Below are 72089 nucleotides of genomic sequence, written 5' to 3'. Positions count from 1 at the left end.
TTCTTTTTTTTTTTTTTTTTTTTTTTTTTTTTGTACTGGTTTAGGCCAAAGTATTTTTCTCCAACTTTTCAGGCAACTGATTATGCTTTGACTGGAGAATGATTTTGTTTTAGCGTCAGACAACATCTTAAGTAGACAGTAATGAAATCTCCAGAGCATGAAGGAAATCCAAGTTAAGGTACAGAATTCCCAGCATCACAGAGAATTAATGAACCGTAAGCAGTGATCTCCTTAAAGCAGGCAGAGGTTTACCAGACTTCACACCCGTGTATGTTACAGAGCCCACTGCTTGTTCCTCCTCCTCTGCACCTCTGAGCCCCAGCTCATAATTTAAAACATTTTTGTTTGTTTTCTAATGCTGATTAGTAGGACCAACAAGTTATTTAGATTACCTAAAGCTTTAGATAATTTTCTATTTAGAGAATTACATATGATTAACATTAAAAGACCCAATTTGCTCACTTTCTCTAATAACTGACAGCTAGTTGAATACACAGATGATATTTACTAGCTACACAGATTATTGCAGAGTTTTGTGCCAAAATAAGTATTTTCAATAACACTGCTAGTTAGTATTTGTCTTAAGAAGGGTATTAACTTGTAAAGAGCAATTATCTGTAAACATAATGTAGCATCTAAATAGATCTCAAAGGATACAAATTTGAGAAAACTGCAGGCATGCTTCACTGTTTAAAAGAAAAGATTCATTTAGGAGTAGCAATCATTTTGCAACAACTTCAGATTAAGTCTTTCATCATAAAAATAACTGTCCTACAAAACTATTTAAATACTTGAAAGAACACTAAAAGCAAATTTGCATTGCATCTTTATCATTAACATTCTGCAAAAGTGTTGACATGGTGACAATCCTTGGTTATCACAGTTGACTACATAGGAATTAGGAAAGCAGTGCTAAGAGGCAATTCAGGAAAAAGAAATCTAGTCTATTGAGCACAAATAATGTAGTAAATCTAATAAAATGTCTATAGAGAATTTCAGAATAATACCATTTGAGGAAATGTCAGTGCATTTTGTGCACATGGACTGGAACACAAACATAACAAAAATAGCTGAGTAATTTATCCAGGAACTTAAATGCTTCTCCATTCTATGTGTTACAATGGAGACAAACACATTTTCTCTGGGGCTTTACAGATTTTTATCTTTTTGAATTCATGAAAGGTTTTTAATTCATTATGTAACTTGGCAAACCAAGAACTGCCTCTAGCACTGCATTTTTATTCCAGCATTTTTAATAATATTTTTGTGTCTCTTCCAGTTGAGAAAGGGCAAACTTTCTTCAAGCATCCTATTACTTGTACTGGAATACAGTCTGAAATACACAATGAGTATGTGCAGGACACAACAGTAAATTTTGACATTTTTTCAGGCTCTAGGGACTTCAGGAGTACTGAATTCACTTCTTTGGAACCCTGTACTTATACCATCTCCTAACCAGGGCGAGGACTTCAAAAGCCTCTTACTTCTCAGCATCATCATCAATGAAAGACTGTATGAGAGACAGAATGAGAATAGGCTCAAACCTTTTGGTGTCAATTTTGATAGCAACAAAACCATCTGATGCAGCTTCAGTCACCTTCTCATCTTCCCACCTTGCAGCCATCTCAGTAGATTGTTCATCTTCACCTGCAAGACACAGCACATACATGAGTTAAGCCCACCACAAATTGCTGTTTCTCTCCTGATTTTAGCTTTGCTTCAATCCCTTGGAATCACCTTTGTAAAACACTCTGGGGATATTTGCAAATCAGTTTATAACTTTTTATTTTAATAATCTGGAGACAATTCACTCCAGCTGGTTCACTTTGATAACACATCAAAACTATGTTTCTGCTTGCCCCTCATTAGAAATTTAATTACATATTAGTACAGCAGCTAGTAGGTAAAAAACTATGTTCTCCACTCCCTGTAAATACATAATTCAGCAGGTGAGGTTTCACAGTTTGACAATGTTTAAAAAATCCCCAAACCAAGAAACATTTATTTGTAACTTAGTTTTAGATTATTTGTAATTTAGTTTTGTATTCCAGTTCCTGACATGAACAGTAACAGTAGGAGGGGAGGAAAAGGTGTGAGGAGCACAGAAGACCAAGAATAACAAACGCAGAGGAGCTACCTGAGTAAGAGAAACTGAAAAGGTGTTCAGAGGCCACAGATTCAGAGGTGTTATTTTAATCAGATGAAGCGTATCAATCATACTTTTATCTCCCAAAATACCAGTTTAGTGAGGGTGTGGGTTACTAAGTAGATTCTGATGAATATTAACCATGTCTCAACAAGTACACTGGCCTGCAACCATTCTTTATCTTCAATCTGTATTACTTTCTAGCAGTTTGGAAGGGCTGCAGTCTTGATGAAGAATCTGAGTCACAAGCACAGAAGTATAGTAGACCATTATTCAATGACAACAACAAACCACTTGTTTGTTTCATCCCAGTTGCCATTCCATGCAATATTTTTGACTTGTTAAAGATCAGGAGTTACATGTGGAATCTCCCAGTGAAGTGCTGCTGTCTGTCACAAGGCCTCTCACAGGGGCATGTACCAAATACACAATTTTGGAAAAGTGGTTTTCAACCACGTCTCAATTTTTCCCTGGAATTACTGGAGCGAGTAAGAAAGTATCTACCTCTATTATTATTCTTCTGCATAAGCAAGCAAACATTGAAGCTATTTTACATGAGAACCTCTCCTCTTGCTTCAAGTGCAATGCTTCCAAGTGTGGTCAATGCAGCTGTTGTGCCCAGAGTGGCTCTGCCTCCTCTCCTGTTTCCAAATGCTCACAGGCAGGCAGCTGCTTCACCACACACCGTTTCAAAAGGACACGTGCTCATCCGATTAGGCTACTAAAAATATCTAAATACTTGCCTAAATACAATAACTTTTCCACACAACCAACTGCTGGAGAAGAATGCTGAAAGACACAAACAGGGCAGAGGCTGCTTACAGTACAGCCTGAGAGATAACTGAATGAAAATGCTGATAGCTCATGTTTTATAAAGCTCTGTGCCATGATGCACTGATTAATATTGTGACTACCCACTGAACAGCTGCTTGTTCTCATACATCTTTTTGTTCTGATAACCCTTTCTCATTTAGGGGTTAGGGTTCATTTATTATAGTTTTGTAGTAGTAATTATATCCGGAAATCAAAACTGCCAGGTCACAGGAAAAACATCAGAAAAGTCAAGAGGTCAAGCACAACAGAACTTGACATAATTCATAATTCTGCTAAACACTAAGCAGGCACAACAGCCTCAAAATTCTATTCCCAAACTCTCAGATTTCTTCTTTCTCAAACAAAAGCACCACTTTATTTCACTTAGTAGAATGATCTGTAAACAATTCAAAGTCACACTTCCTCATCTCTTAAACCTGATCAGGTAAATCTGCATAGGGAAAACATCGATCATTTCTCAAGTGATTCACCTCCTGGACAAGACTCTTCCTGCAATAATTTACTTCCTGTATAAGAAACTTACTCAAAACCATCACAGGTTGTCAGAAGATGTCAATTCCCCTCAGCATGCAGTCATCAGGGAAGTCTTTTCCTTTCAGAAGGAGAGAGATAAGCCAAACTGGCTTTTCCATGTCCAACATTTCATAACTACTCAGTAAGAGAGGATTGCCATCCTGGAAATGCCAGGAAGCCAGGACATTAAAGCATTCACCTCCTCCTCCTCCTTTGTATCATTTCACTTATTTAACTTGAAAAGTGCCTTGATACATTTTGGCTACAAATGACTAACAAACAGCTTATGTGTGCAAATCGCCTTTTTGTAAAGAAATTATTAAAATAATAAAGTTATGAACAAAGGGAGGAGGGTTTCTACAAACATTATTAAAAAGAAACAAACATTTTAATTTAAAGCTTTTTATCGGCACATACCCCTTCATTTCACACACATAGCCCTTCATTCTTTCACTCTGAAATGCACTTTTTACGAGTGGCCTGGTATTTTCATAATCAGAACACGTCTCACCTTTGGAAATAATAATCTTAAACACCTCAGTCAGAACAGAGGATGTTTCATATCAAATGAACTATCAACTTTAGATGAGTGACTCCAAGAATCAGAGGCTCTTTTAACTCTGTAGGCTACAAAATCATCTGCAGAACAGTTACCAGCAAGATACCAGGGATGTTCACAGAATCGTAGCATATCCTCGGTTGCAAGGGACCCACAAGGATCCAAGGATCAACTCCAACTCCCAGCCCTGCATAGGACACCCCAAAAATCCTGCCATGTACCTGAGAGCGTTTTCCAAATTCTCCCTGAACTCTTTCCTGAGGAGCCTGCTCCATTGCCCAACACCCTCTGGGGACAGAAGCTTTTCCTGATATCCAGGCTAAACCTCCCAGCACAACCTCACACCATCCCCTGGGGCACCTGCATTGCCAAACCTGTTTCACTGTCAGAACAGTCCCCCTGTGCAGCAACACAGGGAAACTGCTGCTGGCAATTACTTGAAGCCACGAAGTAACTCATCTGTTTCCCAAACACAACCCCTTACCTGGGGCGTCCAGAGGCCTCCAACATCCATTCTTAGTATTTCAAACCAATTTCCTAAGGCAGACCTGTTTCACCTCATGCTCTACGGGGAGAAAGGAGCAATCCCTTTTACTGCAACTTCCCAGGAGTTCAATGGGATCTTTAATACCCTTACACCATCCTGTCACCAAAATGTGCCATGAAGGTTTTAAACACTGAGCTCAAGAATGCTGGGATTATGGCTGCAAGCAAAAACACTTTAGGAGAAACCTGCTCGAGCAATGTACACTTACAATCACAAATGTCACCTCATTTTTAAGATAAATAACCACATTAATATTAGCTTGACTAGAAAATATTCTGGAAGCAGAAAGAATAATCCACTTCCTTATTTTCTAGAGAAAATGTAAGTGAAGTGCAGAGGAGAGGGAGAGAGGGACAGGCAGATGGTGGCAGAAACCAAACACAGATGGACATATCAGAATTTCCTATTTTTTGTCAACTGTACCTAACAGCTATCCTCCACAATGGCTGGCCCAAAACAATAGTTAACTTACGTTTTCAATTTCTCTCATTTTTCCCCACAGATATCATTGGATGAAGTGTACAGAACCAAACACTGCAGAAAGCCTGTTCTCCAGGTGCTTTCCAGTGCCTGTCTCCAGTGGGAAGTGTGGCGTGTGTGTGGCTCAAAGTTCATCACTGTGCAGTTTTAAATGTGTTTCTACCCAAACAACAAATCTCTGCTAACACAAAACCAGCCTGTTCTTTCAGCACTCCACATCCTTCAAAGACAGCTGCTTCCACACACAGCAAGAAAGTTCATGGGCTTCCCAGCTGCCTTTCCCAGCACGTGTAACAGAACAGTTCCACGATCAGCTCTGCCACAGGTCAGCTGCCCTGATCCCACAGTGCCCAGGGTGGACCAGATGTTGGCAGAACTCGCCAACTCTTCCATTGCAGAGATGTGCCTGGCTGAAGTCATGCTCTGCCTTTTCCAGGGTTCATAAGAACAAACAAAACAAATCCCCACAGCACACACAATGACAAAACTAGGTTACATCTCTGCAACCATAGATTTATCTGCCCTGTGCATCTACATATTCCCACATCCACCTAGTCAACATCAGCATCTAATAGGCCCTATTTTGTGCACAATTTTTGTTTCATAAAAATATTGGATATAAGTTACAATAAACATTTCTCAGCCCCTGATATATATATCAGGTTGAAACTACTCAGAGGTCCACTAAACTCCCTCTGTCACTGCCCTCCTCAGCTGGGCTGGGAGAGAATGTAATGGAAGGCTCATGGGAAGAGATAAGGGCAGGGAGAGATCACTCACCTGTTATCTTCACAGGCAAAACAGATTTAACTTGGGGAACAATGTATTTAACTTATTACTAATCAAAAATCAGAGCAAGAACATGGGAAATGAAAACAAATCTCCCCACCCTTCTTGCAGTCAGTTCCTCAAACCTTGTCTCTGCTGCTCCTTCCTCCTCAGGGGTTGGACTCCTCATACTCTTCCAGCATGGGGTCCCTCCCAGATTCTGCAATGTGACTCTTTCCCAAGGGCTGTGGTTCTTCATGAACTGCTCCACCCCATCCCTTACTCCAACACCAACACAGCCCAGCCTGTGGTCTGACAATACCTTGATTTCTATCAGTATGTTTACTATCCAGCAGAAAATGCTGTTCTCCAAGTACACAGAGAGTTGTGTCAGCAAAGGAATTTAACTGCACTTTTCTGTTCACATCTCCTTTGGGACTGAACTTCTTGAAGCCACATGAGTCCCACAGTTCAATAGTTCTTAAGGGAACAACACTAACACATTTAACGTTGTTTCATGAGACACCTGAAAAACTTCCATGCCACCAGCACTTAGGGTAACCTTAAGAAACACCACAGAGAGATACGAAAAAGCTCAAAAATAAGTTAAAGAGCTTGTCTAATCACAGAATATCACAGTTTCATTCGCGTTGGAAAAGACCTCTGAGACCACCAAGTCCAACTTATGACCAAACACCACCCTGTCGACCAGACCATGGCATTGAGTGCCACGTCCAGGCTTTCCTTAAAGACTCCCAGGGACCTCACCACCTCCCTGGGCAGCCCGTTCCAATGTCTAATCACCCGTTCTGGGAAGAAACTCCTCCCAGTGTCCAACCTAAACCTCCCCTGGCGCACCTCAAGACTGTGTCCTCTTTCCCATCTTTTTTTTCATAGAGAAAGGCGGCGTACACAAGACGATGTGAACTCCTACGGGTTCCAATTACATTGTTATGAAACACACATAGTCGGTACGAGGAAAGGAAACGAAACACAGCAAACAACCCGGAGAGCTGAGAGCAGAGCGGAGGGAAGGCGACACGTCGGACGGGCGGGGGCCGGACACCGACACCGCGGGCTGGGGCTGACACAGCACAAATCCCGCTCGGCGGGCGGCACGCAGCTGGGAAGGCGCTGCTGGGCCCTGCCGGGGGTGCAGCGGGCGGCCCCGGGACGCACCGTACCTGCCACGAACACGACGAAGACGGAGCTGCGCTCCTTGGCGGCGGCGATGGCGGCGGGGACAGAACCGCCGAACCACATCGTGGGACCCGCCGGGACCCGCCGCCCTCAGCCACAGCGGCACCGGCACCGCGCCTGCGCCGCCGCCGCGCCAACGGCCCCCCGCGCGCCTGCGCGTGCGGCCCGCCGCCAGCGCCCCCTGATTGGCGGCCGCGCGCGGCACGCGCCCCGCCCTCCGCCCCGCCTCCCCGATCGCGCGCTGGGGGCGGGGCGGGTCCCGTCCCCCTCAGCCCGGCGCCATCTTGGGGCTTTAGCGAGGGGCTTGTGCTTTTCCGCAGTCGGGCGTCGGCCTCCGCGCTGTCCGCTGGGAAACGGGCCCGGGGCGTCAGGAGAGGCGTGGGAGCTTCCTAGGAAGAGAAGGCTGAGAGGGGGTCTTGTTTATACAAGTCCTGTGAGGAGCGGCTGAGGGGGGAGTCTCAGCCTGGCGGAAAGGAGGCTACGGGGGATCTTACTGCTCTCTACAGCTCCCTGACGGGAGGGTGGAGCCAGGTGTGAGTCGGGCTCTTCTCCCGCGGAACCAGCGAAAGAACGATGGGACGTAGTCTTAAGTTGCGCCAGGGCAGTTTTAGGTTGGACAACCAGGAAAAAAATCTCTTAACAAGGGATGGCTAGACATTGGTACAGGCTGCTCAGGGAGGTGGTGGAGTCACCATTCCTCTCGGTCTTTAAAGAAAAACTGTCTCTGGCACTCAGTGCCATGGTCTGGTTGATGTGGTGTTTCGTCAGTTTGAATTCAGTGATCTCAGAGGCCTTTTCTAAACCAGATGACTCTCTGATTCTGTAATGCAGAATAAATACCTCAAATACAATATAAGTACCTCAGAGGTACCAAGAGGGTGGTGCCAGACTCTTTTCAGTTGTGGCCTGTGACAAGATGAGGAGCAATGGGCCTAGACCAAAGTACAAGAAATTTCACCTCAGCATGAGGAAGAACTTCTTTACATTGAAGGTGGCAGAGCCCTGGAGCAGGGAGGGTGTGGAGTCTCCCTCTCTGGAGACCCTTTAGCACAGATGTGTCTGGAAACAACAGAGGTCTGTAGTTTTGTAGGCCTGGGAAAAGGAAAGGCAACTACCTATATGTAAATACAGTGTTTTATTGAGAAATGAGAAAAAACAGTTGGACATCTGGAGCATTATCTGGTATTCAGTTCTTTGAAGTGGGATGTCTTGTGTGTTTTCAGTTGTTGGCAAGGAAAGCAAAGTAATTTGCATTCTAAGAAAATAATTTTTCCTCCCCCAAAACCACGACACTTCCATCTGGATTAAAATGGAAAGTATCTTTATTAGGGAATTTCTATTTTAAATTGCACTGTAGCTTCACCCTAAATCAACAGTTAATTAACAAATCAAAGTTACCAGTTCAAGCCAAGTAAAAAGTCAACAAATTTGAGCAACTGTGGAGTCAAGCTCTGGTGTATTTCTCAGATTGTATAAATCAGTGCCAGATTATCAGAGCACCCTTAATAATGATGTTTCTTTGTAACTACATTGGAAAACCAAAGAAGGGCAAAGCTAATTAACCCTACGACTAGGGCAGAAGTTAGGATATTAGAAAAAAGCAGAATGCCAGCGTGTCCCTCTCAAGTTCAAACTGAGGCCGCTGTAATTCAAGTACGATGTGCAATATTACTTGTAAATATTCTCTTTAAACTGTCAAGTAATTTTGGGAGATGAGGTGTTACAGATCCCTTGGTGTTGAAGTCAGTGCATTCCCCAGCCAGTGTTGAGCATGCCTTCCACCTCTGCTCACCTGTGGCTGAAACATTCCACTGCTGCCAGCACTGTGGATCATCATCAATCCCCAGCTAATTCAGATTCCCACTTAACTGGGACACGGGAGCTGAATTAAGAATAAACCTCACTGTTAAGCATTATCCACAGCAACACAGTTTATTTTCATAACTTGTTCCAGTTTGAAAAGCATACAACTGCCAGCGACACGCAGGTTGTCCTCTACAGCTCTTTGGTTTACAGCACCAGGCTCATCTGACATTCTGGTTTCTCTTCCCAAGTGCAGGCACAGTCCATTACAGCTGCATGCATCCCATATAATGACTCAGTGCAAGATCTTTACCAGTGAGACTGAAAAATGAAAAAATAGCAGCAAACACTAAAGTATTTGTGTCCTGGACCAAATCTTAATGCTTAATCATGTCTTCAGCAAGATCCACTTTCAACCTGACAAATTTTCACAAATAAAGCAAAACATCAAGTAGGTGCAAGCAGGATAAAAAATAAACCTTGCAGTGAGGGCTGCTGAACTGAGTCGGGGCCAAACCCAGGCCCCATGAGTCTAAGGACACAAGGCAGACACTGAAGTAAGAGGAGGCTCATACACATCATGGTAAGAACATCATTGCACACATTTTCAAGTAATCCAAGAGGCAACTTAATTTACACTGAAGGTTTTGGATGTGAATGGTGACTTTGGTCTTAGGTTCCAGAATAAGATAACTTACAGGGACTTAATTTTCAGAATGTTCTGGAAATCAGGCCCTTTTAAGGGTTCTGGTCTGCGCCCAAGAAATGAATCTTCCAAAATTATGTCACATTAACATTGTGCACTTTAATTTTATACTTACTGACATCAATAGCCAAAATACCCAAAACATTTCAAATGCTAATAGGAATAGGAATTGAAAAGAGGCAGTGCATCAACCTTCATGAAAACCAAGTTGTAGAAACATTAAAGGGATTGAAATAAATCCTTTCATAGTTAGAAATATGTAAGAATTCCAGGTACAATAATTTTTCATGACCTGTAACTTAAAAGTGTTTTGGTCAGTTTTCTCCAAAGCTTCATCTAAACATTCTTTGCTTCAGGGCTAAATACAGGAACTTGAAGCCTGCACCAATTTTATGTGGAAAAAATATAACATGGAGCTAAATAGTATTTATAGAAAGGAAGTTGTAATTTTGACTCCTTTTCAGGCATCCAACCTAGTACAAGGTTAACTCAAAACAGCAAACAAGTCAAGTGTGAAGTTTTAAGGCACACATGAGTGTCATAGGATGAGAATGTAACTATTCATTCTACCTTGAGAGGGAGTTGGCTTGCAAAAAGATAGGAAATAGGTAAAAAGTTCTCCTTTCTCCCTGAAAGGCATATTGTGTACCCAAGTACCTCATTGGAGTCATTGAGCTACACAGTTCTGGTGCTTTGATAAAACTCCATCTGCAAACAGCTGGCCTGTACCAGCAGGATCATGAAACATCACAAGTCCTACAAAAGGGTTAGGGGTGGTTGCAGCTGGAGACTCCCAAGCACTACAGTCTGTACACCACAGCACAGGGTTTTCTTTCTTCACACTCTGCTCCTTTTCATGGGATTTTTCTAAGCGTGTGTGAGTGAAAACAAAATATTTCATCTTAGAACAGGTCACGTTTGTGCAGGGAGGAATGTCAGGGAAGATGCAGGATGCTTGTTCCCACCCAACCCTGCCTTACCAAAACACACCAGCCCCAGCCTGGCAGGCACATGCAGGCTGCAAGGATGTTGTAGGGTGTGCTACAATGATCCACCCAATTCCAGCATCAGGCCCATGTGGTTTGGTGAGTCCTCAAAGTACGGGCCTTAAGTTTATTTTCTTAAGTTTTAATTATCGTTCTGACTATAATATCAGAAATTTTATGAAGTGTTCACAGTTCAGGGAGGAATTTTACAATATGTTTTAATTAAAAATTAAAATCTAGAAATAGTAGCCTTTGGTAAAATAGGTAATGTCCACTTTTATTCAGCTTTTCTGCTCATTCTTTCAGTGCTTTTCCTTAGTTCTAGCCATTAAGACATGCTCTCATTAAAACAAAACCTTTTATATTGCTGCAGTGGAAGTCCCCACTTAATTCCTTTTGCCACTACTTGCTTTAAAAATAGCTTTAATGGTAAATGAGAGCTCAAATACACTGGAGTACTAAAAGATTTGTTGAGAACATAAGAATGCATTTTACATGCATCTGTTTCATGCATAAAGTGCTTTTATTGGCTTTCTAGACCATGATCCAAATCCATGGAACAAATGCAGTTCCAGGAGTTTTGCACAAAGTGCCTGGGCTTCTGTGGTTTAAGGAACCAAAAGGGGCAGAAGGGTATAAAGGCCAGGAAGGGATAAACTGTCTTGGTTAGATGAGTTTGCATCCTGCTTGCTTCCTAAAGTATGAAATAGCACAAACCCAGGAATAAACACACCTGTGAAGGTGGAAATATTTCAGTATTTTGCCCAGTGTAGACATGGTTAAGTCCTGTGAATTGTACCTGTGTGGTTCATCAGCACATCCAGATAAAACAATTAACCTGTCCCCGTTTAGCACAGAAGAAAACATACTCAGAAAGGATGGCAGAGCTGTAGTAACTGGAAAGCATCAGTTTCTGGATTAGAATACAACTGGCTTATTTTATGTTTTAATTTTTTCTTCTAGGGCAACTTGCCTACAAGTTCAAGTTTACAACTTCATGATAAAAATGAAATATTTTCTGTGCTTTGTTCCTAACCAGTGTATCCCTCCCTTCCTGTTGTTTGAGCTTATACCTCACATCACCTATTTCTTCTCTGTCTATTACGAGGACAGTTTATGAAATGCAGCAAGCCCTGCAACATCCTTTGGAAAGAGTTTGATTTGATACAATTAGTGATTTGATGGTGGTTTGATGAATTTAGTGCTGGGGTCATTCTGAATAGATGGAAGCTCTCAGCTACTGCCTGCCCTTCTACATCTTGGAAGAATCTTGTTGTGGAATGGGATAACTATGGGAGGCAGCTGCCTTGCTGGGCTGAGACACCTGTCCCCACAGCCCTTTAATCTCTTAGCTACTTGTACAGGATTAAACCATAATCCTCAACTAGCGTGGGAATCAGCAAGAGGCAGTGGCAGAATGCAGGCAGCAGTCATGTTGTCTGTGCTGTTCAGGGGAGGAGTAATTGATAAACTGGGGCTTCTACCAACTTTGGGCTTGGCTGCAGTAAAGTCCAGCCCAAGGAGCAGCAAGAAATACATCCTCAGTCAAGCACAACATGAATGGCAAGTACCATCCTTTTAGAAAAGCAGACTAGAATGAGTAGATTTGTCTTTTATCTGGGGACTTGAAGCTGGACACAGCCTCCTCTTTGTTTTAGGGGAGCATCTAAGTTTACCTTCAGTAAACACGTGTTGCTACAGCAGTCCACAGAGTCAAGTCGCGTGAAACTAATTTCTTGGGCCACATTTATTCGCAGACAGGTCAGATCTTTAAGTTTTCCTCCAAGTGCTTCATCACTGGGTGTTCAGGGATAGTATAAATTGCATAAACAATGAAAATTAATGCTGGTTTAAGCACCTTAATTCTTCACCTTTGCGCCCCCTTTAAAATGGTTTTAAACACAAAGTTTACCTTGAGTTTCCTCTTTCAGAAGTCACAGATGGACAAAATTATAACCTTATGAAGTCATCAATTTGTTGCTTGTCTACACAGCAAATCAGTTCCTGAGCTAAAAATAAAAAATCAGGAGCAGTCCCCCTTAGAGCATCTGGTTAATTTCTCTTTTTTACTTATACAGAGAAACATTGAAATATTATGAAGGGCTGGATAACAAATACCAGAGGAGGAACAGCAGGTCATTTTTTAAGAGGTTCTGATATTTGTGGCTTTAAGTTCTTTTCTCACATTTGAAAGGATCCCAGTCATTAACATGAGTTCATCCAGGTTTCAGAAGACTCCTAGAAGCTTAAACAAGTGCACTGAAAAAGTTTGTGTTTGTAAACATTTATTCTTTTGAACTGAAAAAGGCTTGCATCAGCACACATTGTACAGACTTGCAAATTACACAAGTTGAAAAAGTTTTGTTTCATTTATGTGCAATGAATCTTTAATGTCCAGTGAGCATCTGCAAATGATGAAAACTTAAACCATTAAAAAGGTTTCCAGCACTTATCAAACACAATTATCTTAGCGTGAAAAGGAAGAGAAAGAGACCCATACTGGTGGGAACACAATTAAAGTGCAAACATTTTGTCACTTGCATGAAGATACATAAAGTTTCTTCACACTTTTGTTAAAAAGAAATATTAAAATGTGATTCAGTGAACATTCTTTGTAACCTATTCATAGTCCCCTCCTAGTAATTATTAAACTTGCTGGATCAGAAGCAAATTCTTTAAGGGTACAAACTTGTAATTTCTTTTGACATTGTTTGAATGTATTGCAAAAAGAGAAGTACCACCTAAGGAGTTAGTTACTAGAATGATTTTTTTTTCCTTAAAAAAAACAACCAAATAAAAAGAAACAAAAAACAACCAGAAAAAGAAGAAAAAATGAAAAAAAGGAAAAAGGAAAAGAAAGGGAAAAAAACCACACAAGGGACAAAGAACAGGTTAATTTGAAGATCTTGGGTAGTTTGCTAGAAAATGAATATAATTCCTTGAGAATGGTTCTCTTTTCCTCTCCACCAATCCTCAGGTTCCTGCCTTGGAATGGACAGCTGTGTGCTGGCTGTGAAAAGGGATTATAAAATACAAATCTGCATATGGATTTTTATGAACATCTGCTGTACAATAGAACTTTGGATCTGATACAAGATTTCAAAAATATAAAACAAAACTACTATAAAAGTAGGGGCATTTCAGCAGCATTCCTTACGGAAAGCTGCCTGTCGCAAAGATCACTCCTTGCTATTGTCTGGGATTAACTCCGTAAATTTTTTTCTTCATCTTGCTGGATTCACTGGGTTACTTATTCTTCAATGGCAAATGTCATGTGACAAAACATCCCAGGAGTCTCTCTGAAGAGAACAGAAACCCCATGACATCAAACCAATCGAGGAGGGAGGACACGGAAGTAGTAAAGGCCGAGCGTGCAGCGGCGTAACTGCTACTGAGAGCTGGCCCTCTCCAGGACGTGCAGGTCGTAGTGCTTCCTGCTGGTTCTCAGGCGGAACTTGCTCACCGAGGTACTGCTCTGTCTCTTGAGCGCGCTCTGCGCGGCCGCCATGCTGGGGAAGGTGGCCAGGACCGTGTAGGTGGAGGCCAAGTCCCCGGCGCGGGAGGGCTCCGTGCCCCCGCTGCCGTCCCCGCAGAACCGCCGCTGCTGCTGCTGCGCCTGCAGGCGCTGGGAATCCCTCAGCCACCGGATCTTGGCACCCACTTTCAACAGTTCTCCAAAGAGTTTCTCTGCTTCCGTACGAGTTATGCCTTCTGGCAGCTCAGTAATTTCTAGAACTTTCCCCACGACTGAAAGAACACAAACAATGAATCTGAATTGGTTAATGCACCTAATGATAGAACACCCTAAATGAAAAATGACTTATTTCATACTCTATCTCCAGTTGGCTGATACCAGATCCACAGGCTTTGCTTTCCTGGTATTCTGGTCTCACATTTAGCACTGCTTACAAATACAAATTGCTTACTTGTGCAAGTGTGCAAATAAAAGCTGGGAATGCAAAGAGAGTCCTCAGAATAAAGGGGGGGAAATATAAAATAATCAACAACTCATTTAGCAGCAGTTTTCAGAACTCACTATAGCATCTTACTGACCTTGCCTGCTAACACTTCACACATCACCAGGCCAAAAAAACCGGTCTGTCTTATCTCAAAAAGAAAATTCCACTAAATTGTTAGAAAAAACTGGTTTATCGCTAACCTTCTGTGAAGAGCTGACAGTAGGTAACAAAAATTCTTTCCAGTAAAGGCATTAAGATAGATGCCATCAGATTTTATTTGGATGACATCTATACCAATTCCAATGAGCTAATCTGTAGATGGCCTAGTATGTCTCCCACATCCGTGTGCTTATACATATTAGAATGGGAAAAACTAAAAAAACAAAAAGTACAAACTAATTTGTGGCTTATGTCTGTTTTAACTTGTTAAGCCAGTAAAAGGAAGCAGGGGTGTGTATAATTAGTACTTAATGTAATAATATCATAGAACTTAGGTCCAGTAAACTGATATACTTGCTCTTTCTTTAAGTACTCTCCAATCCTGAGCTTCTCTGGTCTTTTTTCTAGCCTTCAAAACTACACTCTTCCCTTTTAACTTTCCTCTCCCCCTCTCTCCATGTCTTCCTCTCCATCCTTACATTTCCCATGTTTGCCATGTCCATTTCTGTTCACTTACTCTTCACTTTGGCCCTTCTCACCTTTTCTTGTACGTTCCCAGCCCATCACCATAATTCATTTTTCTGGAGGACTGTGTCAGTCAGCAATTCTATACCTGGTTCTCCTGCACCAAGATCTGCTGAAGCAGCCTTCTTTGCTGGTTTCTTTCCCCTGTTTCCATGTCTGTTTCCAGGCTGACACTGGCAAGATTGACATAAAGGGTGTACTTTAATGACAATCCATCAGTATCTTAAAATTTCTAGTCAGCTCAATGAAAAGCAGTGCAGAGGAATGTCTGGAAAATAACCTGCACTACCATGGGACAGAGAAGATTTTCACATCCAATTTTAGTTATTGAGATTGATAATCCTACAGTCAAGCACATTCAATTCTTCTCTATAGAAGAAAGGGAGGCAATGATAGGGGGGAAAAAAATTATCTTAAATCATCTTGGAAGAACATCCCTCTGCCCCAGTCACCACATCCTCTAGCTGTCGCTGGAATTGGGTAGAACTGAGCAAGGTAGAGACAGTGATTTGTGTGCCCCAAAAACTAAATAGAAAGACTTTTCAGCTTTGCTAACACCAATATTTTGGGCTTATTTTTCTTATAAGGAACTATTTGTTTAGAAATTACCGCATGTATTTTTTTTTAGAAATGGTTACATGAATAAAATAGTTCTAGCAAAGGTTCCGCTTTAGATTTTTGAATTAGCTAGTGAATTGCTTAAAAAAAAAAAATCCATCATTTACACTGTGCCAAGAAGCCAAAGTTCAGATAAATGTTTCTCCCTTTTTTAATACAACAAACAAGAATAATGGGGAGTATTGACAGAGAATAAAACTTATTGCAAAGCAAGCACCTTCCACTCAGTTACTCTCCAAGTGCAATAACACCTTCCCCTATTCAAGGTGGTTGTAATGGTAGTTCTGAAATTTTTTTTTCCTTGTTCCCATGAGATTGTTCTCTTAATACCTGTTGGCTTGTTACTTGTCCACGTAATAAAGATGGATTGTATTGCAGGGGTTGGCCAAGCAATGGGTATCTGGCATCTCCTTAAAGAGAAAGGTAATTAGAAGGGTTTTTCTGTTACAGGAAATCTTCCTCCAAGTCCCTCTCACACTATGTTACACAGAAGAGAAAGCAGAACCGCGGTGCACAAAGCTCAGTGTCTGGCTGGGCTAACAAACTCAGAGCTGCCCTGACTCCATCAGTGTCAGCCACATCCTGATCCCAAGGTGAAAAGGTACAAACTTTCTGGTATTTAAGGATTATACTCAAATTTTTTGTAAGTTTTGCTTTAAAGTAAATCTTTCTGTAAAATGGACCTATTAATTTTGAGTTTGGGAATTTTACCAGGATACTTTTGCTCACTGACAAAAAGGGTTTATATCACTGTATTTTAAACAGTATCAACTATCCCATCTCAGTGAAAACTCCCTGTTTTCTGTTTTGCTGTTGACATGGTAGCAGAGGATTAAAATTATTCTACAAGGAATTTCTTGTGTCCTTGGGTGGGTCCTATCTGAAATACTGAGGTACAGTCCTGGCTAGAGGCTCCATCTCATCATGCTTGTTGTTCTACAGAGGAACAAAGAATACATGCGTAGGCAGTGGTGCAGTTCAGCCCATTATCAACTAATGATATATGGTTAAGACTTGAAGCTAAATTCTAGCAAACATTTTATTCATATTTTTAATACTGAAATGGTAAGTTTTACAATATGAGAAAGTCAGTGTGCTAGAGAAACACATTAATGAGGAGATGAAAAGCCTTTGAAGATATGGGGGACAGTATCAGTGGAGAGCGATAAGGTGAAATTTTAAATGATGTTTGAGTGAATAATTTTGATGATTCTGCTTCAACAGCAATGCTACTAAAGTGAGCCACAACTCATCACAAAATCCTCATATAACTTGTATTTTAAAACATTCAAATAGAATTCACACACACATTGTAGTTAACTAAAAATATACCTTGTCCAGGGACAAAAGGTCTAGAAAACTGGGACACGATAGAAAGAGGTGTGAGCGCGGGACGGATGTTCTTCATGTTTGACAGCTGGGCTGGTGCTGGTGATTGGGCCGGTGAGGTGACAGGGCTGCCCAGTTGAGGACTATGCTGCAGCTGGAATAAACAACACCTTAGTGTTTCAAAAAGTACTACTTGAACAAGCTGAACAGCACCCACAGCCTTCAAAGATTTAAATGAATTTAAAGTACCTCTATTACGTATGATCAGAGCAAGATTTTTATTGCCCAAAAAGAACTTTTGAAAAAAGACAGAATTTGTGGATATTTTAAGCCATCCTGGAGAAGCAGACCAGCACCTCGTACCTGTGCAGCACCGTCTAAAGTGCTGAGTTCCGTGGCCTTGTGTCCGCGGGGGTGATCACAGTAGTACTTGCCGGGTTTCCTCTGCGGCGGTGACGGGTTCCGCGGCGCGGCGCTGCCGGGCACGTTGAGCTGCATCATCACCACCCCCCCGGCGGGCGGCGGCGCCACGGCTGCAACGCAAGGAGCCACAGGGCACCGTCAGCACAGCCCGCGGGAAAACACGCGGAACGTGCTCCGCTAAAGGAGCTGCTGATCCGAGAAAGCTGGAGCACTGTCTTCTGTACGATACATTTCCACTATCGGCTAAACCTGCAATAGTTTACTTAGAGAGGGCTTCCCGTAACAAGACACAGTGGAGCCACTGAAACTCATTGCTGGGAATGTTTTTGAAAGAAATTGCTCTGCTTATTAGTAACTGACAGTATTCAATATTCACTGCAGTTTCTATCACAACACTGTATTGCAGAACGGGGTATTAAGCAAAAACATGCTTCATTTAAAAATAGAATTTTCCTAGTTAGTTTCAGATGATGTGCAGCAATGCAGACTCAGAATGTTTTCTCTGATAGGATGGCATGTATCAGAGACCTGGGATCAGCCTCGAGTCTAGGCAAGCTTACCCTCACTTACAAGTTCTCCCTAGGAATGCTTTTCTGGGCAGACACTGCAAATTGATACCCATACCCTGTCCCACCTGGGCAGCCAAAGGAACTCCAGGGAGAGCACCTAAACATCCAGCACCAAGGTTTCACACCAGGAACTGTAAGGAGAGGCTGCCCAAGAGACAAACCACCTCTGCCCTTGCCCCAGGTAATTTATATAGTGCCCTTTTTATTTGTAAATGGTTGTTTGCAATTTCCTTCTCTGCTCTACCCACTGTTTAGAGCATTTCTCAGAAAACACGATTAAAACACAGTTTAAACATCATTTAATCATCCATCTTTAAAGCAGGATTCTGCAGTCTTCTCAATTTACTGCCACGTCACAGCATCAAGACACAGACTATAAAATGCACTCATCTGGTGGTTTTTTTGATAATGGGCTATTGTTTTCACAACCCCTGGGCTCCACATAAAGAAAGAGACTTATTAAAAAATCAAACCAAACAACATAGAATAAGAAATGCATAACATTAAAACTACATTAGCTTTTGTAAATTGTATTTGGAAATATTTATTACATGGGTAACTGAATTAATAATATTTTCACGTCTATACTTTCTTTTTAATGTCAAGAAGTTTTACCCAGGTGTTACAGATTGCAATCAAAACATCACGTATCTGGCCAGCTTTAGCAGAGGATATAAATTAAGGCATCCCTGCAAGAGCCACATTGTGAATATTTCTGTTTTGTTGCACAGCAGAATAAAATACAACTCTGTTTACGACTGCTACATAATCCAAATAATGTACAACACAACAGTTTTCCACTGTAAAGCCATAAACTTATCTAGTCCCTATATGTAAACCTGAGATATAACACACACCTATTTATACACTACATCTAACACGCAAAAATGGGTTTCATTTTAATATTATATGCATATATTTATATGTTTTATAATAATTTACATCTTGGTGGTTTATATACAGAATTTCACTTTGCAACACTCTACCATACTCTTTTTGACTTATCTCTGTTCTGTGAGAACACCCAACAAAAACATGTTTTCCTTCCAGAAACATCTACACCACCATCTCTAAAAGAGTGCCAATCTAAAATGCAATTTAAACTGCAAAAGAAAATTGTATACGTTCAGAGAATCATGTTTTTTCTTTTGCTTCTAGTTCCCCAGCATTTCAGGAAATGAAAATAAACAAAGTATCCTGACACAGTGAAGTGCCATACAGTGCATAAGTCAGTTTGCAGACACTTTATGACCTGTCAAATCCCATAAGAAGGGATACCCAGAAATCCTCCAAAGCCGCCCCAGCTTTATTTACAGTCTGGTCCCCTGTAACACAACTCTGCTGATTTTCTGTGGACCTGCTCATTGGCCCTAGCTCAAGGTCCTTCATTCAGCATCTCAATGTCTTCACTTACTGAAAATCACAAGTTTTGATTTATTCCCCAGAATTTGCTCCCCCAAAGAGGGCTTCCTCCTTCCTGAAATTCACTTCCTTAAAACCCAGTTTACAGGTCTGAACCAGGCCATCAAAACTGCACAAAACCAGCACTTCCAGGATAGGAAGGCAGAAAAACAAACTAGTGCAAGGCCCACTTTAGACATTCTGAAATTACAATCTTCCACAATTAAAGCCAGACTTGAAGCAAAACAGAAACCAAACCAAACCTGCCCATGAACTGCTAATTCATTTATCTTGCCACGTAACTGCATGTTATCTATTTACTAATAAACAGGTTCAAAAAATACCTTAAAGATAAATGTTTGTAAGAAACACTACACCTGTAGCAGAATCTAGGTCATTGATCTAGGGTTGTTTAATCTAGTGCTTGCTTGCAAAATACTGAGATGGCAGAAGTTGAGATTATCCCTTTTTTTACCAACCAAGCCTCTAATGGATCAAATTCTCTAACAGTAACTAAAGACAGTGCCACTGTGGTTACAGGAGTGTTCTGTAATCTCTTGTTCCGTGGCTAACCCTAGTGCTCTCATTTTCCTGACCAGGCCATCAATTTTATAGTTGGACCTTCAGAGTTTAAAATGTTTGGATATTGACATTTATAAATGTTTCATGGATTGACAAGATCTATGTCAACACTGATTTCAAACAGGTTGAGGCTTTTGTTTACACATCTTAAAATTACAAAGTATTTTGTAGATCAAAACCTTCTAAAATTGACTTAAATGTTTCTGCTGAGTAACATTTACCTGCTGAGGATGGCTTCCAGGCCACCCCCAGGCAGCCACTGTTTCACTTAAATTACAAGTTATCATTTTAAAAGATACATAGCAATACAGGTGAAAAAAAAAATAAAAAAAAAATTAGAGATGGCACTCAAGTTTCAATTGTTCTAGCAGTTAGCCATGAAACCAATCTGAAAATTTACAGCAGGTTCTAGACAGAATGGCTTAGATGAAAATCCCAATAAAATATACCTTTTTTTGGCTGCATGATGGAAAGACCAGTGGGTGAACTTTTACATGATGAGGGTGGAGACACTATGCTGTAGTGCACAATGGAAGCAGCCTGCTGTGGCTTTGACTTGGATGAAGGTGGCAATAATGTAGGAGGTGATGGCTTCTGACTTGAATGGTTGCTATAAACTATGGAAGTAAAAGCAGTAAATAAGGCTGCCATAAAAACAAAACACCCCACACAGCTTTGCAGTACTTTCAGCTTTCCAGCAGGTCAAAAAGCTACCCCACAATGCTCAGTTTTCAAACTCTTCTCAAGACCTCTTAAGAAAATCACTGCTCCCACTCTTAACTGAAATCTAGAATGGTTCTTGAGTAGAAGAGCCAAATATGCTGCTTCCAAAAGCAGAAAAAGTGAGGTAGATCTTTCTATCAAACAGAAACTCAAATCTCAAACTTTTTAGACCCATCTGGCTATTCAGGAAAGGATGGAATTGATTCTGCTGCCAATGTATGGTTCCCATGTCTGTCTTGACCCACCAGTACATATGCAAGGCATTGTGATGTATGACACTGGATTTTAAGGAAGTAACTTGAGATACTTCAATGATAAAAAAAAATTGAGATTTCAAGTTGATCTGCCTCGGGGTTATAAATGGAAAATAAATTCAAAAATGGAACAAATGAGGAAATAGAATACAGCAGTTAATACTAAATCAAACCCTTAACAGCAAATATCCAAACACCCAGCATAATAATAGCTAGACATTTTTTAAGTTTATCAATGAAAACTTTGTTCTCCCAACCTGCACACTGCTGTCCTTGAAGCTGCTGTGAGTTGCATGGTGATGATGTTCTAGGAAACTGTATCTGCTCTGATCCAGGAGGCTGCAAATATCCTACAGATGAACTGTAATAACAAAAAAAGATCATGACAAACATGCATTTATGCTTCACTCATCTAATCACGACTTCTGCATTTGCTGTCTACGTGTACTGCAAATCACTGAGCTTTTGTTAATTTTAAACCAGTAATATTCCCACCTACCCCTGAATTCATTCATTCTTCAGAGGACTGAAGCTTCTCACCTCTGCCTTAGCAAAAACACATGCCCCACCTACACTGAATAACTGTATTAATTCACCTATTTTGGTATTCTATTTTTGTGTCCATAGCTCTATATCAGCATTAAGACATGCAGAACAATAATAATAATAATAATAATAATAATAATAAAAAGACAATTTGTTGTCTTGCTCACTTAAGCAGAATTAGGTCTCGGTTAAGCGATCCCCACAGCCCCTGCCATGAGGATTTGGGATGCAGTCCCTCAGCTGGGGGCTGGCCCTGGGCAGCTGGGGCAGCACACCAAAGACACAGCTCTGCTCCAGGGTCCACTGACACAGCCCAGAGAGGAGATGGCTTTTCCAAAGGGGGTAGGAAACGGAACACGACTCCAGGGATAAATAACCATCCAGCTGTTTGCAAAATGTAGGAAAAGGATAACTTTAAAAGTTTATTTATGCCAGGTAGTTTTTTCCAGGGTTATCAGGGGAAAACCAGGTAACAGACATAGTTAGATTCTATTATACAACGAATGCTCAGCCAGAACATCAGGTTGGTGGCTCATAATCAGAACAGTGCCTACAGAATCCTGTACTAACATAAACATTCTGAGAATAAAACGATTCCTTCAAATTGTGGGGGGAAAAAAAGGTAGGTTTAATCCTCTTGGACCTACTCTTTTTACCTATATTGTCAAAAGTTTGTTCCATCCTTTGTCCCATAGGTCACTTATATAATTTTAATTTAAAGATTCCCTTCCCTTAAAGCAGACAAAACCAAGAGGAAAACTAACACAGATGCTCTCACACAGCTTCTGATCTGCCTACTGATTCTGGTTTTCAGCAGTGACCTGTAGGTTTGACACTCAGCTCCTGCAGAAGAGCATTTTGCTTTCCTTGTTCAAGGGCTGCAGCATAACTATTCTGATGAAAGCAAGATGCTGTCTTTAGTTGCTAGTTTGCTCTGAATTCCTAATAAATGAGAGGGACATTCTAAATTACACAAAAGATCAGCAATCAAACTTAATTCAATAAAAGTTTGGAATTATGCTGACCTGTGACTTCACTGAATCTCAAATATAATAACTACAGAAAAGGATTAAAAAAACCCACAGATACAAAGAACAGGAATTCAGATTTAAGTAGATGAAACCATGCTGTGATGACACAAATACTACTGAAGTCTGCACTCTGAAATGGATGAACAAGCTTCAAATGCTTGTTTAAAAGCTCCCAGGTATTTTTAAATGCTGCACATTTGTAAGTTCAAAAAACGCAAGAAAGAAATTGGTAACAAGCATTAATCCTAATGAATTCTCCTAGGTACTTGCCTATCTGTTATCAAATAGACTGCTTTGGGGACACAGATGTAATTCAGGGAGGGCTGTACATGCAGACCAATTTGCTGCTACTAAGGTGGGTAAAAAAAAAAGAAAAGAAAAAAGTTATTTATCAAATAAAAGCCAAGTTGCTATACTTGTTTCACAGCCAGCTTGGGGCCATCAGACCTCATCAACAACACAAAGTAAGCTAAACCTTGTCCATTCCAAAAAAGAAGTCAGTCTTTTTCTGGGATTCAAGTTATTTTTCCTGAACTCATTATTACTGCAGTATCTTTGACAAAACCAGTGAATATGGATAGTCATCTTAAATATTACTGCAGGAGGACTGAGCTGCTGAGCACGCTGGTGTCTCATGGGTAAGAAACAGAATGCAGAAAATTTAAGAGGTGGAACTGCAGTAGGATTGCTGAAAGTGCTATGGAGACAATGTTTTCCAGTCCAACAAGTACATCAGCTAAAGCAATACTGCTTGTTTCACTTAATTGCATAGGAGCAAAAATAGAGTGCCTGTAAGTCTGGTTTAAAATAAGTTTTAATATGTGCAGTACTGAAGCAGATCCTGTCAGTTCTTACAAAGCCACTAAGCCCAGCTGCTGAGAAATCAAGTATCAGTTAAACTTACCTTAGGTTATTCTGTTGGCCTGATGGAATGACACTGTAGTACACTGGCATTCCTGTGGTGGGCAGTCCTTGGCTGGACTGACTGGGAATTATAACAGGCTGCTGATATGTCTGCTGGGGCACTGCTTGGGAACCTTGAGGCACCGAAACCTGCAATGGGCCACACAGTAAGGTTTCCTCCTGCAGACAATGTTTCTGCCTCTTGACCATCACCAGGTGATATAAGAATTTAAAAATAACCCCGGAAACGGAAAGATCTCTAAACGGAGTTCTCTAAACCCAGAAGAATGATGATAACAGTAGCTAATTGTAACAATGCAGTATTAAAAAAGTAATTCTTTAAATCTTCTTTCCCCCAAATGGAAATGTTGGCTCCAAGGGACTCCATAAATTAATAATTTATTTTCTCTACAATAGAAAGTGGGGTGGTGGGAAGGAAACCTTCCAAGCTTTTCTTCTCCAGCCTCTGAACTGCAACTGATGCAGCACTTGGCTTTCAACAGGACTAGAACTTGTGCACTTGTGACACTCTCTTCTCACTTCAGCTGTGGGTTTGTATCTTTTACTTCTGTCCCCAAAGTGAACTTCGACACCTGCTTGCAGCTTTCTGCCATTTCTACCATAAAGCAAAGGACTTAAAGAAAACCCTAACACTCAAACCCACAGAAGAGTCATTGGAAAGTTATGAACACGTTACCCACCTGATAAGATGGCACTGAGGGATATGGAACAATCACACCTTGAATTTGATTCCCAATGTTGTTGTGTTGGCCACTGACTAGATTTTGACTCTGAGACTGCTGAACTCCAACTAAACCCTGGTAGTTTTGCTGCTGGTTGGGCAAAATCTGGTAACCTGAAATTACACATTTAAATCTTATTTTGAAATAATGAACACATTTTAAGCATAGTTGTCTATGCAAGAATACACGTGTAGTATTTTCCAATAACTTGTTTAATCTGGCAGCTTCACAACAGTTGAACTTATCATGCATATAAAAAGAAGCCAACATTAAAATTAAGATATTTACTCCTTTGGATTCAGCATGAAATATTATCCATACTGTTTGCAATGCTGCTCCCACATGCGTGCACTATTCATTTACACTCTGGCTTACATGCATTAACACCTTGATTTGACAGGTGAAAGCTGGAAGCACTTGAACAAAGCATGCTGGACAGGATCAAACCCAATTAAATTGTCTGCCACTGTGAACAAGGCCATTCCAGGTACTTCAGTTTGAAAATTCTACATATGCAAAATTCAGCTTGGACCTCAGGTGCCCCAGGGGTCAGAGCATCTTGACTACAATTCAAACTAAAACAGACTTCAGGAAAATTTGCATAAGGCATGTGTGCAAATCCTTTCCAAAGGGGCAATTTCTTCTGAAATCTGTAATGCTAAAACCAACTGGGGACTGATAAAAAGATTCCAAGTTCAAGCCATGTTGGTACATAGTGGAAGATGTTTTATATTCAAAGTTATCTTAGGGATACAAAGAAAGATCTTCATAGTCAGCCCTCTACAGTGCCTTTAAAACAATTTATTATTGCTTAAACAGATATCCTCTCCTATCTTTCAAAAATTGCCTAAAAAACTCCACCCCGCCCCAAAACACAAACCAAAACACCCCAAGCACGAGTGCCAAACAGGAAATCGGTGCATTTATAAAGTCGAACCTAAACTCCCTCTTTCCCCTTTTTTTAAAAAGCATTTAGCAGCTAACTGCTACCATGATCCAAACACATGCAGAACACAAGTTCTTTTTCTCTCATGTTCCATCATAAAGGTGTGCTCTACTTACCATTTCAGCAAAACCCCAGCACAGTCAGTGTTTCTGAGACAAAGCCAGTTATCCCTCCAGAATAACAAAACTGGGCTTGTCAAGATGCACTGACGGCAAGAAGAGTCTGTGTTTGAGTTGGACACATTCACAGCCCACTGACCTTGACATTCCCCATGCTCTCTACCTTGGCAAGGAGCTATAATAGAGCAAATTTAGCTGCAAAAACTCACTTGGATTGTCTTTAAGCTGTGCTAAAAAAAAGCTTGGTCTATTCTGAAAGTAATTCAGTTAACGTAAAACCTTTGTATGAGCAGCACCCACCGATGTTCATTGATTTCATCCACACAGGGTACAATGAACATTGTGCACTAACAGCCTCAGCAGGCTCTCTATAGAAATTGCAACAATGAACGCTAAAAGAAGACTGTTAATATAATCAAATATTGCTTCAGAAAATTAAAGGGAAGAAGGTTGAGTTTGTTAAAAGCAAGACAGCTATTCAATACAAACACAGAACACTAGAAATATTTTCAGAGGACTAGACAAAACTTCAGAACAAAACATGCTTGAAGCAGGATTAGTACTTAGAATTTTTAATAACTTAAGTTTGAAATGTGCACAAAATGCCCTTCATATCTGTTACATACAAGATGTTTTAACATACTTTGTTATAAAATGATCTATGGCCCCTAAAAAGCAGCAGAATGGGAAGTTGTGGTGTGACAGACCCAATCAGTGCACCCACAGTCTGAACCCCTCGTGTCCCAGAAATTGCAATGGACCCACAAGTAGTTCTGCAGCCTTTTCTGGCACTTGCAGAGACAGAGACAATCAATTCTGCAAGCAGAGGGAACTGGAACAATACAAATTGGCTGCCACGAAGGTTCCCCAGAGCGTTCCAAAGAATGCTCTATTTTTAGCTGCAGTTTCACCTCTACATAGAGTGGGCTAACAGAAATGCAGTACTCAGCACAAACCCCACACCTGCCACAGCAGATTGTCCCATTACACAGAAATATCTGAAACTGGAGGTAAAAATAGGAGCAGGTTTCTTAGTCTTTATATAACTCAAAAGAAATCACAGTTAATGTAAGAAAAGTTAACTCAAATACAGAAACACATTTTTTGAATAATGCATTAGGAGTGAGAAACTGTTTATTGAAGAACAGAAAAGCAAGTACAACCACTCGGTTAACAAGCTGGGAGTTGATGAGCTTGGTTCTGACTACTATAATTACAGCTACTGCTCCAGCTGGAGTAGTTTTATCCCTGGCTTGTGAAGCAGAAGCCAGTTGAACTGCAGCTGATGTTCCTACAGGAACTGTAGCTCAGACTGGATTTTTAAGCCACCTGTAGTTTGGTGTCACAGTAACTGGGCTCACATTAATGTGGCAATCAGAAATCCTTTCTTTCTTAAGGAGAATTTTCTTCTCCCAACATCTTTTGGGCAACAAAAGCATTTTCATTAAAAGCAAAACCCCCCAAATATTTCACCAGAAACCCCTTTAAGAAGGAAGCCAGGAAGCAGCTGAAAAAGAGACCGGTTCACTGTGAGAAATGTAAACCTCTCAGACAGTGTTACGGCCCCGAATCCAACAGCTCATCAATAAAGTCAGGCCACTCCTCAACATTAGACCAGTAGTGGCTGCAGTTGCCATGCTCTCGGAAGCTGTCATCTTTTATCTGAATTTGTGTTTGCAAAGTTATTTCATAGTTAGTAACCACTTCCTGAGATGAACAAACCCCATGGCTTTTATGTAATGCAAGATTGGTAACTCTCATTTTTGCTCAGGTACTTTGCTTTATGAGCCAAGTAATGTGGTACCTTTGGTTCAAAACCACACATTGCTAATAAGCATCAACCACACTTCAGGTGTAGCTTTATGCCAAATTAATACAAGTATCAATGGCTTAAAATATATTACGAGGGGGAGAATTTTCTCTTATGAGACACTTCCAGAATAGATAACAAGACATGGAACCATCAGTTTCTAAAATGCTGATTCAATTTTCCCTATAAAGCATTAAATGAGAACCAGCAATGGCTGGAGAGCAGTTTGGAGATTTTCAGTTAAACATGAATTATGCAGTTCCTGGAAAGATCCTTCTTTCTCCCATTAGTGCTGGTAAACACCAAGTAACCAAAACACTGAATAGAATTATTGGCTGGACCATCCCTATACTACCTAAACACGATTCCCTTGATGTCAAAGTGAAGGTACAGGGCACATGATCAAAGCAGTAGAGCATCTGTCTGCACAGCTTGCTTATTTTGTTTCTTCCAGGACAGAGAGGGGGTTTATCTGCTGACACTTTTTACTCACAGGCAGTAAAATTCAGTTAAAATATAAAGAGCTAAAAGCATACAAGAAAGGAACTTACCTAATAGCAACCACTTCATCCCTTTGTACCTTATCACCCCATGCTTTCCAATTCAGACTGGTTTGTTTGGGTACAAATGTACACTGAGCTCTCTGAATTGGGGAGTTTGTGTGCTACTCACACAGGGTGTCCCCACAGTGGGAAGTAATCCTTTCTAAGCCTCAGACTTTTTGCTATTAAGTAGTCTAGGTATTAAAAATTCTGAGGAAGGAAAGCAGGTTGTGTAATACAGTTGGGTAACACATCTCTAACACCAGTGGATAACACAAGTTGCAAAACCAAGTAATTTGTTTTCCTTTGAAAAAAATCTTTGTGAACTGAACCCTGAATAACTCCATCAAGTGTTGCTACTATTGGAGCACTTCCTAGAAGAAGTGCAGAAAAAGAGCCATGTCTCTAATATGCTGCTTCACAGGACATAAATAAATCCAGTTAATATTTGTAAAAGCTGATCTTTCATCCTGTTTCTGTAGAGCAACATATAGCTGGGGGCAGGGGAAAGAATTAAAAAGACCCTCCTGAAGAAAACTCAGGAGGTTGTTACGTATTCTACTAAGAGCTGGTGTAAAAGCCTGGTCTTTAGGGATCTCTGCCTCCAAACATCGCTAGTTACTTCTGAAAGGTTTGACCATGAGTCAAGAAATTACTGAGTATATTTGTTTCAGGAATACAAATCTTATTGAAGAAGTCATGGCAATATTTAGAACAGATTGTCAGAATAACGGTAGCCTATAGTTAAAATCTGTAAGGAAAAAAGACAAGAAAGGAAGGAGATGGAAATGAAGCTTGCTAACATTCATACAAGGGTAAGTCAGACAGTTGAGAAGTCTTTACTAAAATAGGCAATCACGTAAGTCTCATTTATATATTTCATCCAATACCTTGATACCTTTTATCATAGGACAGAAAAACTAAAATAGTATCACCAGTATCTTCTGCACAGCACTCTCTTTATGCCACAGCATTTAAGAGAAGGATCTTTAGCTTAGAACTTTCAGTTAAGGTACATCTCTTTAATGTTTTATCATTTCAAGGTACTAATTTATCTTACTTTCCTAGTTAATCAAGTTACTAGTTACTAAGTTACAAATTTTTTAAATTGTTAACTTTTAAATTTTAAAAACCCTACAATTAAAGCTACAGCATGAGCCACTCAAAGAAATGGCTTGAATCCCAGGTTTCATGCACAAGTGCCTCAAATTTTTCCACCTTAGGTTAGTTACACTTTGTATTCTACATGTGATCCTCTACTTTATTTTAAATTTTACAGCAAAGTAAGTTTAAAAGGAAAAAGCCGGAGAAACACCACACAAAGTGTTCTAATGAGAAATGGCAAGAGTTGAACAAACCTGTCTGCTGGCCAGGCTGCGGCAGGGCCTGGTTCTGCTGCGTGCTGTAATGGACAGAAACAGGGCGGTACTGCTGGCTGGAGTGCTGGTACTGGCTGGGGGTGCAGTAACAGGGTGGCATCTGCAAAAGAACAATCAGAGGGTCACTACCTGCATGCAGCTCTAGAGAAGGCAGACATCTAAATCCCAAAGCCATAAAACAAAGATGCAAAATGTATTAAAACGTGCAAGGGGTGTTAAATAGTTTGGCGATTAAAAACCCTTATACTACATGAATTCCCTCTTTAGCAGCCAATTTCTCTACTTTCCTTGAAGAAGCAACAATCTCCAATTTCCACCAAGAGGCATTTGAGAGTCAAAAAACCTGCGCAGAACATGCGTAAATAGGAAAACCTGTGTGATTGTTGCTCCTCAAGTAAACCGAAGTCATTCATTACAAAACACATACTCAGAAAAGACCCCAGCCCCAGCACAAAAGCAGAGCTGCAGGGAGCCCCAGACCGTACGAAAAGGTGCTGAGTAGCAGAGCAGGGCGAGTTGAGTTTTCCCCCAGCTTTCAGAAGGATGTAGGAGCAGCGGTACCTGCGGCACGGGCGGCTGCACAAATCCCTGCTGCGGGAGCACGGGCTGGCCCACGGGGTGCCCGGGGCCCGAGTAGGGCGGAGCGGGCTGCGCTGCGGGCGGGGCGGCGGGCGCGGCAGCGAGGATGTAGCCGGGCTGCTGCGGGGGCTGCAGCACCACGCCGGGCTGGAACAGCGCCGGGGCGGGCTCGGCGCCTTCGGCCGGGGGCTGCCGCGCCAGGCTCAGGTGGCTGAACTGCGATCCCAGGTTGTCTTGCTGCAGGCGTGGGAAAAACAGGAAGAACTACATTTGCAAATGCACGTTCAAGGAAAAAGAAATAAAATAGCCGAATACCTCAGTAAGTTTCAGACAGCGCGTCTCACGTTAATGGGCAGTAGCATGAGCAGCCAAAAAACAGCAAAGAAGATGGAACCGCAGCAAATTATCTTCAGGGCTGACAGCAGGAAAGAACATCCATGTTCAGACTTCACTCTTTGCACTGCAAATATTTTGCCTTTTGGATTACATCTGCCTTTATCTACTTACTGTGATAATTCATTTGTCAAAAAGAAAGTTCAGAATTTATGTCACTAACGTTTTCTGATTGGACTCCAAAACCTAAGTGGAAACATCTAACCCCAGTTAAAATAGCAGGATGCATCGGGATGGCTGAAGTAAATTTTTGGTTTTAAGAGTTTAACATAATGAAGTTCTAATCCTGAGTTAGAAGGTACATTCCTCTAACTCAGTTATTATCCTACATGCAAAGATTAATTATCCTTTCATCTGAACTCAAGTAACAACAGCAGAAATGTGTTCCAGTGGTTACCCTCCATCTGTGTTTTATTAATATCTGAAAGGATGCCACTGATTGCACCCTGCACTGCAGGGTCCTGTGGAATCTTGAACTTCTGTTACTGTAATCCCAAGTTCCTTTTCTTAACAAGCAATTCAGCATCAAATCAGCCACATCCTGATAATTAGATGTGATGACTAACTAGTATTGCTTTTTTTTGCTAAACGGGAAGATTGGGTTCATACTTGGAAAGTGGACTCTCCAAACATGCAGGAACATTAAAACTATTTCAAGACCACTTGGTCTTAGATCATCCCAAAGATAGGAATTAATCAAGAAAAACTAAGTGCAAGCTCCATCTTCTACTGATTAGATACCTTAACATTTTTATGATGTTATGATTTTTTTAGCTCCCAGGCTAAAGATATAATTAATTACTGCCGGAAATATGAATTTGCACCAAAAACTTAATTTAGTATACCTTTAGGATGTATTTAGTACATCTTAAAAAGCCTTATTTTCATTAGATAATAATCTGACTTTGGTATTTCATTCCTTAATGGAGCCCATTAAATGCAACTATAATGCTTTTCTACATTGGATTTAAATTCTGCTTTTCCAAACCCTGAGTTTGAAGAGGAGATACTGCATGTGAGCTATCTTAGCTCTAAATATGTCATAAGGATAAACCCAAGTCACACCACAGTAATTTCTGTTACACTACCAGGGTAAGTAAAGTCTGACCCGGTCACTTTGTGACAGTGACAGGTATGGTACAAGCAGGATTCAGCCCTGGAACATGGCATTCCCAATAAATAGAGAAAGGACTCTGCTGGTGTCAACTACAGGGTTGTTACACTTGGAACGCAATCCAAGACCATCAAATCCTTTTCACTGTGTTACATAAGTTACCATCGGCAGGAATAAATGTTTGAAACCGCCAGGGCACTTAGTATTGGAACCCATTTCATGAATGTGAAATGCTTTGAAATTGCTACAAACAGGAGCAATTTCTCTGCTTTAGCACCTATTCAAACTCTCAACTTCAGAAGAATCATCCCTATTGAATTCAGCTAAAACTGTATCTATTATAAGAAATTTCTGATTAATGTTGAAAACTAGCTGTTGAACAACACTGTGGTGGATTAACATTGGCTGGCTCCTAAGGACCCCCCAAATCACTCCATCCTTCCTCTCATCCTTAGCAATACAGAGAGAGAAAATAATGATGAAAGGCTTATGGATCAAGAAAACTATAGGAAAATCATTCACCAATTACCACCACAGGACGATTAAATTTATTTATGCCAATTATTAACAGAGTAGGATAGTGAGAAATAAAAACAAAACTAGTACCAGCTTCTCTCAACCTCACTACTTGTTCCCAGACTCAACTTCACCCCCAAATCTTCTATCTCCTCCTCCAAGTATCACAAGGGATGGAGAATGGGGCTTGTGATTGGTTCCCAGTCATGTCTACTGCTTCTTCCTCCTCACTCTTCTGCTCCAGTATGGCATCCCACCCACAGGACACCATCCTTCACAAACCTCTTCAACGTGGGTTCTTCCCAAAGGCTGAAGTCCTTCAGGAGTGGAGTGCCCTAGTGTGGGTCCTAGCAGAAAACCTGCTCCTGAAGATTCCAGCCTCCTTTAGAACACCTGTGGGATGCTCCAAGGGCTGCAGGCTGGATATCTACTCCACCATGGTCCTTCATGTGCTCCAAGGGGAGAATCTGCTTCACAAGAGTCTCCTCCCCAGCACCTGGAGCACTTCCGTGCTTTCCTCCCTCTGGCCTTGATATCTGCAGAGTTGTTTCTCCCTCCTCTCTCTCACACCCTTCTCCAAGCACACTCACAGGTGCCACCAGTACAAATGACTGACTCAGCTTGGCCTGTGCACTGCCAGCCCTGGAGCTGCCTGAAATGGGCTCTGTCCAATGTGGGGCAGCTCCCAGGCTCTTCTCCCAGAAGCCATCCCTGCAGCTTCCTTCTCCAAAACCTTGCCACGAACTCAACACAAACATGCACTCAGTAGAGTATCAGAGCACACTTTGACCTGGAGTCTAGTTCAGATTCTCCCTTGGATAACAACTCTCCTTTACTAACTTTCAGTTTGTGTGTCTCTTCTTCTTATTTTCCTGGTTTTTGATAGACTAAGATATTTTATTTCCAGCTTCTACTTATTAAACAATGGATACTAGAGAAGTGGGAGTATTGAGAGTTCTACCAAAGAGGCTACAAGAAGATAACTAGGAAAAAATCAGAGCAGCTGATCCCTCAGAATGTATTAAGGTTCAGCAGAAAAGTGAGCAGACAAGGAAACGATAAGAAACAATGGAAAGAGGTTAATCCAGAGACATAAAAAGGTATTGACTGGCTAATGAAACAGCACTGAAAAACTTCCTTTAAAAAGGGAAAGGGAAATAATGTATCTCAAAATATAGAGGTATATAGACATAGCCTTAATTGCACATATTCCTGCTGAATGTGAAATGATCCCATCTTGGGCACTCAGGTGCTGCATCACTGTGATTGAGAGCCAGTCACTACCCTGGTATCACACAGCAATCACTCCAACAGGCAAGCAAAGGTCAGCAGCCAGCAGAGATGAGGCTGTGCAGGGAGCAGAGAAGAGAAGGTGTAATACCACAGAGTATTGCTGTGCAGAGGAGGCTGGCAGGAGCGGGGGTGGGTACGACACTGCAGAGTACTGGACAGGCTGGGAGGAAGGCTGCAGAGCCCGCAGAGGCTGCAGAAATAACAGGGTTAGGAACAAGGTTAATACCAGAGTAAGGAGTGAAAACAAATCTTTTCTAACAGAGAAAAGTATCTATGCTCCAGAAGAGCAACTCGCTCCACTTCCAGAAACAGAATGGATACTTCTTTTTTTCTTAAGCTTAAGACTGCATAGAACGAAAACAGAAGTAACTCTGAATATCTCAGTCTCCCAAAAGACATCCATTGCTTTATTTGTTATGGGCTATATTAGCTATGTCAGCAATTGCTTCTATTTAACATTTACTGTTTCCTTCAGAGAGACTAAAAACTCCACATTCATTTTAAACACAAGCTCTTTCAAAGCATCTAAAGGCAGAATGAATTTACTACTAACCATGGATTTAAAGATACTACTTTCATTTTTTCAACAGTATTAAATATTTTCTCTAGATAGTTATCAAATCAGACCAGCTCTATTGCAGCATACCTAGCTATCTGAACAGGTTTAGACAGGGAAAACAAACAAACAAAGGTAAAAGGTTTAGATGACGTTCTATGACTTTTTGATAGAATTTAAGAACCATCTGAAAATACCATGGGAGACTACAGCCAGTACACCTCGGTGCCTGATATAGCTGCTACGGAGAGGGAGAACCCTCCCCTCTCCTGCCCATGCATTTTGCTTCTCTTCTTCTAGAGCTGGGGTGGACTTTAATCTGGCCTATTTTACTAAACACTTGTACAAGACAAGGATAAAATAAATCCTGTACTTGTGTGTGTGGTTTTGTGAGCAGAATAGGCTGCAGTGCTACTCATGAGATGTTCATGCTGTATCAGTCCTGAGCTGCTCCTTCTGTGCCCTGACTCCTCCTTGTGCTGTACAGCCCAGGAATTCATCTGGCTGAGAAACAACCCTAAGACAAGAAACCCAAGGTTACAGTTGGATTAACTTCCCAGCTGCAAACTACATTGCTCTTAATACCTGGGTAACTCCACAGTGCAATTAGAGATGAAGGCAGAACCTGTTGTTCTTGGTAACAGAACATTTTCATACAAAAATTCCTCAGTATTTTTAAGAAAAGACTGCCTACCATGCTCAGGTATGAGCAGAGCTGATAGTTCTGAAGACTGGGAGGGAAAAAGCCCAGTTACCCTTATCCGTGTGACTGTTGTTCATAGCCACTGCAGAAGAATCAATAACCCCCTGCCCCTGTTGTCAGAGCTGAGTGAGAGCCCCGGTGTCCCCGAGCACGTGTTTGACAAGTGCACCTGTGAGAGGACAGGGTTGGCTCCGGGCTGGTGCTGGGCAGGGCTGGGCAGGGCAGGCTGAGGTGCAGCTCCAGGCACTTGGGTCCTACCAGGCTGCTGAGGCAGGGGAGGGTTGTACACAACCGGGGTGCCATCGGGATTGAGGAACGGCTGACCTGAGCGGAGAGACAAACACAACCAGCTGCACCATCTCCACTGGGAGAAAAAACACTAATGTACTTACAGCAGGCAAAATGAATACAATAATAAAACTGAAAAATAACTGAAGTCATACTGGTTTATATGACAGATTCATGCCAAATGCCACAACTACAAGAGCCGTGACTACATGCAGCTAAAACCCAAAATACTTAAGTTAAACAAAGACACCCCAGTCTTTATGTAGTGAACACACACAAAAATTTCTTCTATCCTACTCATCTTGAAACTTGATTTTTAAACGAGTAGATTGAATATGACAGGAGTAATAAAGGAAAACCCTACTAAAATACCATTTTAAGGATCTTTTAAAAATTCATCTCTTTTAATCAATTTGAAAACCAATCAGAACACAGGAGAGCTTAAAGACAAATATTTTTTGAAAACTATATAAAGCAACAGCTGCCCTGGTATTCCCATGACTGCTAATGAGATTACTGATAAAGGACTTTCTTCCCCTGTTCTTAGATTAATTGGCTTTTAGCTTTCAAAATAAATAACAGAGAATTATTCTCCTATTTAACAATTTGCAACCTCAATATTACAGCAATGGGCCAATGAAAAATAATTGAAAAATAAACTCCATAAACGTAAATTATAAAAAACCCCAGTGCTTTCTTTTTGTGCCTGGGTTGGAAAAAACTAAAACAAATCAAAGGAGCAGCAGCCTGGCTGGCAAGGACCTGTGCCTACCTGCTTAGTGACACGTGTCCTGCATTGGCTTATTCTGATGCTTAAAGGGCCCAACATGGATGTAAATTTTTCTGTCCTCTGATTCAAAGATATTCTTATCCTTTCCAGAAAGATTTAAACTGAGCCTAAAGCACCCTGTCAAAGCAGACTAATGCTCCTCCAGACTTCCTGAATCCTCTGTCAGAAACCCTGAGGAACCAACCTCTGCTTTGGCTAGCATTGAAACAATAAAGCCCGAGGAACAATTACAGAATACGATGATTCGAGTACATTGTAAATCAAAGTTTATCTGGACCTAAATGTTCCTTGCTCTCAAAGTGTTCTTTTTGTCTTCTGTAAGAAGCTCATTAGACATTAAAATAACTATGAAAGACTACTACTGAATTTAGCTCTAAGATGAAAATACATTCTCCTTCAAATCCAATGAAGGAGATTTTTATCTAGGAAAATTAAGTCCTACAGCAACTAATTTGTAACCAAATTTTTAGCAATTGATCCATATTAAGGAAAAAGAGGAATTGACCTATTTCATCATTATGCATTCTCGTTAAAGAAATTATCTACTACATGATCATTTTAACAACATTTTGCTTCAAACATCATGTGCAGTTATACTCAAGCATAATCAAATCCATCCACAGAACGATGGTAAACGTATCCTGAAGTATTGTCTTTTCTACAATGAAAATAAATCATTATACTAAAATTAAAATAAACACTTTCCTAAAATTAAGATATTTTACATAAGAGGTGAATTAAACTTTTCAGGATTACCTAATTGCTAAGTAAAAGTTTGTCCAGGGAATGCTAACTCATTATTTAATCCAGACAGGTTATTACAGATCTCCTTGCATATGCATTATGAAGCAACAGTTTCTTACTACTTAGTAAAAACTGCCAGTATTGGCCAATTACACCAATACTGATTTAATCCTGTTTTAAAGTGACAAGGAGAAGGTTAGAAATTGCCTATCATCCTGTGCTCCCTTCTTTCACTTGTATTAACTCAGCCTTGAGCATAGAGATGTATGTTGCATCAAAAAAAAAAAATAGATGATAAAATTCAAATCAATATAAATCCTTTTTCAGGCTCTCTCCCCTCACAGAAACTGTTTTATAATAGCACTGGAAAAGACATTTCCTCTCATGAAAAAAGCTGAAACAATTAAGTTATTCTGTGTTCTGGATAGTAAATCATATGATTTTCATATTTTGTGCAAGTCACTCATTAAAATTTTACATGTAAGTTAAAACTCTTCTAGAGAAAAATCATGTGAATTTACTCATTCCTTTGATCCTCCAGTCATGTTTCCTTGTTAAATTAAGTGCATTGAACAAACACAACCACATTAAAAAACTAAAGAGAAAAATAAAGGACAAAGGACAATACTGACATGAAGTCTTACGCAAACACTCGTGCATTTTTTTCCAAGTTCCCCAGTGTAACAGAGACTCCCCCAAGCATGTACCAACCTGTTTGAGGGTTGACCAGCACACTGCCAGGCGGGATGCCCGCTGCTTCCAAGGGAAGCAGAAAGAAGCTACTGCTAGCAGCAGGTGCCACTTGCCCACTCATGCCACCATCAAAGGAAAGAGAGTTACTAGAGCTGACAGTTGGATACACGGCAGGGGTGCCAGGGGAGGGCTGGCTTAGAGCTGGCACTGGAAGAGGCTGCTGGCTGTGAGAGAGAGAACCCGTGGAGGACCCTACACTACTAGAAGACTCTGAACCTAGGAAAGGAGTAATGAGAAATTGGTTTTACCTGGAGACAGTAACATCAAGCTCACTTTAAAATACACACCTGTAAGTGCTCACCTGAAAGCTCAGCATTAAGCACATTATTCAACAGCGGCCTTGTCAACAGCCTCCCCCTCCACCTCCCCTGGAATACCATTGCAAGGTCCCTTCTGTGAACCAAGGGTCAATTCAGCACTGCTTTGCACTGCAAAGTAAGGCTTTCATAGCTAGTTGGGTTTTCTGCTCAGAAAATGCGTATCTGTACCTCCAGAATTCATGGAAGTGATTAGTCATTACTCCAAAATGGTGGATTAGATGCACTGAGGCAATGAACTCCCAGCCCCAGCTCCTGCAGCTGTGCAGGGAATGCAGCTGCAGGGCCCTGCTGTCCTGTGGATTCACCAGCTGAAGCCTCATGCCCTGCACTCATAGCCTGCATACAAGCAAGGACCAGTTTCTTTCCACTGCTGGGGGTCAGATCTTCTGATTCACATGCTGGACAATTTGCACTACACTAAACCCCTCAACATTATTTGTTTCCTCCTCTGACAATCTGCAGGCTGAAATCAAAAAATACAGCTAGAAAAAATGAAATGAGGGTAAGATGGCAGCTTTAGCCTGGCTTTATGCAACAATTCAAATTTTAGAGGAGTATGAAATAGCCAATTGCAATCAATACTCATTTTACAGATATGAATTACTATAAACCTTGCAAGGCAGTGGAGAACCACGACCCTGAGCTTCCTGAATGCCAAGGCAGCTAAAAGAAATATTCCAAAAGTCCAGTATGGAGAGGTTTGTGGAACTGCTGTTCCCAGGTCACTTGATACCTGGAGCTTTAGGTGCACAGTTTAGCAAAGACTTAATAAGTAATGTATGATACTTGCAGTACTTGGAAACATAATATAGTTGTTTAAATTTACGAACTGCTCATTAGCAGCCTTTATACAATCTAGAAAAAAAAGCAAGACTCAAAAACTGCTCTGATGGAATTTATGTACTGCTTGAAGTTACTTTGCAATCCCTTATAAAAGTTGCTAGTTGAAACTCTTCAATTTGTGTTTACAAAGAAAGCATAGCTTGAAGCACTGGCCTTTTTAATTGCTGAATCAAGTGAAATCAAAGCTATTAACTGTAAACTGGGTGAGAAAGCACATCCCAGCTCTGTAAAACCATCACTGCCTGAGCAGAGTTACTTGGATTCATTTCCAAATGTGTTCACTTCTAGATTATGCAGAGAAATGAGGCTGAAGCCATTATAACCAGAGCCAATTACATCCCTGAACAATGTGAACAAACCCAAGCTCAACATGTGCCAAATCACCACAACCTGGAACTGCGTGAAGCAACGGCCATCAAGGTGGGCATTCCAAACCTGGAATGTCCAGACTCTCAGAATGCCAAAATAAACTGTCCAGCAAAAATTTTAAAAATCCATTTATGTTCTTGAAATTTAGCCAACTAAGATTTCTAAGAATGTATTTTATTGTCAGATGGCAGTTTCTTTTCAAGCTGTGCCAAATAGTATCACTACAATGCTAAATGGAATAACTCTGAATGATGGCACAATTTCACAGCAGAAGTAGCTTGAAATGTTTTGGGTCTTTTTATACAAGTATATAACAGACAAACAGAATTTGTTATTGTTTAACTGCATTAAGATAGCAGTGTGGCCATTTACCTAAAAGGTAGTGGTGATCTAAGGAAAAGCAAAAAATTTGAAAAGAAATCCTCATTAAAATCCAGTTTTATAAATAAGATCAAAGCCAGTATTAATAAGGCAAGCAATTAATTCTGCTTTTTTACAGTTCTGCTTCAAATTCTGAAGCAGCCACCAGTAACCCGCCCATATATTACAAGCATCAAAATTCTCCACAGATTAGCAACTGGACCAAATTATGTTGGAATTTGAAATACAAATATTTACTGAATTTCATTTTTGACCCACAGAAGATTCATTCCCATATTTTCTGAGATTTTGTTTTCACATTAATTGCAAGTTAACACCCTTTGAAACCCTGACTCTTAGGAGTATTTTTTCCCAACATTTTTGAATCTTAAAATGAAACTATGTTTCACTGACCTCAATTCTCAGCATCTAAAAATTAAGTAAGCATTTTAGCCATATTCATTTTAATGTAACAAAAGAAAGTGAACACAATAAAAATAACTGCCAATTCATAGGCTTTAATGCTGTTGTATCTGAGCTAGAAGGATAGCACTGCACAGTTTCCTAGGACCGTGCAATGCAGCTTTGCCCCACTAGAACCGAAGAGCCGAACTCCAAGGTAAAAAATACGTTCAAACCCTTCGCATGACACGGAAAGCATTGAGCTTCAAGCCATCTACAATGCACTTGAAAATTCTCCTTCCAAAGGCCGAAGCATTCACCCCATTTGTCACGTATCCCGAGGGAATGGGATGCACGGAGCTCCACACCTGCCACGCCCACCCAGCTCAGCGCCCAGAGCCTGCCCCGAGGCTGCTGTACCTGTCTTGGACAGCCTGCCCGTGCTCTTGCTGCTGCCAGAGCTGTCCCCGCGGCTCAGCACCGAGATGCCGCTGAAGCTGCTGGCCTTGGTGACCGCGGGCTTCAGGTTGCGCAGGGAGCTGTCCGAGTCCGTGCTGCTCCAGGGCCGCGGCTCCGTCTCCGTGCTGCTCTGGTGGCTGTTGGCCGATCTCCCCGATGCCTCCTTATTGATTCTGCAAGTTACAAACTCAACTTTTAGCACAAGCAGCGCTTGCAAAATAAGAGAAAAGAGCAAAAAAACCGCAACAAACAAACAAAAAAAAATAAAAAGAAGAGGTAAATGCATGCAAAATACTTTGGGTTTTGTTTTTTTTAAAAGAAAGCATCAAATACCTAAGTATCTGTCGTCTTTGTTGTGTACTATTAGTTTCTTCCTCCTGGATTCTGTTGACATTTTAATAAGATAGCTTAATATTTATTAAGAAAATAGGAAGACAAAGCAGAATTAAACAGCAAGTTTTCTTACCTTTTATCAGTGAAATAATTCTCTTGGGAGCACAGGGACTGAGGGGCAAAGAAGTGCAGAAATTAATACGAATGGCATCAAGAACCCGTACTACAAAACACAGAGCAATCTGGAGTCTTCTGCATTATACACAGACTTTTACAGCACCCTCTATATTAAGCTGCCTGAAAAACTTTACCTGTTGGTGAATAATTTCCATGAGAAAACAAGACCGTATAAAAAGGCCCATGTGCAGGAAATCAAAGTCAGCATGAGGATTGTTACAATGCTGCTCTGTAGGTTTCTATTAAGACTTTTTTTCTGAAGTTACAGTTCTTCTCTTGGGCCTTTGGTGCCTTCTGACACTTGTAGCTGGTGTGTAATTCCCAGGGCTGTCACAGCACCTGAGCTGCCTTGTCTTCTGCTGGGAAGGGTGGAGGAGGAGAGGCCACTGCTGCTGCAATAACTGCTCAGTGCCCTGGGTACCAGTCTGGGTATGCTACAGAGCACATGGAACAGAACAAAAACGCTGCTCCTGACTCAAATTGTTGTCCTTAACTGTGACTCACAACATCTGGCACAAAGCTTCTAAGGATGTAATACATGGTAAATTAAGATGCAAAAGGAAAATGTAATTTTATATCCAAAAGTCCATTTTTTTTTGTTTGTAACTAAGGTGAACAAAAAAAAAATTAGCCTCTCAAGAGCTCATTACTCTCTTCAGAATCTGGTTTTGTGTGTGCATGAGTTATAGATAAATGTCAAGTGGATTATTAAAGCAACACATTTTTAAAGACATATTTGTTCTGTTTTACTCAATATAATCACTACTTGCAATTGAATTGTAGCCTATAATGTTGTCCTGCAGGGCATCTCCAGGCAGGAGAACAGACTGAGATCTCTGACAGGAATTTCACATATGGAACCTCAAATCATTTTACTCATAATGTGGTTGCTATAGATACAAGCAGGAACAGAGTGGGTTTTTTTTTTTTTGTTGGTGTTTTTTTTAATTTTTCTTCTAATTATTGCTCTGAGCAACTGAAATAATTGCAGTACCAAAACTCTGTAACTTAAATTGCAGTGAGGGGCAAAACAATGCAAAGGGGGAAACATATTGCACATGGTAATGCTACAGAACACTTCTCAATAATTCTCAGGTTGGTTCTTTGAGTTTCATACAGCAGCAATTAGAGAAAATAAGATTTCTTAGTAACTGCAATATCACTTTAAACTCACTCAGGCCACACTCTCTTGTGTCATTCAGAAGCAAAATTTCCTGGAAAGACACCTGTGCATGTATGCATGTGAAAGGTTCATAGAGAACAGTGCCAGATTGGTTTTGATACGTACATCTTGTGCAAATATCCTTTCTCTAGCTCTCTGATATTCTTCTTCACGTTCTTCTATGGATTTACTTCTTCTGTCATCTTTTAATCGTATTCTCATCTAAATTAAGTGGTACAGCGTCAACTTACACAGGAAAACAATAAAAATGCAAGTAAGTCAAGTAAGTCAAACATAGCAAGTGGAAGGAATAAGCCACGTGTTCTTTACCTGGTTGTCATCTTTATCTAAACTAGAGTTATCTCTCTTAAGGATGTACCGCTTCTGGAAGTCATCGCTCTTCTCATCCTTTATATGCTCACAAAATTTTTGGTCAGGTCTGAGAAAAGTTGTTACAAAGAAAACATTCATGGTTTTGTAAACACACTGTACACACAGTGGAACAACATATTGGAATCTGGAATATATTCAAGAGTAATTTAGAATACACTTAATATTGTAACTGAAATAATAGATTTTGGCTGTCTGGGCAACGGAAAAGATGAGATGCACCCCTGACAAGTCCTGTCCTGAGGCATAACAAACCATCCTTTAAAAACCTCTTCCTCCTTCAAAGCTTCTGCTGCAACTCCCAATTAACATGGGAAGCAAACCACATGCCCTTGGGGAATCAGAAGTGCTTTTGAATCCCAACTGGTGCCATGCAATGGATATTGGGCATGCACGGAAGTAAAGACAGGTGTTTCCTGCTAGAGCCACAATACCTCAAAGTTCATTTCAAGGGAAAACAGAAGAAAGAATGTAGAGGAGAAAGCACTGAAACTTAGAAACTTCTAAAACAAAATTAAGTAGAAATGAGTAAGAGAAGAACAGTATAATGCAGGCAAGCAAGAGCTTTACACAGTCATAGAGGGAGAGTGAAGCAACAGATTATAAATATTGCTTTGGTATTTTATCTACTTTGTGAAAGAAAAAGTGGTATTTTGCAAATCCTTATTATTAAAGAGATACCAAATACCTGAATAATAAAACTACTGCTATCGTAAGAGAAGAGCTCAGACAATCAGGAAATATTGAACTAATAGAGGACAGAACAAATGTATGCTCTTCTCTATTGTTATTTATCATTACCTAGGACTTCTGGATGGAGTCAGGGGAGCTTTTTCTATGAAACAGCCAGCCCTGCCTATTGGGTACTGGATGCCCAACCATAATTAGCAGGCATTTCAGAGAACCTTTAGACTGTCTTACCTCTTTCTTTTAAAGGTCTCTGAATTTACTGCCCTGCAATCACCAACTCCCACTCCACTGAGACGTGCCAGTGTGCACTGGGTGGTTGATGTCAGCAACATCCCTGCTCGGCGAGGGAGCCGCGAACCTGCCTATGAGGAAAAGGTAAGTTTGGCTTTATTCCACATGGAGCAGATCTCCAAGGTTTTCCTTCTAAATTCTTATTTTATATCCAAAGCGATTTAAAATAAGAATATTGAAAACATCAAGAATCTTTATGTCTGCAGGTTAGATGAAATGCCTGCTAATTAGTAACTACATCTACAGGGGCTTCCAGAGGTCACGAGCTATTTAAATATGGTCTAAAAAAATTTAAAGGGATAAAAATGAAATAATCTTTTATTAAGTCTTATTCCACAGTTGAAATGCTAGACTGGAGCTTCAGTCTAGAGATGCTGGTAGATGCAAAAGCAACAGATTTGAAATGTTTGGCTTTCTAGGTCAATTTAGATATAGATTGTACAGCCAAAGCAAAAACACATACATAAATAATACAAGTATTCCGCATACATTTAGGCCCTATGTATATTTCTAAACTTCTGAGGAGAAACTGTTTACTTAAGTAAATTTTCAGTGTGGCATATCATTTCAGTCCTACTGACTCTAAAATAGGGTGTATAATTAGATTTTTTTCTCCCAAAGCTATAAAGAGTGTACCTAGACACAGATTAGGATGCAGGCGCTGTAAACTCCTGTTTTCATGTTCAAGATCAACAAAAAAAACAGTGTTGGGCAAATGCTCTAAGTTAAAACTAGAAACTAGGTGACATAAATACGTCAACACATTAGACCTTTGTGGTTTTGGGAGAGAATGAGCAGACAGAGCAAGTGCAGAGGATGGAGAGAACAGCTGGGTCCCTTGAATGAAAACCTCAATTCCACACAGGTTTCAGAGTTGCTGTGGCCCCAGTGCTGCCTTCTTGGCAATATGGATTTTCCTGGGGGTTTCTCCAAGAACTCCCCAGCCCTCACAGTAAAGCAGAACACCATGGCTTGTTAACCTGGTTGACATTTCCACTGGTGTCTGTCTTCCCTGCTATATTTATTTGTAAGGCCATGAGAGATCTGTAAGCAACATTATTCCAACAGAAGAACTTCAACTGCTGAATTTTCCCAGTAGAATTTTACAACACAAAAGCCACAGTTGTGCAAGTCCCTTCCCTTCACCAAATCAGAAATGACCCCAATCTAAGATAAGAGCTGGCTCTGCTATCCAGAAGAAACAGAAAACGCACTTTGTACACTTCACTGGTGTAAATCTTTGAACAAATAAACAGTTGCTATAAATTCTTATTTCACAGAAACAAAATTAGCAATGCATCTCTGCCAGAAAAGTAATAAAAATTCTAAGGTTAGAGATAATAACCTTCTTTCCCCAAAAGAATTCAAACATGAAACAGCAAGAACATGAACAGTAAAGAGCTTTCAACTACCTCTCCTTGATGCCTGCTCCCAGTGAGGAGACAAACCTCACCTGCTATAGCCTCTCACATCCCAGGCATTAGAGCTACACATCAAAAGAGTTTTTCAAGGCTTTGACACTTACATTCTTGTATTGCTAGTTTTATTTACTATGACTGACTTCCCACTCTGGTCCACGTTGTGCTCTAATCCAAAGTAAGCAGCTACCCTGTGCAACAGCATTCTATGGTAAGATGTCATTGGGGGAAACTTTTTTCTTGGTACTCTGGAAGAAAGGAATAGTAGCTTTATTAAATAAACAGGAACACTCTTGAATTCTTTTTTCCTATGAGAGTACAGTACTTACTCATTATTACCAATGAAATCTAAAATTTCCTGTTCTAATTTCAGCAGCATCATTCTGTCCCTGAAAATAAAAACACAGCAACTCACATATGAGACACTCCAAGAACTGCAGTTGTATTCATCTTAAGAATACACAGCTCAGAGCTGTGATCAAGGGATGATGGCAGACTGGAAACAGGACCAGCAGGTGTCAAACGCAAAATTTTTAGGACAAAGTATCCTTTTTTTGCTATTTTGTATTGAGCTTGTCTAGTAAAACATGCTGTTTTGCTCTCAGATGTCAGAGTAGACAGATCCTCCAAGAAGTCCCTGCCCAGGAGGCTCAGCAGTCAGTGCAGTCATGGAGAAGACAGGCTCCAGGAGGGAAAGCAGTGCTGAGGTTGTTCCTTGTTGGTTGGTGTGGGCAGGGAGATGTGCAGAGGCCTCAGTTGGCCCTTGGATTGGGAAGCACATCAAGGGATCACTAAGAAATTGATGGGGCGCATCACCAACCACCAAGGGCTTAAAGCTGGCACATGTGGCAACGTGCTGACACATTAGACATACAAAAAAGCTAAAACTCAAGGTGGTAGAAATGAACACTGTTCTTGAAACTGCTTGCACTGGTTCTAATTAACTATTAACATGCAACAAAATTCAATGATGCAGAGTTCATAATCTGTGCACATCAGGTAACTAAGCTTCCCAGTCATTGTGCATGGAAACACCTGGAGATCTTCACTTATGATTCCTTATTTCTACTGGGATGCTTCATGGCTTTAAACAGGAGCCACTTACTAAGATTCTCACAGAGGTCTGTGCTTTCTAATTTTACTCTATAGGACTGTGTCTTTGGCCATATTATGGTTCATGTCACATCTTTGCTAAATAAAATGGAATCCAAATAAATCATCACATTGGAAATCCTACCTATAACATGAATAACAAATAACAGTGAAACAGCTTTTGTGGCAGAGCATAATTGCACCAAGTTAATTTCTTGCCTTGTACTACAGCCACAAAGCCAGCACAAAACCCCAGTGAAGGAAAGAACAAGCAAGACTGGGACAGACTGCAAACCTCAGAGCAACAGAACCAGCAGTTCTGTTGCTAACGAATGATGGACTCAGAGTAGGTCAGATTTGGTTTCTGGTGTGCAGAATGAAAATCTCTAACTACAGTTATAGTTATGGTACAGCTTAAAAAAATGCCTTTATCAATAAATTCAGTGCAAGACAGATGAGAGTCAGAGAAGGCAGTTTGGTCTCTGACAAGCAGGTGCTAAGACAGTACAAGGTTTACAGACAATGTACTGAAGCCCCTTCAGGGAGAGAATTGCACACAGACTGAATACATAATTTGCATATTAAAAGCATTTAAACCAATGTCCTGAACCTCTACTCAAAAAGCAAACCAATTACAGTGATGTTTTACACAGTCTGTGCAACAGAATCTCACCCTGAATAACTGACATGGAGGGTTAGACATATAAGGGGGGAAAAAAGAAAAAAACACAAACAAAAAAACAGGTAGTGTGACACCTCAGGCAACAACAAGATAGAAAGACATAAAGGAAGTTGACATTATTGATTCTTACCTGGGATTGTTTTTTAATGTATTTACTAAAAATTCATGAAGATCTATACCAGTGGAATCTGTATACTCCTGGCTGGAATCTAAGGGTGAGGGGAAAGAGAGCAAAATTACACTCTGAAGAAGCTGTTTTCCAATTATTGCTGAACATACTGTATGTGAATTGATACTACATAACCATTAAGTACATTACTGCCATAATTAAATGCTTCTGGTTTCCAGGAAAAAGGTCCACAAGTCAAAAACTAAACAGAAAACCCACTACCACCCACTATCCCCTAATTCAAGGGTAATACAGAAGTTTCAGTAATACCACTAACAACTGGCTGTATGTTGTGAAGCAGGTAAAAACCTTGAGAGACCCGATTTCCATCACCCTGCCACATTTTCTCCCTATCCCACACTGCAGTGTGAGTGGAGCAGCATCTGTGCTCTGAGCAACATGTTGAGCAGCAGCAGCCCATCTACTCAACTACTGGATGTTGCCCAAAGGAATTTTGTAATTCAGAATGTAACAGTTTAACCTTTCCCAAGGTGGTGCTTTGCATTACTAAAAGTCCTTGTTCTGTTGGGCTTTGTTCACACATCATGTTTAGATGTTTTCAAAAAGAAGTCTCAACCTTCCCCCTCCTTTCTGAAGTCAGTGAAAGGAAGTATTCAGTTACATATCAGCCCCTAAAATCTGTTCCTGAAAGAAATTATTTAACCCCAGATCTTCCCTTACATGAGCACCTTCAGGTTCCAGGTACTAGGATTCAAACCAACAGGTGTTGGAACAGTAATTTTAGAACTAGAACTACTTACTCAAAGAACTACTTATGTGTTAGCCTAGTCTCAACTTAGTTAGGCACAAGTCAAACTTATGCCCAGATCCCAGCTCTTCCAGCTTCCCTGAGTTTAAATGAAACCAAGCAAGTCTGAGCATTTATGGTTTGGAATTACTTTTGATTCTGAACAGAAGGCAAAAAAAGGCTATCCCTGGTAAAAACATCAATATTCAATAATTATTTGCTTCAATTTTTCTAATTTGCAAGTGAGCAATGATTTAGTTATAATTACTAGAACTGACACTAAAATTCCCTAATTTTCTATTTTGGCACATCCTATATTGGGAAGTAATTAACCTTCAGAGGAGAGAGTGGTTGAATTCAGAACAGCCACCTCTACCACAGGCATTTTGTCACTTTGGTCTCAACCCCCCACCATTACCTGTTGGGTATTTGGGGGTGGTATTTAAGACATCACTTTAAAGACAGATTTATAAACGCCAGTTAAGTTCTTCATGCCAGTGGTTTTTGTCTCACAAATACCTGGTTGCCATCTGGGACAAGCTGCACTGAAATTCCACACAAGGAAGGCCTTATGGAATTGTGGGACATGAGATGGACAAGTGCCATTTGTCCCAAAAAGAATTCCAGCTCTACAGGTATTTCCTATATTCTGTCTGATCTACAATATGTAGGTAAACATTCTGGATATTTAAAGCAAGAGCTGTAAAATTATTTGCCAACTTAAATGTATAGTCTTCTACCTGTAGGAGGCATTTGGCAGCATGGACAAAAACTAGTTCATGTCACTGATTTCACAGTTCTCTTTCAGATTAAACCCCAAAGATTTTCAGCACATAGACTGTAATTTGAATCCAGAATGCAAGAATATTTAAGTGAAAACATAATACTTGTCCTTTTTATTTACTCAGTTCTGCCCTTACTCCCAGACTTTACAGAAAAATTCTAGATACTATCAGAAGTAAAATAAACAAAGGAGAATACTGACAACCTGTTGAATGAGGATCAGAAATAATACAAAGGGAGCTGTGCCACTCTCACTTCAGTTTCACAAGTCCTGTAACAACAAAGTTCAGGAACAAGACAGGAGCATCCACTGACTCAAAGTCACCTTAAAGAACACTTGGACACAACTGAGACAACACAGCTGTTTCTTAATGCTGCTCTGCACATCAGGACAGAAAGGAAAAGCATTTGCTGCAGTGTTTGATGAAGTCTCTAAAGCACGCTTTCCTCAGGGACCAATTCCTTCTCCTGTTCCTTCTCTGATCTATTTGCTTCATTTGCAAAAAAAAATAATTAAAAAAAAAAGTAATAGCACAAGGAGAGATAGCAAACCTCTTGATAACATTTTTCTGGACAGTTTATCACTGGATTTTTCCTTTTCTGATTCATCTTTTGCAGGTTTTTCTTCTTTTTCAAAGGACTGTGACAACTGGATCTGAATCTTCTCCTGTCAAAAAGTAAAAAGCAGTCACTGCACAGATTATTTCAAACAATACCTGTAGGAGAACTGTTCAATACTATGTTGCCTGCAAAATAATGAAGTAACAACCAAAAAAATTTTTTACATATTCTGATTCCACAAGTGTGCCATGTGACCACACAACAAAATTATTTATCAGTAAATCAGAAAGTACAGAGAAGGCATAGAAAGGACCATGGACATTTTAGAATTTACACACTTCCAATCCCTGAGTGCTATTGCAAAATGAATTTGAAGTATCCTACTCCATACAGGTAAGAAAATATTCCAGTTTTTCAGATGTATAAATTTTATACTGTCTCTATATTTTTAAGTCATGTCTCATCCACAGTGCTTTTTCCTTCCCCATTCTTCACATTCTTTCCCTCCACATTCTTCTTTACTGTAAAAGCTTGTTTCAAGTCTTGATTTGATTCATACCAAGAAAAAACAAAAGCCAAAAATTTATAAGACAGACCAGATTTTCCAGATCCACAAAAAAGGGAAATATTTACAGTACAATATATCAAGGCAAAGTTTGCAGACCTGTCATCAAGGCTTAGTTTCATAACTTCCTGTGTATTTTGATAGAGTAGCTTTGTGTGCAATCACCTCAAAATCTCTGGTTTTATACCAGTAAGTGAACTATTATAAAACCTGTTTCTCAAATACAGCAAAAAGTTTCCCTCTAAAATTAGTGACATAATGGTCCCCTAAACACCATGAACAATGCAAGACTGCAGTTTGTTTCTCATGCCCTTTGACTGTTTTAGGAGGTTGTCAGGGGAGAACCAACACATTTCAGACAGCCAGAGGTGAGCTCAGGAGCAGTGGAGTCACCGTGCCCGAGGGACTCCCATAGGAGCAGTGGCCAAGTCCTGTCAGAGCCAGACTCCCCTGTCATGAACTCCCCTGTCTTTTAACTCCCTCAGTGTCAGTGCTGCTCCCTCAGATGCCAACTGAGTCCATGCTGTCCCCTCCACATTCCTGAGAACATCTACTCCTTCCCAACCCAGAGAACTGCTCCCATGCACTCTTACCTAACCCTCCTGCCCTGCACCATAATCCTTTCCCACACAAGTCCTCACTCTTCCCTCAAACCATTCTTACCCACATCCAGGCTCTTGTGCTAAGCTCTGCTCTTGTGTCATTGCACAGCCTTGATCTCACCCGTGGAATGCAGCCAGAGTTAAATTTAGCCAGGATCCACCAGGCTGGAGCCTGTTCACGTGCCCAGCCCGCAGCCACTCCTGCCGGTGCCGGTGGAACACGGTGGGAGCCCTGCAGCAGCCAGGCTTGGCTCCAACAGGAGTTCCCACCTGCAGCTTTGGGGCAACAACCTTCCCAGATGAGGGAAACACGGTCACAGAGTTTTACCAGCTCTCCCTTTCATTATGGCTTTTCCCCACACTAACTGTACCAATTAAACTTCCAAATTCATGAACACCCACTAAACAGCATCTCAGTGTGAATGAAGACTTCTCAGCTTTGGACAGCGTCTATAATCACATCTGATAAATACCATCCCCAGTCACCAGCAAGGAACTCTCATCTGATTCTTTCCTACTCTGGAGAATTCATTTTGCTACAAACCTTAAGGAGTCCAGAACAAGTCTCTGCATTCCTTGCCTCATAAACCTGTGTGTAATTCAAATGAACAATTTATTTGTCGCTACAAAATGCACTACACTCACCATTCACCAAGTAGCTGTGTAGCCTGTATTGGAGAAAGAAATGTTTCTGTCCTGCTACGAAATTATTCCTGACTTGGATACACCAATGTGCTATCCTCCATGTTACAATAACACACTACAAAACTATCAGTAAATTAAGGAAGTTTTCATAGTCTGAAGTTTCTTCGCTAGAAAAGTAACTGCAACTTCTAAACTCATTCCAAGTAATGCATACAGCAATAGTTCAGTCAAAAGATCTCAGCAAATAATCATTTTCATACTTCCTTCCCTAACAAGAGCTAAAAAAAGGAATCACCATCTGAACAGCTACTACCACCAGCTCTACTTCAAAGTGTGATATACCAGAACGGGGTACCAAAGGGCACTTTCTTGTGATTTCATGCTATAAAAACTGCAGCATCTAATTAAATATGACCTACTTGACTGGAAAGCTGCTGAAAAATCTTTTAACTTCTCTTCCCCTATAAAACTCTCTTAATTCCACCCTGCTTGCAGCAGGTTTCTGCTGACATTTGGACTGAACAGACCCCTTGCCCTAACTCTGATCACCCATCCTAAGCCCTCACTGTAGAAGAAGAAATTGTCACCAAATTTTGATTAAATAAGAAAAAGCCAAACAAACAGGAAAACACCCCAGACCATCAAAACCTGATAAATCCTGCCAGCTTAACACATTTGGGGAAACGGTGAGAATATTTCTTGAAGGCCTACATGCTGAGGCTGGGCTTTTTACCAGAAAAAACAACATAAGTCAATAGAAATTAACATTACAGCCTCTTGCCTTCTCCTCCCACTCCCTCTCCATTGGGTTATTTTACTTAGGAAGTTCAACCTTTTGAAAGTTTATTTACTTGTTACTCATAATAACAACTGTCATTCATATGAAAACAGCTCTTCCTTAAAAAGGGCTGAACTGGATCACCCTTTGCTAATGCTTGTACTTTGTATTGGAACATAGAATCAGAACAGACTGATGTTTACACAAATGATGGCAAGAGAATATAGAGTTAGTGTTACAAAGATAAAAGATCAAACACATCACAGTTATGTTCTTCCTCTCATAATAAATTTCTAAGCTCATACTTTCACATCACCTTTTAGTAAAGGGCCTTAGTTAAATCCTTTTAACAAGGATTAAAAATGTGCAAGGCTCTTATCTAGGTTTCTCCGGAAGAAGCAGTATCTTGCTTCATGTTGCAATTGAAAATAGAAACACAGATCAGAAAATACATTTATTTGCTTGAGACAATTTCTTTGGCCTGTCATCCTCTTCCATCACAACCTTCTGAGGAGAAGCAGCCAGTGGTGCATTGCTAAATACCTCCTGCACCAACCTGTGTCAGGAACTTCACCCTGCTGGAGCTGCTGGTGTGAAGGGGTGATTGATGAACAATCACAGACAAGAAGACCATGGAGTTGTCTCCAAACTCACACCACTCTAGTTAAGTACATATATTGCAGCCACTTTTTAGTTTCAATCATGGATACAATGGAGCAGTGACTCTTCCAGGAAGGGGAAAAATCAGAGGTGATTCTCGTGCTGCCAGAGACACCTGAGCAAGGCAGGCTCTTACTTCTCCAAGCCCCTGGACCTCCCACACATCTCAAGCACAATGAATGGTTCAGAGTATGGGGCTGGAGGCATATTAGTCCCAACTGCAGCAGCTGACTGGTACTTACAAAGAGCTCTTCCATGCTTTCCCTAATATAGTTTGGGAAAAGAGGCAAAATGGGTGAATAAATTGCCTGTGTGAGTTGTTACAGAGGGTCATGGGAGACCTGTGCCCCACAGGATGTGCATTGCAGCATCAGAACTTGTAACAGATTCCCACATCTAACTCTCCAACGCATTTCTCCACCCTCCAGAGAAGAACTAAATTTGTGCTCGCAATCATTTCTCTGCACAGCTATTGGGATTCATAAGGCATTTCTTCTACATTACTGCTTCCAAAGAAAACTCACAGCTAGCTCTAATTTTGTTCTTAAGGCAGTCTGCTTTCTGGTATTCCTTTTGTACAAACTTACATTATCACACAATTCCATTCATTCTGCAGAACCAGCCTTGACATCCCTCCTGCTGCTGTAAGGATTCCTTTCAAGAGCCACCTGGCAGCACAGAGCTAGGGACAGATTCCCAGAGGACTTGGCCACAAATGCCACCTTATAAATGTCTGACTTTAATGGTCTTGTGTAGTGCTGGAGGTTGGAAAATCTTAATGCCTCATGTTAGAAATATACCACGGATGATCAACCAAATCAGGCTTCTGTCTTCTTGTAATTCACTACAGTGACTAAACCCCACTGCTTCAGACTGAACAACTCAGCCTGACCACATCTCTCAGTCTACCTTGTTATGTTATGGGAAACATTACAAAAAGACTGTAAATCATTGTAAACATCAATAGCTCTTCTGTTGGTTTTTAATCCTTTACTCTGCAACCTATTTCAAACTATGACTTAGATTTTCATCATGGTAGCAGGCCCAGTTTCTGAATTCCTCTAGTCAACACTTCAAATTATGGTGTATTAGTCAAAGCCTACAAAAATATTATTTTCTTATTTTTCCAAAGGAACAAACACCCCCCAAACCTCAAAAAAATTTAATTAGCTTGACAAAAACCTACATGAGCTCTCAATGTCCATCTTTCCTTAAAACTGAATTACCACCTCTCCCCCTCACACCCTGTTTTCTACTGCTTTCTTCTTAACCAAAGTGAGACTTTTCACAAAAGCACAGTTTAGAAGCTTTTCAGTAACAGCAAGGGCCTGTTTCTGTTTTGATAGGCGTGAACAAAACCAGCATTTTGATGGCCCTCACTCATGCACAGAACTAAAGGTCAGCAGTAGGGTTTTGCTCTGAAAATACAGACTGGTACGGAGGTAAAGTAAGGAAACTTGGATATTGTACAAATTCTCTAAAGTAATTTTACGTATTTTGTTCAGCATGTAGGAACTTCTGTAACTGTTTTCTATAATTTAAATAGATTAATTCAGACATACCTCAGGCAGGTATCACAGAGCTATCAGCAATTGGGACTAATATGCAGGAATTCAGTTGCAACACCAGAAATCACAACTGTTTCCACTTTCAAAATATACAAAGCAAATAAATTAGGCTCCATACTAATCACAGTGTTCCTGTCTTACTGATTGCAGACAGCACTTAAGCAGTTTAAGAGTCCCTCAAGTGTACTGCTGGACTAAAAAAGTTAAAAGAACTGACAAGCCCCCTCTTTCTGTCCACAGATATCAACTAGTATAGTTCAGAAAAACGAAGCAGCAAATTCTGCATCTAATATTATCACCTCTATTATACCAGTATTAAAAAAAATATATATATTAAAACCACATTGTACCCACATTTTTAAAGAATACCCAACAGATTTTCTTTTGAACAATGGGTTACTTGAAATTGTTCCAGAAACTTCAGTAAGGTGTTTTTTACCTGGAGGTCCTGTGATATTTCAGCTGTGGGAGGTGGTGGATACTCTTCACATACAGCAAGGCTCCGAACTAACTTTAACTTTGTGTTTGACTAAAGGAAAGTATGTAAAATTAAAATCTATGGCTTATAATAAAAGATAATATAAATATACCATAAGCCGTTATTTTTTTCATTCATTATATGAAAAACAAAATGGCTGAAAACTGAATTTTTAATGTTTTCAATAGAATAAATAATTCCCTTTAGGATGAAAATACCCAAGCAATTGCAGCTTTTGAAGGCACTACCAGCACAATAGAGCACATCAAAAGAAAAGTAAATAAAATGCCGGGAAAATGTTTCTCTCCGTAACAATAAAAAGCCACCAAAAATATAAAGGCAAATCACAAAAGCAGACAACTAGGCAAGACAAAAATCCAACAGAATAAAACAAAGCTACAACGCCAAAAAATAAAACTAAAGGCACTTTCCACAAAGTAACGAAGCCGCACCAAGCACGAAGGGCTCCCTCCGCATGCCAGCACACCGGGCTACCGTACCTTGGACCTTTTGGCCGTCTGTCCAAAGGACTGCGCTGGCCGCTGGCAACAGGCACAACAGAGAAGGGTTACATTAACTCAGTGGCACAAGCTTGTTAATGCAAGAGTCTGTACAAGAGAAAGCTTTGACAGTTAGCACTGACACGGGCAGATCTGTGAAAGGAACAGCAGATGCTTTGGGCTGACGGATTCAGCGCTCTCCCACTTTCATCGGGTTTGTCCTTGATTTCCCTTCTCCATTTATCAACAATATATATCAGAGCACTTTTACAGGAACTAAGTATTTTCCTTGTTCAGTGGCATCCAAGCAGTTTACTCTCTCAGCCAGCTCCTACACTTTCAATTCTTGCTTCCTAATTTCCTTGGCAACATGACATGGTTTTTATAAGTTTTTTTCCTATTCCTGAAAGCTACCTGGAAACATAATATTAAAAAAGGAAAGCATTGCCTCTACCAAGGGAACAGACAACAGATGATGACCTATCATGAGCAGCTTAAAACATATGGGGTTTTTTTCTTTCATCCTAGGACCTATACAAGTATATTTTAAAATGGGCCACTGATCTTTTTGTTGTTGTTGTTTCATTTAGAAATTTACTATGAGTCAATAAGCTTTTTCTCCTCCCAGAGCCATTTTAGTAACTTATTATGCAATAATTTGCTTTTTCCTCCCAAAGCCCTTATTCTACTACGATTGCTCCGTAAAAGAATTTACCAGGCTTTTACCACTGTATGCACCGCCCAAAGGCAGCAAAAGCATTTAATGATTTGTTAACTGCATAGTTAAAACTAACTCAACCCTCAGTGCCAGTAGCACAAGAATAGAAACATGTAGAGTGGCATCACATAATATAAGTACTGGTTTCCCTGGAGAGCTAAAACTGATGAACAGACAAGCTTTTAACAGAACTGGTTTTAGTGAACACAGACCTAATATTTGTAAGGAAAAATTAACATCAGTAATACAATTTCAGAAGTTGTTTAATGGACAATATTTCCTCCTTGAAAAAGGAAACTGGACAGAAACTCCACTGGAAAACTCCATGAATACAGCTTTCCTCACCTTAGCTCACAGGAGATGTCTGTCACGTGCCTGAACTTCTTAGGACATACAGCATTGCTAAAAAGAAACCTCACCTACAGCAAAGAGCTCTACCATGTAAAGGCAGAACTGCTTTTTCTCTCCTTTTCCTCAAGTCCCATATGTCTATTTTGGATGTTGCACCAGCTTAGCTGAGAAACAGCAGAAGGGGAGCTCATTTGAGCTTATTTCACTATGTAACAGAATTTTAAATAGCTGCACTGAAAAATAACTGAACTCACCACCAGCCTTTTAAAGGAAGCTTGCTGAGACTTTGAACAGCAAAGACAGTTCAAATGCTTCCATACCTGGAACCATTCAGACTCTGAATTTTGCTCTTTCCACACCTGGAACCACACAGAGACTTTGAGTTTTTCTGTTACATGCAAAATATGCTTTCCTTGCCATCATCTCCTCTGAAAGCATTCCTTGCATTCTGAAAGTTGGCACTGCATATTCCTGACAAAGTTTCTGTTGCACCAAGCCACTAAATTTCAAAAACTGGATAATTTCCCAAGCTCCTATCAATTACTCCAGCCTCAATGGGCTTAAGTGTGTTGAAATCAAGTAGTGAAAATTTAAAATCACATCACGACTGTCAGTGGAGTCCTCAGTTCACTGTCAAGAGGCAAAAGAACCTATACTAGGGCAATTGTTTGTCTTTTGCAAAATTTTGCAAACTTTGAAGCCAGTACATAAGCCAAAAGAATATATGGAAGCAAACAGCCCAGATCCAGGTTTTATAGGGCACAAGAGGGAATTCAACCCAGTTATACACCAAGCTACTGTTCACTAATTAGGTAAATCACACATATTTCAGTTATTTTTGAGAGTGATTTGAAAAAAAAAAAAAAAAGAGAATAAATGTTTGCTGGGACTAAACACCAACAATATTGGAGACAGCTGGGGGGCCATTGTAGGAGGGAGGTTTCCCATCACAGATGAGACAAGTATAACTGAACCCATCATATTCAAACTTCTCATCTAGAAACAACTGCCCTGTCCAACACTTCTGTGATAGGTGTGGACTCCTTGCTTTCCTTTGTGGCTTTAAGGGTGTCAAAACAAAATCCCAGTCCCTCCAAGACCCAGCTGTAACTGTGAGCAGTAAGCACCACACATGTCAGATGAGAAACACTGGAATAAAGCTGGTAGGGCTGGACTGCAGGGTCAGCTCAGGTGAGCACAACCCAATGGTGCAAGGTCTGGCCTGGAAATACAAACCCCAAAGTCCTCTGACACCACCATCAGCTGCACTCTCAGAGCTTGAAGATGGGTGGGTACAATCCAATGATTCCTTTCTCGTATAAAACCACACTGACAGAGCATCCTCTTCCACTGGAATTCCAGGACAGTAGGTGGCCAATGCACATTGTAGCTGTTAATGCACATTTTCTCTCTTTTCAGGCCCATGAATTTTATCTCTGTCCTAATTTCTATGCATTTACTAAGTTTTGCTCCTACAGAACATCTTTATGTTCCCCACTTGTGAAAAAGAATTTCTAGCTAATTTAGAATATGCAATCCTTGGCGAGTGCAAATTCGGCAACTTCTTTATATTTGCAGCTCTCAAAGACTCTTACTGCCTTAAGAAAACACTGTGTTAATGAAAGCCCTATTTATAGCCATTATGGGCAGGATTTCAAGACAGCAAGTATTCCAAATAATTGCATAATGAAAATAATGATTAGGTTCTTGCTTTTGATAAAACCCTACCAACACAACTTTTAAAACCTACAACTACTATGCTACATTTCCAACGGCAAAATGAGAAGGGAAGTAAGATAGCATTTATCAAAAACATAAATAACCAGGTTTTCAGTAGGAGTATTTGCGTACTTTATTTTTCCCAAAGTACCTCACCAGATCACAGACACTAAATGCAAAGCAAAGATCTGGAGCTGTTACATGCCTTCCTCTATCATCACTGTGCTGTCTAAACAAGCTGGATAAAAACAGGTCAAGCACAAGATGGCAAACTCAGACGTGTGAAAGGTTTTGTGAGAAGGGGCTCTATTTCTGAAGTACCATTTGGGCATTTCTGAGGATATGCACAACATGACAAACCTGAACAAAGAGTGTTCTAAGGACATCCAGTTTTTTACCATCCTGCAAAATTAGGTCGCAATTTTAAATCTAATCAAGTGCTGCAGTCCCAAGAACCATGAATATCTTTGTAATGCTGAGGGAAAGAACAGTGTGGTCCATGGTTACTTGCTGTCCTGCATTAGTTAGCAGTGACAGCAGTTTTCCATGACACAGTAGAGGATGACTGATGGAAAAATAGTTTCACCCTTGGACATGGAGGCAGCTCAAGAATAACTGAATCTGCCCAATCATTTATCTATTCAAAAGTATTACATCATATATTTTGGAGACAAAGACAGGTAAATCTGGACAAGACCAAAACTGCTGGGGAGGAGGCAAAGAAAGGCTTCAGAGAACTTCAGCTGTGAAACAGAGAGAGAAGCTCAAGGTTTGTGCTAGTATGGAAGGAAGGTACTTGTAGGAAGACAGATGTCAAGTTGCTAAGTAAAAAAATTACCTAATTGCCTCAAAGGACAAGGATATCCCTTAATCTGCATAAAACAAAATCAGAATTATAGTCATTTAACACAACATTTGTGTGCTTTTATCATACAGTAGATGCATACAACCCTGCACTCATGCTATGAGGCTTTTCTGGGTTTTAAAAAATAAGTCTTCCTAATAATCTACTAATAAACATATGGGAATATCTTGCAGGATAAATCCAGGATCTTTAATTTGTTGTCAGTAATGCCTGCAGCTTTGTCCTTATAGTGGACCACACTGCGTGTCTCACCACCTGGAGACAGAGGAAACACAGACCCTGAATTCCAGCTAAGTCTGAATTCATTTGTTGTCACCTGGCCTGGATATGATGAACAGGTGGGAGACACCAGTGACTGGTGAACCAAAACCCTTTTGATCACAAAACCCACCATAGTGCTAACATGCACATGACTTCTGTGAAAGTACTTTACCTAACAGTGTCTCTTCTCTTCAGTGCCATTTAAATGACACTTGAACCTCACTGCAAATATGCCAATTTAGAAGTGTTCTCAGTATCTAAAACACTACTTTTGCACTGCTTGAAGAAATTAGGAGTGCTGACCATGTACTCTAATTAGGTATTTTCCTCACTCACGTTGTTCCTCCAACAGCAGACAATCAGCTTTTAATGCACAACCTCCAAATAATCCGGAATTTACAACCACAATTACATTTCAAAATACAACCATCAGTTTCTGAATTGTGCAGTTCCAGAAACATGCCTGAATTCAACCCATGTCAAGTTTAGGCAGAGGAAAAAAATCACAGCCTGTTTCTTCCTTGGCTGTAAAGAAGTAAAAAATGAAGTGATAACTGTACTGAGCAATGTGACTGTAGTTTGTTGTAGGTACCAAACGTATTCTGCCACCAGGGAAGAGAACCAAACCCAACCAATCCTCTGATGCACTCAGTTACTAAACAGGAGTACACTACAAATTCCAGGAAGTTTCTGGTAATCTTTTCTAACAGTTCTCAGCAAATTCTTTGCTCTTTTTCCCACCACCACAGTAACATTGAACATGCACTTAATGACAGGTACTATGTCGACTGAAACGTCATCAAACTTTTTAACCATCCATTAGTTAAAAACTCGCTGACTGCTACTGTTCCACAAGGGTTTTTTGACTATGGAGAACCCCATTTTTTTTTTTTTAATTTTAGCATAAAACATGCTCTAAATGAGAAATCCTCACATATGAGATATATTTATTTGCACTGGCAGCCTCCACAGTACAAGTGACATTAATTTCTGCTGATTTCAGTTGTTGCAAGGGACTTGCTCACAGTAGCCAGGTTCCATTTGGCAACTGTCTTCCTGCCACTCAGGAAATTTGCATCCTCAGCCTCAGTTTTTAATTAAACTGCTCATGTAACAGCAATGTTCTGATGCTGATGAAGACTCCTGGACACCACACTAAATGCACTGACAGCAGAGCTGTTTCTATCCAACAGGCTTCACCAGGCAGTGTCCAGTTAATTTTGTGGATGTGAGATAATCATTTCAGCCACCAGCTCCAGCTCCTGAACCAACACCCAACCATGAACCCCCTGCCAACCCACAGCCTCTGGCAGCTTCATTCCTCTGCACTCTGATGAGACAGCAGCAGCTGTTTGCAGGAAGGCTTATTTCTTATTTGCCACTTGAGTCTCAGAAATTTCCACACTAAAATTTGTTAAATGAGAAAATGTGAAAGAGATCTTTTCCGAATTACTGAACTGTATGAAAACAACTAAACCATAGATTAATTTTTAAGGCCCACTACTAGAATATTGCATTAATTAAAGAAAATACCAGCTCAGCTAAAATATCTCCCAGCTGTTCAGTAACAGTTATTTCTCATGTTACAGGAAAAGTATTTCATTTCAAGGATTTATTTTTTCCATAAAATTATCTATTTACACTGATGCCAGCCTTAATAAAGCCAGCAGATATTAAAGTATAAAACTACTGTTATTGCAGTGGTCTACAAGATTTATCTGGAAGCAATTTAACACAGCAGATAAAGCTTACTTCACTCAGTGGAATATTGAATTGTTAGTCTTGAACAAAATTACTCCCCAAAGAACCTTTTACTCAAATCTCAATAACAAGAATCTAATAAGCCACTGTCCTGTTTTTGCAGCCCACAATAGATCCCTCAGATCCCAATCAGGATTTCTGCTAAAAAATTATTTAATATTAATCCACAGACACAAAATTCCTACAGACAACTATAGCTTTTGCCAAACACAAACTTCTGTCTTTCCTTTGACAAATCTGGCCTGTTTTGTAGGTTGTGTCAGAAATTCTCAGTTGCTTTCCTGAACTACTCTCTTCATGTGAGCTGCTTACAGTCCTCAGTGCCCAGGTGAGCAGCCTCAGCCAGGAGTCAGCTCTCTTGTCCCACACCTAAATCTCAGAAGTATAAAATCTGCTGCCACAAATTCCTAACCCTTCCTTATCAGTATGTTCTCCATCGACACAAGGTATTTCCAATTTGCTTTGCCTCCTTCTCACTTGAAATGTGATGCCACAACTTCCTTACCTGCTTCACTTCTCCCACCTGCAAAAGCCACCTATTTACATGCTCAGCTTTTCAGTGTGTGCACCAGGAACTGCCTCAGCCCTCCTACCTAAAAGTCAACTACCAAAGCTGTCAAGCAGTGAAGATCAGAGAAGGGAAGGTGCAGGGGGTATCTGCTGCCCACCAAGGCACGATGATGCTCCCCAGCTCATTCTGCAGGTGGCTGGGGCAGCATCTGGACCTGCTGGCCTCAGGGGCTCTGGAACCCTCTGGCTCCTGGGGATCTGGATTACCTACAGCTGATTACTTCAGCCTTATGCCGAACAGCTCTGCTGCAAAATCAACACCTGAGCCACCTGTAAAGTGCAACAGCTCAAGAGCCCTGGGCTGGCCACCCCTGCCCAGGGCAGACAGGCCTGGCAGAGCTGCAGCACCTTGTTCAAAGCAGCAACACTCAGCACACACAGCCCAGCTCCAAATTCTGTCAGGATTCAGCAGCAGCAGAAGCCAGCCTGAGTTTGTTCCTTTTTCTGCTACAACGAAAGGCTTCACACGTGCACTCAGGGAAACACAAACATGGGCAAATTGTCTGGTTCCCAGCAAAACAACTCATCTACTTCAAAGAATTAAAAATGACTGAGTCATATTTACATGAGTATAAACAGAGAAGTGGGGCAAAGGAGGAGAGAGGAAGCAATAATCATCATATTTGCTTCCCCAAAACCAACAAAGTTTTCCTCAGTGTACCAAAGAAACGTAAGAGGATCAATAGAATGGAGAACAGTGAGACACAGACTTATTTAATATGATATACTAGTGAAAAATAAAGTGAAAAGCTTCTTACCGGCATATTGCTTTTGTTATCAGGACAATTTTCATCCTTTTCCACTTGAATCTCTTCCTGACTTCCTGATTTTTTTAGGTTTTCAACGGTGTCTGTATCTTTAAATTCAGTTTCTGAACCCTTCATTGCATCAGTTTCATCTTTTACAGTAAGAATATCAGACATCCTCATTAGAAAAGGTTATTTTAAAATTCTACAAGAAATATGGAACCTTTAGGACAAAGAAAAAGTGAATTATTGAGTAATTTAAAATTCATTAAAAAGCCACCCATACTTAAACAGCTACCCAAAATAAACATGATTTTGCTGGAAAAAGGATTTCCGCCCCCCCCATGGTACTTTTTCCTGTCTTGTATTAGAAGGATTAATTTCTTTTTAACAACTTTTATCAGTGGCCTGTAACAGCAGAAATCTACACAAACAAGAATTAAAAGCTACACTCTTGGGTAACAGTCAGACCTGAACATTAAGATACTCCAAATCAAACTAGGCTCCAACAGAAACATGGGAAGATTTCATCAAAGGAAAAGAAAACTACATCTAGATTTATTTTAAAAGGGTTGAAAGTAAATAGATGAATCATAATGCCCAAAGTGTGCAAACATCCATAAATTTAATGAAATTTTTCAGTTTCCTTGTTGACTGGACAAGTTTTGAATGCAGGAATTATCTTACCTACAAACTGTAGCAAAACCAGTCTTAATAAAATTAAGCATTCTCTCAAAAGCAACAAAGAAGAAAGAAAGAAACAATTTAGGTAATTAGGATAATAGCCATGATCAGCAATTACAATTTATAATAATAATTTAAAATACTATATAAAGATAACTAATGATTAAACCCCAAATTTTCCATAAGAAATAAGAATTGCAATTCCTTGTCATTACTCAGCTACTGCAAGATGTAAAACCAGGAATTTTCCGTTTCCTACAAGAAATAAATAATAAAATCTGAATGCCTAAACTTCTTCATAAGAAACAAATAACAATCCAATAGCCTTATGGAAAAACATAAGTGTTTGATTTAGTACCTGATATGTCCTAGAGTTTGGGGATTGTGGTCTCCCACAAAAATAAAATAGAATAATCCGAAGATCCTTTTCACAGTTGTCAGCCAAGATGTCAGTTGTGATGAACCATCTGGAATCTGGCAGGAGGAGTCCCATGTCCTTATCCCCAGTGTAGAGTCCTGGACAGAACTATCTGGTCTTGAATCAGCAAGAACATCCCTTTTGAATGCCTGAAAATCAACAGATGAAATGCATTATACTTTTATTTGCTGTGGGAGGGGAGATGGAACATTATGACACTTAAAAGCTGAAATAGACATTTTAATTAAAAAAAAAAATAGAAAAAGAGAAGGAAGAAGAATCAGCATTTGTCATATCCATCCTGCTCGCCCTATCTAGGAGCAGTAACAGTTTCATTGGACATCCAAGACAATTCTTCACTACAGAGTTAACAAGTAGTCATAATAAACATTTTGTTGGCATTCCTGAAACTCTGTTTCTATAAACATGCAGGTATCTTCCCAAAGAGTCTGAAATATGTAGCCCAGCAGGTGTGGAGGAGTAACAGGCCATGAAAGCTCACAAATCTGCCAGCTGAAGTGTTTTTCTCTTTGTTGGAGTTCATCACCTACGAGCACAACCCATAAGCCATATTTTGGGCAACTGGAATTACAGAAGACAGCTTTACTTTATTCAAGAAAATAACTGCCCTGGAACGAAGATTTACACATTTTTGTAGAACTGATGATTTTCCATCTTCCTTCTTTTACATACTTGAGAAATAAGTAATAACACCAGCCCCAAGGAAACATTTGAAGCCCAGGCCAGAGCAAAGCCCGTGGAGCCTGAGAACAGCTCATGGTGTGCAGCTCCTCCCGTGGCCCAGGGGCCTCCTGCTCCCTCCCAGGGGAGATTAGAGCCCGGCTACAACCACTGCTCCAGAGCTGAAGAAACCCAGCTTGGTAAGAGATGAGGTACTACAGACATCTGGAGTACTGAAATCTGCTGCAAAGCTTGGAAAGAAAGATAAAAGAGATCCTATTTACTCAATCTAATGGAGGGAAAAGGATTACAGATGAAAGAACAAACTGGAAATAAAAATATACAAAAATGTGACAAAGAATATCCAGGACTGTTTGGTTGTTGAGGTGGCTTTTTCAGACAATCCAGATGCTGATACAAAATTTATTAAGAAGCTCAAAACCTTTACAGTAAACAAACTTGAATAGAGATGCTCTTTCACTTTGTTGACTGACAAATGATTTGTACGGTATTTAGATAAATGTTAAAAAATATTACAGGCTGAAGACAGGAACAAACAAAACCCAAAGCATTTATGTCCAGTTGCAAATATAATACTGCAAAATAAGTGTAATTTAATTACTACTTCCTACACAAATCACAAACACAGTAATGACAATCAACATCTTCAAGTTTTTCATTCATTCTATCAAATTCCCTAAGAGCTCCTGTCCCTTTGCAACAGCATTTTAAAAACACGTATCAGCATACTCAGTTACCAAAAGCACATTCTGCAAATACCCTCTCTTGCCTAAGTCAATCCAGGAAACTGATGCACAAGAAAAGTCCTTATATTTCCTATGACAAACTAAGTGCAAATTAGTTTGTAACTTGTTCTAACCGATTTTTTTCCCTGCAGATAGATTTAAAGCCTGCAGATTTGGTGCTATGCATCCTACAGTCGAAGAGACAGAACTGAGGAAAAGCTGTAGAGCTCCAATTCACATGAAAAAAATAACTCTATTTTGAGTTCATAAAATGGACCTATTTTGAATCAACTGGAATCACCATATGTGCATCTATGAGTAAATGCCAAACCCTGTGCTTCACACTGGCAGCAAAATGCACAGAAAAGAAAAATGAGTCTTTGCTTACCTGATTATTTTTTAGTAATATCAGCTATAGCTTTATTGAGATTAGTAATGCAACCTTGTGTTTATGATCCACAACTGTGAGTTTAATTACTTGGATAACATTCTGTCCCTGGCATTTCTTCTAATTCAGCAAATTTTCATAGCTGAAATAATCTGGTTCTAAACTTCCACAGACTGGATTAAAAAAGATTTAAGGAATTTAGGGATTTTATGTGCTTCAGACTGAGTGGGGGAACAAATCTACAGCCCATCTTTATGAATCCCATCTCTTTTACCTCTCTACACAGCTGGATGCTAATTTCTTTTGTCCCATGTAGGACAGGTAAAAGGAGAAAAATAGCAGGAAGGCAATCCTTAGGAGCTGACTGTTCTTTGGGGAGAAAGTAGGGTCTGGTAAGCAAACTGATTAATTGAAACAAAATCCCAGCACTGGCTTTAGACTAGATTGCAATACAAACCAACACAGTATTTGCAGATTTTAATAGGAGGGATACAAATAAGGTTCTGCACTAAAATTACCTAAACAATTGAAAGGACTGAAAATTAGAGGCAGAGCGTTACCTGGGTTTGCAATTAAAAGCTCAAACAGCTCACATGTCTCATGAAAGAAAAGCTACCAATTCTAGTATCTTATATGGGTGACAAAAATAGACACCTACTTCAGTAGACAGGAAGTAAAAGGACTTGCATGTAAGAGTGGAGAATAAAATGTCATACCTATGTTCTTCACCCTGAGGACTGCTGTCCCCATCAAAATACTCAGCAGTAAATGTACATTCTTCTTCATCATATTAGCAACATTATACCCAATAATCATCCTTTAGTCTGGTAATCCTCTTTTCCACAAGTGGTCACCATTTTGTCTATGCAACTACTCTCCCTTTTCAGAGGGAAAAGTGCTATTTATCATCAGCTGTGAGATGGATGTCCAGTACTGTACAGACAGGAATTTTGTAGTCAGCAGATCAGAAAATTGGTCAGTGATGTGCTCTTACTGCTTTATGTGGCACAGCCCAGAGGACAAGTCATTAAAAACCCCAATAGATCAAGCAAAGTCCTCGCTTTTCCCATTCTTGAGTTTTATGATGGCAGCCTTCTGAATCGTGATACATGAAAAACCACTGGGTCCCTCATCTTGGGTTCTGACTTGAAAATTACCATATGTAAACCCACTAAACTGACTTGTAATGAGCAGAGATGTTTCTGGGAATAGGATCTACTCAACTTAATCCAATTTCTCTAAGAGGTATAAAGAGCTCCAACTCCTTCTTGGCAGTGTACATGGAGATAAGCTTTGCCCTGCCCATGACAGAAGAAACCCATTCTTTTAAAAATTAGGTAAAAGACAGGTGATTTATTTTTTCTTTAACTGTTGGTGGTGGTGGCGGACGCACTTCCCATGGAAAGGTAACGTGAAAATTTATTTCTTAAACAAGCTTTTGTTGACTGATAAATCAACAGAATTCCTGCAACCAACAAACACTGGCCTCTTCCCACAACTTCCACAGCAGCTTTGTACAGCAGCTCCCTCCACAGCTCAAGTGGAAAAACTGAGGGATGAATCCTACAAAGTCTGTGGGAAAAGTTTTGTCTTACCCTTGACTTAACAGTAGTACAAACCTTTCTTGGATGTGGAAGTGCTTAATTTTTTTTTGGAGAAAAGTCAGGACATTTCCTAGGAAAAAGGATCTATGAAGATTCACATAAGAGACAGCAAGAGCTTTTTCCAGCTGTTTTTCATCTCAATTATATAAACAAATCTATATTAACATCGTAACCTCAGGGTCCCTGTGACTAGAATTGTCCCCACCAACTGAAAACACTCAAAAGTTACATGTTTCTTTGTTAGGATGAAAGAGGAAAATGTTTATACCTTAAGCAGAAAGGTATCAATCAAAATGATCTTAATAAAAACTATGGGTATACCTAAAAGAATTACTGCATCCAGCTGCTGCTTAATCCCTATGAATCACTACCTACACACAGCTCTTGGTAAGAATTAATTTTGGCAAGTCAGACTGATGTCTCAGACACCCATATCAAGGGAGTACTCAAAGAGGAGCTCCTGCTTTTTCCTTCTGCTCCCTACAACCTCTGCCCCATGGTCTCCAGGTGTGGTCCCACCTTCACCTTTCCACCAGCTCTGGTGCTTGCCAAACTTTGCCATGGTGTGATTCCTTGAGAAGTGGCCCAGAACCATGAAGGTCTTTGGCTAGGGCAGGTTCTGTTGGGCTTATGAGCTATGGGGGTGCACAGGACATTTATGGGAGCCTGGGCAGCAGGAACAAAGCCCCAGGAGGAACAGCAGCAGCTGTACAGCTGTTTCTGCAGGGGTGACTTTCAGCTGTGCCCCAGTAGTTCCAGTAAGGGCATTTCAACAGCACCAGCCCAACTCAAAGCAATGAGAAGGCACAGATTAATGTTATTAGCTGGCAACTGAGAGCCTGTAGATGAATCCCGAGACAAAAGGTGGACAACCTGACAAACACCTATATTTGGAACAAATTAGTCCCTCCTGGGAAACTTTCATTAAGAAGAGGTGGGAAAAGAACTGGAAGAAAGTGCCCGGGGTGATAAAGGAAAAAAAAACAAACAAAAGCAACCCCACACAACCTTGAAAATCCTGACTTGGAGAGCAAGGGAGGATTCCAGAGGGAGCAACAATTCTCCTGCCCACAAACAGACCAGGCTGTGCTCAGGGATGGTCCAAGAGCCATAAGTCAGGGTCTGCAATTTTGCTCTTCCTAGTAACTAGTGCCTCAGTAGCCCAGGCTGTTAAAACATACTGCACAGCACCTATAAAAATGTAGCAGCTAGTATTAAGATTGACATTCATTTAACAAAAAATTCAAAGCAGCTTCGTACAGTTAACAGAAATATAAACTGGAATTATAGAGAGGCAGCTGTTCCCTTTTTCCAGAAAAGTCAACATGCTCCTGCTTTCTGCACGTCATCTCATGGCTAAAGTTTGAGACCCATTAAATGACCTACTAGGAAGCAAAGAGTCCCGGCCTGCCTACTGAACCCTGATATTGTGCAAGTCTAATCTTAATTAAAACAATTAGTAGAAACAAACAAATGAGAAAATGGTTCCCTTTTGAAGCATGAATCTAAAAGATTCCTTTTTCTTCTTTATAGGGAAATGCTATACAAGTGAATCCATGCTGCAATGATTTAAATACACTTAAAGATCTTTGCTTTTCTTGATGATACTATTTACACAGATTTTGAAGTTCTACCTTAATCAGCTAACAAGTAATGCTATTTACTCCATCAGCATTAGAAGACAGTTCTTATTTGATTCAATTTACCAAGGTACTTAGTAATCAGATTTTCAGAGAAAGAGTATGACAAATCAGAATACAAAAGTATAATGTGCAGTTATTCTATCTCTTCAAAAATTAATTAGGGATTGAATACATCTCACTGTCTGTGCACATTATGTCCTACTACCAAGTGTAGACATAATTAAAAAATTAACTGGACAGAAATAGAACCAAATGCACCAGAAGCCATTTGCAGACTTTCTCGACAAAGTTTCCTCCAATTTGGAAGGAAAACCCCCAAACTGTGAACCCAATAAAAGGTTGTCCCAGGTCTTGATCTAGTTCATCTTGCTGCAATTTTACAAAAGTGATCTGCTCTCCTATTTACTGTCGTGCCCCTCTGTCAGAGGAGCTGCTCCAGCAGCAGCAGACCACAGGTTCACACTCCCTCCCTCCCTCCCTCCCAGCCGGGCTCTGAGCTCACAGGGACTGGCACTGCTGGCTCCAGGGCACAGCTGGGCACCCCTGGGACCAAGGCACCACCACCCCACCTCCCCTCACTGGCACAGCCTGGAGAGAGGAAGGAAAGGCAGAGACAACCTCAAAGCACCAGAACACACCTGTCAAACACCCATTACAGACCTACACACACCTCAGTACACAGAGTGTCATTTGGACAACAGAAATGCTGAACATCAGAAATGAAACCTGAAACTTGCTCCCAGTCGTCTTAAATACCTTCTTTTCTTCACTGGGATATTTTGCATGCTAGGACCTCTCAAACACTCTTAAAAAGCAACATAGTGCCCTTCTTTTTCACCCTCAGGGCCTAAGATAGGACACTACCACTGCTCATAAGACAGTTGACAGGCTTTTAAAGAGGACACCTTTCACAGGAATAGGCATGTGAGAAGCCAAGGTGTATTATTAGCAACTATCCCTCCCCCTTCTTTTATATTTTAAATTCTGAGCAATACTCTAAAGCTCTTTAATCTTGCCTTACCTTCTCCTGCGAGTTCACTCCTGAATGCAATGGAAACACTGAGCTGACAGTGACAAAGAATAACAAGATAACTCCTACAGCAATGTAGTTGCATAAATGTGAATAAGGTATTTCATGACAAGCAAGACTAGAGCAATATTTTATTCTACATATTGACAGGAAACTGCAGTATTCAAATACCTGTTGTCACCTGTTATCCATAATCTCAAAAAATAAAACTTGAAATGTACCCTGAAAAAACTGCCACTATCCAGTGCTTTTTCAGACTGCTCTGGTCCCCAGGAGGTTCAGCTGTTCCATTCTGCACAAAGCACTGTCATTCTCCTCTTAGTTCCCCTCTTACATTTCACTTTTGATACAAATGATCAGAGCTACCTACATCAAAGGAAGTAAACACCTTTGGCTTCCTCCTGGAAAATGAAGCAGTTCTCTGGATGTAGTTCCTGCTGCAGTGGAACATGACAAAGAGGTTTTTTCAATAGTGAGCTGGAAGCACCTTACATCTGGCAGACTACAGGCACTATTCTTTTCACCATTTAGAAAAGGAAGAGCTTGGGCAAATTAGGATACTGCCTAAGGACAAAAAATTCCACTACAGTCCTTGTTTTGACTAGAGGAGCTACCCAACGTGAAGAACAATGAAAGTCCAAGCTGCAGGGTTTCTGATGAAATGACAGTTCTAGCACTGAACAGTCTGTGGTGAATGAAAACCAGCCTGGCTAACATTCACATACTGTTATTATAAAACACAGCTCTGTGGCTAGGCCACCCTCATTAAGGCAACAAAAATAATCTTAAATGGTTTATATACTATTTAAAGTTGTAGCTCTATTAGGATCTACTCTCACTTTTTTTTTTTTGGTAGCTTTAGAGAAAGAAGGAAAAAAAAAAATAATTTCCCAGACAGACTTCAAAACAGTTCACTGAACCCTATTTTTTATATCATTGTCTCCTGGCAAGCATCTGCACAGGGTAACATACATTGGCAGACAAAAGCCATTTCAGCTTGAACACTATTAGAGCATTAACCTTTCCAAAATGCCATACCTCAGAGAGAGCAGAGCATTAGGTTAGTGGAAAATCCATCTGTTGAATGGCTAAGCCTCTCCTCCCCCAAAGAACATGCCTGTCCAAAGGCATGAGGAAAGAACTATTTAGAAATGCTTATGAAATACAGCATGACATATCTTTAGTTTTTGCTAGCATAGTTCTGTTGGCTTGGGAGGGGAAAAATGAATGCCCTTCTCACATGACATTGCTGGACCAGCAAAAGCTCTGTAGAAACAACTGTGCTGACGAAGATTTTGTTGGCTTAGCTTTCATCATTCAGAGAAACCCAACTGACAGCAGGAAAACTCCTCCCTGCTCTTGAGCCGTCTCTAGGGCTGATATTCAGAATATTCTGTGCCCATGTGCCCACACCATCACCCTCCCACAACTTCCAGCAATCCCCAAACCTGCCCTTGCTATCTCCTCACCTGGTTCATATTGTATAGTCACCCATCATCCCTTATCAGCTCTTTTTGATATCCTGCACATTATTTTCACACAAATTTTTCACTCACTTTTAACTATGCTTTTAGAAAGCTTTCAACAATTCCAGGAAATGCACACTGTAATACCACATAGCACAAGTCTGCATCACCATGTAATCTGTTTAATATTTATCTATATGTATCTATTTAATACCTTTGAGTCATAAAGTCAGGCAGATCATGGGCCCAAACCCAAAGTATCAGTTTTCAACTATCAAATAGCAGCAGTTGTCTTATTAAAAATAATCCTTCAAAACTGAAGAAGATTCATCTGCTATTACATCACTCTCTGAAGCCTCATTTCAAGTGTTAAGGCCTTAAAACGGAATAAGAAGAATTAACAACATGCTTTTTTTGTGTCAATTGGAAATCAATAGTTTGGGAAAAAAATAATTGGTCTTCTCTTTATGAGGCTGTCAATGCTTGCTAAAGGTCAGAGGTTTTATAGTACAATAAAGTATAAGTATGGCCTGAGCTGTTTACAGTTACTTTAAAAGGCTTTTAACTAAAAAACCTGGCAAACTGTTTTATATTAACCAACTCTAAATTAACCAAAGAAAATCTTCAAGAATCTTTTAAGCTCTGAATTGATTAATTTTGGTATACTAGAAACAGTACAGAAATAAGAGAAGATAAATATTTTCAGTTCAGATGTCGTAAAAAAATCATCTTTCTACTCAAAACACTCCATAGACAACACATAAGATCAAATAAAGTCATGCCATCTACATCTACATGTTACTGCCAGATGATGCAGTAGAAAACTAAAACCCCAAAATAGTCAAAGATTGATTTTTTCCCCCCAGTTATTTTAAGCAAATGAACTGAAGTATTGCCTGTGACAATTTCCAGTGGAGATCCTCCAAATGGCAGCTTTCTTAAAGGACATAAATCTCCATTTCATTTAGAAAATAGACATTCTCAACTACACACAGCAGCTAACGATTTTCTGTACATAAATCAGGTTTCATTCTTCGAATATCCAAGATAATATTTGTCCATAATATTTCCATCAATAACATGAAACAGTGTCCCTAAAACTGACGAAAAATTCAACAGCAGATGGTAGGAACAGACTCCTGGAGTTACCAGGCCAGGTTAAAAATTCTGTTGAGGGCCCTAAGATATTCAGGATTATGCCAAGGACTTAGTTTTCAAACAAGTTAAGTAAAAGGCTCTTTTGCTTCCAACTCGAACAGGCCCCTCAGTTCCATCTTTAAACAAAATTCACTAACTTGGTAAATTACTGCACCATTATGGTCTTTCTCTGCGTCAGATAAAGACGAAAATCACCAAAGCAAAGAAGAGAAACATGATGAAACTTTCCCTGGGGCACTGTCAATGCTCTCACCCATGTTCTGTTGCTACAGCTTCCTAAATACCACAGCACATCACCACCATACACACAAACATCATCTGGCTGCTTCAAAATCTGGCGACTACAAACATCAATTAAAAACAAATCAGAATTTCACAAGTGTCTACCCTACAAACTTTAATCCTCTAGCAGTGCATTTTTGCTTAATTTCTAACACAACCACAGCAGGTCTGATGCCAGCAGTTCTGATAGTGCAGAGACTTGATAAAAAATGAAATTACTGATTTTCATGGAATCAAATATCACCAATTTAGCAGCCATCCAAAATTACTTATCTCAACAAAATGACATTTGGTCCTCCACATAACGCAGTCATGAAGTGCATAGGAAAAAAACCCCCACATTTTCATGTAGCCTACTATAAATACTGTTGCTGTTTAGGTTTGAAAGCTATTTTTCAGTTCAAAATTTATCTTAAAAAAAAGAAAAGCTTACCTGTAATTTCTCGTTGCAATGGAGATAACAGTAACACTTGACAAAAAAAAAAAAAACCGACTAAAAAAATTTAGGCATCTCCCTCATTTCTCCTCCTTGGGAAATTTCTTTTAGCAGAGACATTTTTAATGGTTTTCCAACCACAGCACAAATAAAACACTCAGTAAATAAAAATCAGCGAGCATGCCATTATTAATAAGATGTAAGGGAAAAAAAAAACATTTTTTTTCACGTCAATGTTTAAAGAAGGAAGAGATTTAGGGATGCTAACGGTCTCTGCTGATTGATCAGGCCTTGAACGGCTCCTGTGGAAAAAGGGAAACCAAACGCAAACTGTAATTTGTCTCGAGATATTTTATTCTCCTCTCAGGCAGCGTTCCGATGCCCCGTTCCAAGACTCACATACCTGCATGCTGTTGGCATTTCGCTCCATTATTCAGTCCCCGGGGCGTGCTGTCCATGCCCCAGCAGGGCCGGGGCTCGGCGTGTGCCCGCGGAGCGGCCCCGGCGCTGCGGCGGCGCTGCCCGAAGCCGCGGAGACAATGGGAAGGCACAGCTGGGATCCGCGCTGGCACTGGCACTGTCACCCAGCACCGCCACCCAGGCAGCTCCTCCTCAGCCATTCACAACCTCCCGAAGCTCTCCGCCTGCTAGAAAATGGCTGGGCACATTTTAATTACTTTCTCCA

At 40.4% G+C, this 72089-nt stretch overlaps 2 protein-coding genes across 3 annotated transcripts in view; both read right to left on the bottom strand.

The window, feature by feature from the left end:
* Nucleotides 1-7170, bottom strand: part of UBXN4 (UBX domain protein 4) — a 14566-nt gene extending 7396 nt beyond the window's left edge. Inside the window, exons 1-3 of the mRNA XM_062498200.1 lie at nucleotides 7032-7170; nucleotides 1545-1647; nucleotides 658-686 (exon numbers count right to left, since the gene is read on the bottom strand). Coding sequence (XP_062354184.1) covers nucleotides 658-686; nucleotides 1545-1647; nucleotides 7032-7110 — 211 coding nt within the window. The 5' untranslated portion in view covers nucleotides 7111-7170. The remainder of the gene's footprint in view (nucleotides 1-657; nucleotides 687-1544; nucleotides 1648-7031) is intronic.
* Nucleotides 7171-12852: 5682 nt separating this feature from the next.
* R3HDM1 (R3H domain containing 1) lies at nucleotides 12853-62644 on the bottom strand. 2 transcript variants are annotated; one of them, XM_062498091.1, is made up of 27 exons: nucleotides 61911-61971; nucleotides 60881-61091; nucleotides 53878-53919; nucleotides 53339-53428; nucleotides 48073-48187; nucleotides 45951-46029; nucleotides 44376-44435; nucleotides 44154-44294; nucleotides 41588-41696; nucleotides 41384-41479; nucleotides 40052-40089; nucleotides 39919-39969; nucleotides 39547-39758; nucleotides 36791-37048; nucleotides 34427-34581; nucleotides 33087-33188; nucleotides 29665-29919; nucleotides 29083-29203; nucleotides 24266-24420; nucleotides 23566-23714; nucleotides 21342-21445; nucleotides 19476-19484; nucleotides 17496-17659; nucleotides 17136-17280; nucleotides 16134-16213; nucleotides 15274-15358; nucleotides 12853-14289 (listed from the first exon to the last, which is right to left on the bottom strand). In XM_062498091.1, the coding sequence occupies exons 2-27, from the start codon at nucleotides 61049-61051 to the stop codon at nucleotides 13931-13933; spliced, it is 3345 nt and encodes a 1114-aa protein (XP_062354075.1). In that variant the 5' UTR covers nucleotides 61052-61091; nucleotides 61911-61971; the 3' UTR covers nucleotides 12853-13930. The 2 variants fall into 2 exon arrangements, with proteins under 2 accessions (XP_062354075.1, XP_062354076.1); XM_062498092.1 differs by lacking the exons at nucleotides 33087-33188; nucleotides 53339-53428; nucleotides 53878-53919; nucleotides 60881-61091 and having other exon boundaries at nucleotides 61911-62644.
* Between the last annotated feature and the right edge of the window lie 9445 nt (nucleotides 62645-72089).

Source organism: Cinclus cinclus, chromosome 9 (assembly GCF_963662255.1).
Source record: "Cinclus cinclus chromosome 9, bCinCin1.1, whole genome shotgun sequence".
Classification (NCBI taxonomy): domain Eukaryota; kingdom Metazoa; phylum Chordata; class Aves; order Passeriformes; family Cinclidae; genus Cinclus; species Cinclus cinclus.
Note: the sequence above shows the minus strand (reverse complement) of the source record. Positions and strands in the feature narration are given on the sequence as shown.

Excerpts from the sequence above, each read along its gene's own strand:
- R3HDM1 (XM_062498091.1), bottom strand. The coding sequence starts at position 61,051 with ATGAGGATGTCTGATATTCTTACTGTAAAAGATGAAACTGATGCAATG. Across the intron at positions 23,715-24,265 it reads CCTCAGTGCCATCTTATCAG|GTTTCGGTGCCTCAAGGTTC; the intron begins GTGGGTAACGTG and ends GGCCCATTGCAG. Across the intron at positions 21,446-23,565 it reads GGCCAACAGAATAACCTAAG|TTCATCTGTAGGATATTTGC; the intron begins GTAAGTTTAACT and ends TTGTTATTACAG.